The sequence below is a fragment of the Prunus mume genome, linkage group LG2, assembly GCF_029339155.1.
Source record: "Prunus mume cultivar Tortuosa linkage group LG2, ASM2933915v1, whole genome shotgun sequence".
NCBI classification, from domain to species: Eukaryota; Viridiplantae; Streptophyta; class Magnoliopsida; order Rosales; family Rosaceae; genus Prunus; species Prunus mume.
This window is the reverse complement of record NC_142699.1, coordinates 4991275-5050755: the sequence shown is the minus strand read 5'-3', so window position 1 is coordinate 5050755 and position 59481 is coordinate 4991275. Positions and strand designations below refer to the sequence as shown.

General features: G+C 36.1%; 6 protein-coding genes and 1 long non-coding RNA gene across 10 annotated transcripts in view; 1 reads left to right on the top strand and 6 right to left on the bottom strand.

Annotated features, from left to right (window-relative positions):
* LOC103319603 (zinc-finger homeodomain protein 2) overlaps nucleotides 1-1023 on the bottom strand; it is a 1507-nt gene extending 484 nt beyond the window's left edge. The window contains exon 1 of the mRNA XM_008221160.3: nucleotides 1-1023. This exon is cut by the window's left edge and continues 484 nt beyond it. Within this exon, the coding sequence (XP_008219382.2) occupies nucleotides 1-646 (646 nt within the window). The 5' untranslated portion in view covers nucleotides 647-1023.
* A 9351-nt stretch (nucleotides 1024-10374) lies between these two features.
* On the bottom strand, nucleotides 10375-12521 carry LOC103319604 (Protein kinase superfamily protein). Its single transcript, XM_008221161.3, has one exon. It carries the CDS (start codon nucleotides 12099-12101, stop codon nucleotides 10578-10580), a length of 1524 nt encoding a protein of 507 aa, XP_008219383.2. The 5' UTR covers nucleotides 12102-12521; the 3' UTR covers nucleotides 10375-10577.
* A 6215-nt stretch (nucleotides 12522-18736) lies between these two features.
* LOC103319606 (uncharacterized) lies at nucleotides 18737-19867 on the bottom strand. Of its 2 annotated transcripts, none has more exons than XM_008221162.3 (2): nucleotides 19596-19867; nucleotides 18737-19475 (listed from the first exon to the last, which is right to left on the bottom strand). In XM_008221162.3, exons 1-2 carry the CDS (start codon nucleotides 19724-19726, stop codon nucleotides 18950-18952), a joined length of 657 nt encoding a protein of 218 aa, XP_008219384.1. In that variant the 5' UTR covers nucleotides 19727-19867; the 3' UTR covers nucleotides 18737-18949. The 2 variants fall into 2 exon arrangements, with proteins under 2 accessions (XP_008219384.1, XP_008219385.1); XM_008221163.3 differs by having other exon boundaries at nucleotides 19622-19823.
* Nucleotides 19868-23735: 3868 nt separating this feature from the next.
* ASG2 (transducin family protein / WD-40 repeat family protein) lies at nucleotides 23736-34729 on the bottom strand. 2 transcript variants are annotated; one of them, XM_089045362.1, is made up of 20 exons: nucleotides 34477-34729; nucleotides 34296-34364; nucleotides 33029-33106; nucleotides 32432-32566; nucleotides 32231-32338; nucleotides 31949-32077; nucleotides 30772-30887; nucleotides 30570-30687; nucleotides 29967-30072; nucleotides 29572-29717; nucleotides 29272-29442; nucleotides 29063-29173; nucleotides 27934-28045; nucleotides 27214-27566; nucleotides 26517-26607; nucleotides 25608-25703; nucleotides 25447-25517; nucleotides 25219-25346; nucleotides 24433-24537; nucleotides 23736-24109 (listed from the first exon to the last, which is right to left on the bottom strand). In XM_089045362.1, the coding sequence occupies exons 1-19, from the start codon at nucleotides 34546-34548 to the stop codon at nucleotides 24456-24458; spliced, it is 2292 nt and encodes a 763-aa protein (XP_088901488.1). In that variant the 5' UTR covers nucleotides 34549-34729; the 3' UTR covers nucleotides 23736-24109; nucleotides 24433-24455. The 2 variants fall into 2 exon arrangements, with proteins under 2 accessions (XP_088901488.1, XP_016647902.2); XM_016792416.2 differs by having other exon boundaries at nucleotides 24433-24543; nucleotides 34477-34721.
* Nucleotides 34730-36393: 1664 nt separating this feature from the next.
* Nucleotides 36394-39867, bottom strand: LOC103319607 (transcription factor bHLH145). The gene is made up of 4 exons (XM_016792257.2): nucleotides 39710-39867; nucleotides 38797-39471; nucleotides 38477-38626; nucleotides 36394-38383 (listed from the first exon to the last, which is right to left on the bottom strand). Exon 4 carries the CDS (start codon nucleotides 38364-38366, stop codon nucleotides 37272-37274), a length of 1095 nt encoding a protein of 364 aa, XP_016647743.2. The 5' UTR covers nucleotides 38367-38383; nucleotides 38477-38626; nucleotides 38797-39471; nucleotides 39710-39867; the 3' UTR covers nucleotides 36394-37271.
* Nucleotides 39868-50396: 10529 nt separating this feature from the next.
* LOC148919471 (uncharacterized) lies at nucleotides 50397-52574 on the top strand. Of its 2 annotated transcripts, XR_016124466.1 has the most exons (4): nucleotides 50397-50574; nucleotides 50991-51047; nucleotides 51662-51737; nucleotides 52034-52574. It is a non-coding gene; the product is annotated as an uncharacterized LOC148919471 (long non-coding RNA). The 2 variants fall into 2 exon arrangements; XR_016124465.1 differs by having other exon boundaries at nucleotides 50398-50574; nucleotides 51662-52574.
* Nucleotides 52575-53486: 912 nt separating this feature from the next.
* On the bottom strand, nucleotides 53487-56470 carry LOC103319608 (cyclin-D4-2-like). The gene is made up of 6 exons (XM_008221165.3): nucleotides 55675-56470; nucleotides 55112-55198; nucleotides 54888-54986; nucleotides 54566-54767; nucleotides 54336-54466; nucleotides 53487-54157 (listed from the first exon to the last, which is right to left on the bottom strand). Exons 1-6 carry the CDS (start codon nucleotides 55987-55989, stop codon nucleotides 53921-53923), a joined length of 1071 nt encoding a protein of 356 aa, XP_008219387.2. The 5' UTR covers nucleotides 55990-56470; the 3' UTR covers nucleotides 53487-53920.
* Between the last annotated feature and the right edge of the window lie 3011 nt (nucleotides 56471-59481).

The following is a 59481-nucleotide window of genomic DNA, read 5'->3' as shown; positions in this document are numbered from 1 at the left end:
TTATCCCAAATCCTCCTCCTCCTCCACCGCCACCGCCGCTTGAGCTGGGGTTTGAGACATCCTCACCATCCTCCCTACTATGAGACCCACCGCCACCGCCTGATGCCGCAGGCAAGGTCATAGTGGGCCTTGCGTGCGGAGAGGTGATCAGGTAGCCAGATGGAGGTGGCGGTGGGCGATAGAAGCCCGAAGAAAATTGGTGCTGAAGGAGGTGGTGGTGGGACCCACCGCTCTGGTGGTAGGGCCCCGTAGTAACACCCTGGTGGTGATGAATCAGCTCGCCCTCGGGCTCCTTGCGGTGGAAGTTGCGATGGCAGTTGCAGGCGGCGCATATGAGCGCGTCCATTGTTCCCTCTTCCCCGGCAGCCAGGAACTCACAGCAGCCGTCGACGGCGTGACCACCGATGCTGACGGCGTGATTCTTGAGGCATTCTCTGTACCTGACCATGGTGGTGAGGGTGGTGGTGGTGTTGGTGATTGCCGCGGTGGCGGTGGGCCCCCTCTTTCTTGCGGTGGAGACGGTGCCCTCACGGGCGGGCCCCATTTTGGCCCTAGAACTCGCCGCAGCCGAGTCGTAACCTGGGGGCGCCGCCTGCATCTCCATCTCCATCTCCTCCTCGTGCTCTTCGTGCTCCTCAAATTCCATTCTGTCTGTCTCTCTCTCTCTCTCTCTCTCTCTCTCTCTCTCTCTCTCTCTCTCGATTTCTTTGATTGTTTGGTGAGGAAATGAAGAGGTGAAGATCTACATGGTTGCTGAAGAGCCCAAGAAACGGATTATGAAGACGATCAACAGCAAAAAGCTTCTTCCACTGGAGATGGACATTTGTAAATGACTAAGTGCTAAATGTTTGTTCGTATTACATCCAAGTGTTGGTTTGTGTTGTGTAATAGTAATATTTAAATCTTAAACTGTTAATTTTTATTTTTATTTTTGGGTTTTTTTTGTTTGTTTTGTAATGGGTAATACTTTTTTAATTTTTAAAGTTTCTCAGGGAGGAGAAGATAAGAGAGGGGTGGAGAATTGTGGCCATCAATTCCCCTCTATGCATATCTTACTCTAAACCTCTCTCTTTCATTTACTTCAATATTTTTTTCATTTTTTTTTTATCCCTAATACTTAACTAGGGTTAATTTTTGAAATCTCTACTTGTTTTGGTGCTTTGCTTCTAACTTTCTTCTTGGCATTTCTTGCTAATTGCATAATGGCATGCACTTTGGTTCTTGTTTCTTGTTTTCCTTTTATGTGGAAACACTACTTTGTTGTGTTTTGTTTCCTTTTTTCTTTGTGGTAAAAGTGAGATTGGGAATCATTTTCTCAGTAATAGCATGAAAGTAGAAAAGGGAAATGGCAGAGAAAGAGGAAAACCACTTGCCCCAAAAAAATGACATAGTACTAGAAGGGATGATGTTTAGTAAATGGTAGACCTGCTACCCTGTATCTAAAGCTACTCAAATCGCACCACAGTACAATTTCAAAAGATTTCCTAAAACGACTATTTTCGGGTAACGACATTTAATCTTCATTTTGTTACTAGGGATTCAGAATTTAAATCACATGAATAAGAGTTTATTGTATTGTTGAATAGTTAAAAGAAAATAGAAAATTCATAATTAGGTAGCTTTGAAGAAGCACGGCTTAACTTTGATTCACCAAATTTGAACTTAACCAAATTTCTGCATATAATTCGAATTCGAGTTCAGTTTATTTGAAGCCGGTCAAATTCGAATTGAGTATATCGAGTTACCCTCTCGATCTTACCCTACAGACCACTCGCTAGTAAGGTAAACGAAAAATATGCATATCAAACAAGGGAGATTGTTTGGGGACAAATTGATGAGTAGGAGTGATGAGGGCAAATCAAACAAGCGATCCAGGCTGGATGGGGATCAAGAGGTGGGGTTGATATATGCTTCAAGAACTGGCAACACAGGTGAGGTAGCTCATGAGGACACTGATTTTAAGCTGTCGGCATTTTTGGGAGCTGCCTACGTGCCCTCCATTTTCAGACATCATGTGTGTGTGTGTGTCCATGTGACGTCTTCTACCCTCAACAACTTTCAAATCAATGGGTTTCAGGACATTCTATCTCAACTTCTCATGGACTTGTTTTCACAGTACCATATACCATATACTCGACCTGGACGCCATCTCATCTTCATCCAAGTTTCGTTTAAGTGCCATTACTTTTTTGCCATTTAATTGGGAATTTTAAGAGATTTAGTTTTCTTTGATGACCTTTTCTATTGAGAGAGAACGATAATATACCAAACTCACACATACTAGCTACACATATTCTAGGACTCGAACTCAGAACTTTGCTTGTTCATCAATCATATATATGTGGCCATTGATGATTAGCTAGTATAAACCTTGTCATCTCGAATATCAAATATCGTATGTATGTGGCCATTTATCTTTCTAAGACATTGTTTATGTTTTAGTTCTCCGGTCATACATCTATGAAAAAGTCAATAAAATCGGAAATTATTTATCAATTTGAGTAACAATATAATCATTTCAATATTTATGGTAAACACTATATCCGTATACATGCTTGATCAAAATTACATAATGTCATGGCTTTCAAATTAACTAATTTTCCGAAAGGGGTGATCTTCAAATTGAGACGATTTAAGGATTCGGGTCATTGGACCACATGTTAAAAATGAAAAAAATTATCATATAAATTTGAAATGATTTTGATGGTAATTACCTGGCTAAACTATTTCTGATTTGACTGATTTTTTGGATAAATAATCATTCAAGCGAACCTAAGAAATAGGCGCTTTCGATTATTGAACCGCAGATCATGTGCAATAACTTCCAATAATCCTTCATACTCATAAGATTTCCCTTGGAGAACACAAATTAATTCATCGTATTGTATATTGGTTTTCTCGTCTCTGTCTTCAACTTACTTAATAATTGTGTATGTTTGAGTCTAAGCAGTGTCAAAATCATGTTATATATGAAGTGATTTCTCACAATATGTAGTAGTAGTGGATGGATTAAATTAAACCATGCCATGATGATGCCATTACAAGGATAAGGAAGAAGCAACTAACTTTAGAGTGTGGATGGATTGGATTGGATTGGGTTCTGCAGGATTGGACTCGTCAACTGGCCGTTACACACTCACCCTCAGCATGGAGCATTGGAGTATGGAGGACTGATATGTTGGGTTGATGTGGACTTGTCTGCTAGAGTGGGCTCCTTCTACTCTCTACTGGTAGTTTCACACGTGACAGAGATCTTCAGGTCCACACACACACATGAGAGAGTCTAAAGAAAAAGGGAAAAATAGCAACAGATTTGTACAACAAGCACTGTAAATTTGGCCTAAGGTAGATGAGTTTTTAGTGAATTGTTAAATCATGTAATTAACGGTCCAGTGAATGTTGTCGGATATGGAATATAGAAGAAATTACCGTTGGATTAGCAAGTGTACATGTATCGGATATTTATGTCTTAAGACATGTATGAGCAAAAGAGTGGTGCATTTTCAAATTTTTTTTTTGAAATACAAGTGATTATCTAAACTAAAAAGGGGAAGAGGTTTCAAACACACACGCACACAATTAAGGTGACATGAATGTTCGAACTTGAGACTACTAGTCTGCAAATCTAGATCTTTTTTCACTTGCTAGATCATGTTATTAGCTCCTAACTTTTTTTTTAATGTGCATATAAAAGTGAAAATGGATTCTAAAATTCAGTACTAAAATTGGCCTACAAAATAATAGCGAACATTAAATAAACTAAGGTGTCCAAATTTCGCTAAAGATTTGTGTACGGAGGAAATGATGCTGAGAATAATATAAGTAGAGCTCAATTTTGTGTGATGCCCTATGTTTTTGTGTTAATTAATGACGCAATGAAACTGATTTAAATTTTAAGTTTTCCTTTTTTGTTTTATTTTGAAAGTTGATGTCATCCAAACGTCATGTGATTCCCTACCCTACCCTCGAACGCCAAAACCAAAGCCAGCTTGCTTGCTACATGCTAGGCTACTTGCAAATTGCTAATTTGGTTGTGCTTATCTGACGCAAAGCCTGTCAGCCACCAGGAAACACCCTCCCACTTCTTTGAACCACTTTTCAACTTTAAGACACTCAACATAAAGAGAGCTTTTGTGTGTGTGTGTGTGTGTTTGGGGTTTATTGGTTACAGTAGTGTTGATAGGAAGGGCCAGAGTCACATAATTAGTACTCAAAAACATTGGTGGAATATGTGTGCCATGGAGAATGGTAGGGTTATCCGTGGTGCTTGTGCTCGTGACTGGTTTTTAGTCGTTGATGTGTGTGAATTTTATTTTGTAGAATGTATGTTACTTACAAAGAAAGATATACTTTACAACATTCATTATGCGATGAATGTTAGATATATCCTGATCACACAACAAGATCACTTAATGAATGCTATAGACAGAATGAGATACACCTCGATGACGCATCAAATTCTCTCATTTATGCTTTGTTGTTTTTTGTTTTTTGGGTCTGAATTGCGCCAAAGCCGCCAGCAAAAACAAGACAGAACTACAAGCAAGATGCAGGCAAACTAGAATCAAGCCCACAACCAAAAAGAACTAAACTAATGACTGATGGGTGAGCTCCGCCGGAGGACAAGGAAGGCCATCAGAAACCAATGGAGCAATGGTCCGTTAACTTGATTTTCCGTTGCGTTTCAGAAATATAATTGGGTCGGGGATTTCGGGTAGATGTAGATTCTTTTTGATGTTTGTGTAAATTATATTCGTGAGTGAGTGAGTGAGATTTGATATGAGGGATGAAAGCGGGGAGAAATAGAGCAGCAGCAGGGAAATGAAAGGGACCACAAGGACAGTGACAATGACAAGATAGAGAAAAAGTTGTGGACGGGTTTGGGGCTTTCTGACCCCCGACCCTTCATTTCCTACATTTCCATCCTTTCTTCTGGCAGCCTTTTCCATGTTTTGCTTCTCATAATCCAAACATTGCTATCTTTACCATTCCTATTTCATTATTAAACCTCTCTCTCTCTACTGTCCACTGACCCCTCTCTCTCTGTGGTGGCCCTCCCTCCAGCAACCATTTTAATTCTAAGAGAGTAGCTTCTCCTAACCAAACCAGTCCTTTCATTACAAATTCACTCCAAGTCTTCTATGCAAATGATCCCAACTAACACAACAACTAACAGAGCATGTGCTACCAGAAGAAAAAAAAACCACTGACATTACATGTGTCTCCAAATGATGCATTTTGTGTTCCATGTACGTGCAGAGAGGGAGTGAAGGAAGAAGAATTATGGGCATAGATTAGCTTCATGCATAGGTGGCGAGCCCACTGTCTTTCCAATCCCTACCTTATTGGGCTTTTCTATTGTGTTCTTCCCTTATAAATTGTTTCATATATTTATGAAAGCAAACATTTGTGCCCTTTAAGGATTTGGGTTTAGCCCAAGAAGCCTTTGGATGAGTTAAGCCGAGTCAAGAGTTCAAGTTGGGCCTTCATTGATTGAAGTGTTTACAATACTGTTTGGATTACGCATTCCACTGGAGATCATTTCATCTTATTTTGCCATGTTCAATAAACGCTTCATACTTATATTTCTGTGCATACATTCAACGTAAGCATCAAACTCACGGGAAACAAACACCAAGCCATGTGTGATGATGGGATGCATCCCTACCACAGATAAAGAAATTAATGCCGTGGGACAGTACTCAAGATGGTGACAGGGCTTCAGATGTACCCTTATAGTAAAAAAACCCGAACTCATCCGACGCTTGTATAATCTCAATTAACTCTTTGTTTAATGGTATTTTTTTTTTCCTACTTAATATTGAAAAAAGTCTTAAGTTCGAATCCCTTATACTCATTATGAGAAAAATAATTGATGAGCTTATCACTCATATATAGGTCGTGGGAGAAATATAGTGGCTGACGGATAACGTCTGAATGTGAGGCTTTCATTAGCTGTGTGATAAAACATATGTCAAATGAGTACTACCTTTAGCTAATTATCTTTAGAACCTACATGTTCTATTATCCAGAAACCACATTTTTTCTTTTTTCCATGAACCTTCTAGCTGACATTGACCTACAGGCAATGCAATGATGCAAGCTTGAGCAGGAACCACATTTCACATTTGGTTAGATAACCATACGAAAACGAAAACAGAAAAAAGCCAAAGAGCAATTGCCAATTTGCATTAATAAGTATCCAACACGGTAGAAGAAGCATTGATTGCAATCAAACCCAACTGACAGACAGAATCTTAAAGATGGTCACTGCATTAAAATGTTTTTGGAATTCAGCCCGACCGCAGTAAACAGTGGACCATCAACCATCCACCATTTGTTAAGTAGAAGACTGAGCATATAAATGGATGGCAGCAGCCACAAATCGGGAAGCTTTCAAGTGTTTGCACCCTATTATATTATTTTCCTGGTTTTCCGTTTCTAGGAACTGACCTAACTTTCCTACTAATCAGTCTTTTTGGTTTTTAAGAAATGTCGACTCATTGATATATACCATGGGATATCTGTCGGGTTTGTACGTTTGTATGTAAAATTTATAAAACGTATTTTTGAAAGGGAAAATTAAATTACTCGGTTGGACTATTAAGGATTGTTGGTATGAAATTTATCTTTGTATTTTCTAAACTCAGAATAGGTTTGGAAGTGTCATTTAGATGTAGGGTTGAAGCAAATATGCTGTCTTTGATTTCAAAAAATAGCTCAGCAAGTTCCCGAATTCCAGAACTGTGACTTATTACGTGTGAGGCATTTGATCCAATGATAAGACATTTCATTTTTCATGCACTCATGCTAGGAACATAATTTTCAAGTCTGATATGATTTTATTCCATTAATCTTCTATGATTTAGGTCAATTAGAATCCCTTTAGAAGTGCAATCTTAGTGAGCCATATTTTTCAATATCTTTTATTTCTTTCATTAATAAATCATGACTTATCTTTTAAGTAATCCTTACTTGTTCGTTCTTTTTATTTTCTAGTACATTATTAATCATGTTAAGGTGATTTATTTGTGTTTGTTCTTTATAATTTTTTATCAGCCTATTCACCCTCCTCTAGGCATTTCTTAGCTATCCTACAAGTATTTTTAGGGATTCATGAAATTGTTGATGAAAAGATAAATCAGAAATGCATGAATTTCAAGTGAGTCACTATATTTAGTCATCTTAAATTCAAAATGTTATATTGTATATAGTTATTCTAAGTTTATATGATTTCACCGATATTTCAGTTACGATATTTTCGTTCAATTCGCAACTTTAAATGGTGATAATATCGCGATATAAACTTTCAAAAATTAAACAATTTAAACTCACTCACGCTTTCTCACACAGTGAGGTTCAAACCCCTCTCCACTTCGAAATTTTGCAGCCACTTAACCACCACGCTGCTCATACCTCTGTGATTATAAATTATGGAATTTAGTATATATATTACTTGCGAGACTTTCAAAAATTAAACAATTTAAACTCATTCACTCGCACACAGTGGGGTTCGAACTCCTCTCCACTCCGAAATTTGCAGGCACTTAACCACCACGCTGCTCATAGCTTTGTGAATATAAACTATGGAATCTAGTATATATAATACTTGCGAGCTGCTTTTCAAGTTTCAACTTTTCAACCATTCACCACGTTTCAACTTACTCATTTACCCCACCATTCAACCACTCACCTAACTAATTAGTTGTAGTCATATTTCTATACATATAGTTAGGTAATCCTATTTCTATATATACAAATGAAATCAAATAGTCTCATGCCGTCCCTTATTTCTCAACATCTCTCCAAAACAAAACATAATGCTCATATTTTTCTCAACATCTATCAACCTCAATTTCCCCACAAGTTTATAGTAAGTTATTCTCATTCATTATTGTTATCTATTCCAAATTTTTGGTAGTATTATATTTTAAATTGTGTCATTAATTAAGAGATTTTCTATTAAACCCCGCACTTATCTATTCCAAATTTTTGGTAGTATTATATTTTAAATTGTGTCATTTGTTTGTGTTTTTTTCATTAATTAATTACTTAATCAATGGCATGTGGTTTTTAATTTTTCTATTCTTTATTTGGTCACTTACATGTGTATTTATTGTCTCTAAATTCATTATTAAAGACTTTATATGCTTCCATCACATTTTGTTACACGTGTTTCATTATTGTTTTCTTGTCGGTCCATGCAGATTCTATTTGGCCTTTACACAAAGGGTTCCATATTTAAGGTAAGTTTACAAACTTATATATATGTTATTGTAATTTATACATCAACAAAAAATTTGTGTGAACTGGTGCATGTGAGAAGATGATTCATTATCTATAAGATGATTATACTCGTAGAGAAAGACTATACTCGTAGAGAAAGAGGCAAGGCGATTTTGTTAAGTCAAGAAGATGATTCGTTATCTATAACTTCAGACTCTGTTGGAGTGGGAAGTAATAACTATGATTATACTCATAACCAACCATTTCCCTACCCTTCATATCTCATTCCTTCTGGGAAGGAATCGAGCAGCTCATGGAAAGAATCTGAAACTCAATCTTCAAATGATTTTGCTCATGGACAACGTCAACCAATCTCAGATCCATATGGGTGACATGTTAAAAATTACATGCAAAACTATTTTAGAGATTTATCATTTGATGACAACTCTTCACAATACACTTACTCTACACATAGAGATGATGAAGATAGTGAACAATTTGAACCTCATAGGAACTCTATGTGGTACTAAGTCACTTATGTATCTTACCATGCAATGTATAAAATGTAAAATATTGTAGTAAATCGTTACATATAAATGATTGTGGTGTGTTTAATTTGCTTTCATTAATTACTACATATTTTCTACACTCACAGTGTTTGTCAGCTCGCTATATAATCAACTTAAATTAGTTAAATCCATCATTCAATGCATTTCCTTCCAATTTTTTGTGATAAACTAATATATAATTGACTAAATAAGCATCCTCCAAATTTTCAATAAAAATTCCCAAGTCTTTCTTACAATTTCCGTAGTTTTTATTCAATTTTTATCGATATCGATAATATCTCGATATTTCCATTGAAATTTTCGTGTTTTTGGACTACCTATATTTCCGATATCACAGATATTTTAAACCTTGCAACCAACACATATAAGTTAACCTAATACCTCTATTCTTCATATAGATAGTTTTGCAACTAGTAATCAATATCAATTGTGCTTTGACTTGTGAAAGTTGCTATATATGCATGGAAAATGTTAATTTGGATAGTATTGCAAATTTAGTGTACTAGCCATCAGGGGCGGAGCCATATTGGGACCAATGTGATCTCGGGCCCCCACTCAAGTTTTTATATATTTTAAAAGTAATATACTGTTATGCATTTCTATATGTATATTATTTCAAATACTTTACGTTTTGATATGTATCCACATGTACTGTGGCGGATCTATTAAGGCATAATGAGGTGCTTCAAATTGCCCATTTGCTCAGTTGGTGGTGGTGCACTTCAGGTGTACTGATTACCTTATTTTCATTTTCAGCATTTAAGTAAATGTCTTTGTCCTTTTACTTTCATTTATTTTTATATTACTCCATTTACTTAAGTTTACAATGTAAATAAGGAAGTACCCCCTATTTGGATTCAAATAAAAATACTAGAAAATCAAATTCACACCAAATCAAAATATGAAAAATCGGTAGCAAAATATGATTTAGGCTAAAAATGATGGCTCATTAAGTCAATATATACTTTATACTAAAATCCCATAAAATCAAGTTTTCTTATTTGATGTGTAAGGAATAAAAGCAGCCAAAAATTATATTGAGAAAATGATTATTTCAAAAACCATTTTTCATACTTAGTCAATATTTTTACATAAAACATTTTTTCATGTATGATATGAATGCATGAAGGGACCTAAGGTTTTTTTAGTTTGTGAAATTTTGATTTGTTCTTTCTATTGGATTTAATGGGGGAAATAACTTTAAAAATATTTTCTAAATTACTACTCTTTGTCTATCTCTTACAATTTTTTTTGCTTAAAATATATTTGTCTATCCCTTTGTCGAGGACAATTATGATTGCAACCAATAAACAATATAATTCTTGACACATGTGATATATATACTATTTTTCGTATGTATTGTGAGTACGAACTTTTGATTCTTTATAATTTGTAAGAAGCCCCTACACACATGAAATTGACTTCGCCACTGCTAGCCATAGCTTCAATCCTGATCAATTTGAGCTTTTTACATCTATTTATAGGGATTTGAAGTTTCTGAAGTGGTGAATTGGATAAAGAAAAATGCATTCAGATAACCATCTCCAAAATGGTTATTAAAAAAAACAAAGAGAATCACTTCGATCAAATTCAATCTACAATGCCATACAAAACATATAACAATTTTCTTTGTGGGTCAGAATCAAAATAGAAACATTGTTTATGGGGGTGACCAATATGAACTTGCCCCAAAAAAACTTACAAATATTTAATTCTACAACATTCCAATCCCCAACAAAATAATCCAAATCCCACTTCTTAATCATCTAATTAACCACTTTGTTACATAGAAACCAGAGGTTTCTGAAGCATCTTCCTCTCAGATTTCTCATCACCCTCCAAACTAATCACCCACTTGGACATATCCAACTCCACCGAATCAACTTCCCTCCCTCCAAACTCAAACACAAATCCTCTTTTTTGATACCGCACGATCCTTGGACTATTCAACACCCCCGTTGACCTCGACTTGTTCAGCCTCACCACCGAAGGCACCTTCACCACTACCCCTGCACCCTTCCGCACCTGATTATTCCCGCTCCACGCCTTGATCTCATTCACCGACCCAATTGACTTTGACTTCGCCACACGTCGATCAATCATCGCCTCCCCCTCACCCTCGTACTCTGCGCCCAACACACTCGATACCTTCCCGTTCAGCTTCCTCCTGCTCCCTCCTCTCACAAACTTCGCATTTCCAACCTCTTCGTATTCGCGACTTTCACCACGACGATGCTGCTGATGCTTCCCGTTCTCCACGCGCTTCATGTTCACGCGCCGTTTCAGGCTACTCCAGATGGGCGGCGCGTGGATTCTCTTGATCACCACCTTCAGACACTCGACGACCTCGGTCATCGTCGGCCGCTTCTCCGCTTTGGATCTCACGCACTTCGCGGCCAATACTGCCACGTGGCTGATCACAGCGGGGTCAGCCGGAGGTCCGATTCTCTGGTCGCAGATTCCGGCGAAGTCCCCGCTCTTTATGATCGGCACGGCCCAGTCCACCACCGACGGCGGGCTGTAGTTCACGTCAATGGCGTTTCTCCCGCTCAAAATCTCCAGCAAGAGAATTCCGAAGCTGAAGACGTCGCTCTTGGCGCTCAGATCCCCCGGCGCAAGATAGCCCGGGTCGAGGTACCCTAACGTCCCCGCCGGTGGCGTGCACTTTATGCGAACGTCCTCCACGTGTCCCCTCAGCGCCAGCCCTAGGTCGCCGAGCCTCGCGTTCCAGTCCTTGTCGATCAAAACGTTGGACGATTTGATGTCGCGGTGGATGACGGGCGGGCTGGACGAGTGGAGCGCCTGAACCGCTTTTGCCACGTGTAACCCGAACCGGATCCTCCGGGTCCAACCGGGCGGTCTGGAGTTCAAGTGGAGGAGGTCGTAGAGAGAGCCGTTGGGCATGTACTCGACGACGATCAATTTAGTGTCGTTTGCCGAATCGGAGCAGAACCCGATGAGATTTACGAGCCTGGGGTGGTGAACTCTGGAGAGAATCTCGATCTCGTTCTCCGCGTTGTGAAGGCTCGCCGACGACGACGTTGTTTGGGAGGATTTGGTTTTTTTAACGGCGGCGACTAGACTGCCGCCGTCGAGAACGGCCTTGTAGACGCTGCCGTGGCTTCCTTTGCCCAGAAAACTGTCGGCGGCGAAGCCATTTGTTGCGGCGACGAGGTCGTCGTAGTGAAAGTGCCTGATCTTGATCGGCTTGTTATTGGGTTTGGTTTTGGGTTTTCTTCTGCGGTCCCAGTTGTACGGATCGCAGGTTGCGATCGCCGACTCTGCATTGCAAGAGAGGTAGCCCATTGAGCTTAGTTTCTCAGTGTCAATTAATCGAACACCGAAGAGGCAAGGAGAGCTGGGCTTGGGTGGTCGATTCTGTGGTGGGTTCTTCGAGATGGTGAGAGTGAAGAGAGAGAGGTTGAGATTGAAAGGAAAAAGGAGGAGTTAAAGGAAAAGGTGGTAGGGGGAGGTGGTGGTGGAGAGCCGCAAAAGCCATTAGTGCAAAAGAGAGAATGGGGGTTGGTTTTTTTTTGGGTGCTTAAAGTCTTCTTCGGTGGTGAGGTAATGTGTTTTACAGCTTTTGTTTCTGTGGTAAAGAAAGGGAAGATGTGAAAACAATCAAAGGTGTTTGCAAAATTTTGAACTTTGGCAAAAGTGGGTTTTGAACAAAATCATTTTAAAATTATTATTTTATTGTTTTTTACATGCAGAAGAGAAGAGTGTAACTTTTGATAGGCATTTCTTGGGGTTGTTGGTCTTTAAAGAAATTGGGCCTTGTGGTGGACCCATAAATTTTTTGCTTCATCATCATTCAGAAGTTATATAACACTACGATAGTACAGTTATGTAATATATTTTATACGCGTGTTATAATATAAATATACGATGGTAGTGTTTATTTTCTCCCTTTTTAAGAAATAATATCTATAAACATCCATAGCAATCTATAATCTCTCATCATCATGGCTGTCCCACTTTGAAAATCATCAACTTTTATTCAGAGAACCCTCATCATGAATTGGAATTGGTTTTGTAATTAAGTAATTAACAGATACAATAAAGGAATATATCATTGACTGATAACCCATGAAAGTTGAAAGTTCAAACAAATGCAGCCAAATGCCATCATTTCATTTGAGCATCTTTGTAATTAATGAATTTTGTTGGTGGCATTCTTTGGTTTTGTTTGATAGCATATATTATTATAGGCAGGCAGTGACGGATTACTGGGACATAAAAAAAATAAACTTCCAAATGTATGTGTTCCAATGGATGGCATTTGCATCCAAAGAGCATGGATGACAAGTGGACCCAGATTTTTTGTTGGGCAGGATCGGTGAGACAAAGCTCACATTGTAATAAATTTTTCTCTACATTTGCATCGTCATGTATACGAGTGAGTGAGCGTGTAGTAGGTAAAGGGCTGGCGGTGACAAAACGATAGTACAAAGTAGGTTTCTAGGGTTGGGACATGTGCTTTACGTGCACAATTTATGTAAGAGTAGGTAATCAATAACGTAATTCATGGGACAAAGGAGAAAAAAAAGTGAAGCAACTTCTATTATCAGCCACCTATTGGGGACGTCGGTGCCCCGTCACCAAGGCGTGCAATTGAAGAAAACTTACTTATGACATGTATCTCCGTTCTCTAGTCGATGAGAGATATAGAAAGAAAGATTTTTTTAGGAGTTATGGTTGCTGAATTTCGTACCCAATTGAGCTTTAGTCTCTCAACTTTCAAAATGGCTTTCACCATCCCTCAACTCGACTTTCGTTTGTAACAAAAGTCCTGGAATAACATGTCACTTTTCGTTGACCAAATCAAAAATATATATATATGTTACTTTTTTTCGTCAAAATGAGGGATAAATTGGTCATTTTAAGTGTTTAGGTAAAAAAAACAGCAGCCCAGCCTCCTCCCCCAAGCGACCTCCTCCACCGACGACGACCCCCCAGCCACCTCCAGCCATAAACCCACCCCAAATTGCGCGACCCTCCTCTCCCTCCCCTCTCTGTCTCCATGTTTCTGTCTCTTTCTCTTTGATAGGATTGTTACCTATGATACCTCACCCAAATCGCCATTGAAGTTGAGATAGGGAAAGCAAAAATTGAACGAAAAAAGATAGAGAAACTCCTAATCCTATGAGAGAAGAAGACGAAGAGCAGAGAGGGTTGGGGAGTTGAGTTTACCTTTTTTTTATTGTTTAATTTTTAAATTTAAATTAACTTAGAAAACAAAAAAATGACTAAACACTTAAAAAGGACCAACCCCTCATTTTGACTTTAAAAAGTAACAGAAGTTACTCCATGACTTTTGTTACAAATGAAGGTGGAAGCCATTTTGAAAGTTAGAAGGACTAAAGCTTAAGTGGGTACAAAATTCAGGGATCATAGCTCCTAAAAATCTTAGAAAGAAATAGTGTATACATTTGTTTTATGTAAGTTTTCTCGGCATTGGTCAAGTGAAAGATGTTTTATGTGACTTCGGATGATAGTAAGTCAAATGCCCAAATGGTGAAGTTGAGTTCTACTAGTTTTGCAATTTCGTTAATGATCAGATTAAATTACTTGTAATTTCCTTGTTTTTTTATAGAAAGAATCTCGAAAGTAATAGTAACCACTTGAGTTACAAATTATTATCAAAATATTTATCACTAAGTAAAAACTCCCCAACAATGAATTGCTCTTTCATGGTGGATCAATGTTTATAGATTCCTTCATTGATAGTAATGATATAATTTCACCACAAAATAAAACAGAAAAATCACTGAAATGAACTTATGACTCAAGTAATTAAAAGTATTTACCCTTACACTTGTGCTCTTAAGTTCGACTCTCACTTTTTATTATTGCTTGTATAGAAAAAACAAACGACCTCACTTTTGATCAGGAACTTGGGCGCACTAATTAGAAATTGATTGGATCTTTTATATAAAGCGTAGATAAGAACAAAAGAGAAACAGAGAAACATAAACGTGATTGAGAGGCATGATGTGGTTGGCTTTAACGGCACTCCAAAACGTGGAGTCAAATACTCTGAGTTTGGGACTTGGGCTTCGTTTTGACCCCGAAAGCCATTTGAATTTCACAACCTGAGAGCAACAGTAAGTTGGACTTCAACTTCAAGACAACCAAACATGGGGAGCATTTGATTTGGTTTGATTTTTATTTTTCTATTCTGGAAGATTTGATGGTGGGGGCCATGACATGCATGGTGGGCCAAATGGAAAATGCCATGCCATTATTTTCTTTAACTTCATCTTATCCCACTTCAACTTAGTCACACTTATAAATCATGATTTTATCTTGTCTAAAGATTTGCCTCCCAATAATGTTCAAATGATTTGTGAGTTTTTTTTATCTTATCTTATCAAAACTTAGCAGGTGCAACTTGTAAATCTACCTAAGAAAGCAAACAAATGAATAGCCAAAAATAAAGTAGAACAAATTGAAATTCAAAAGCAAAAATAGGATCATTCCTGAAATTCAAAAGTAAAGGACTAGCTATATTCCCATTTATCCCTTCTCCTTCTACTTTCTTTCATTTTGCGCAACGTGGTTTGATAATCAAAATTGTCTATCTCTGTCGAAAATCAACCAAATAAAAAATAATTGAGTATTAACTTTAACAAATATTACCTCGAAAATGAGCGCTTAGTTAAATGATTTTCAATTTCTTTCATTTTTTTACATGAAAAGAATAACTCGAAAATGAGCAGTTTTGATTATCATACAACATTGCATAATAAGAAGAGAATGGAGAAGGTGTGACAGAAATGTAGCAACCATTCACTTGAATGAAACTCTTGTCCATGAGCCAAGAAGAATAATAGGTTTGGTCGTCCTTTAGAGCAAGACAGCACAAGATGGTGTTCACATTAAGGCTGAAATTTTAATTCAACGTATCGGTTGGACGAATTTAATTAGACCATAAAGCAGTTAAAGAATTCAATTGTATGATGGCCCATTGCTTATTACAAAACTCAGCGTGGCTGCACTGAAGACCATCGGATGCTCGAGCTGCTATTCATCATTTGAAAAGAAGAAGAGGACCTTGCCTCTGATGACAACTTCATTCGAATGTCAAGATACTGTTATTTGGGATGAAGACGTTCCTCTCTGGCTAGAATTCTTTGTAGAAAACGATGTGATTAATTTGTAGCCCTTGATTTCAATCAATGATGTTCTTATTTCTGCTTTGATTAAAATAAAATAAAATAAAAAGATCATCAGATTCCATCCGTTGGTTTGGGTAAATAGTGGAAAGAATTTTTCCCAACCTGAGTGGTTGTCGTAGGAAGAAGATATGTTTATCAGACATAAATTAAGTTGGTCAACTGTCACACTGACAATGCTATGAGGAATATATCAAACACCTTTAAAAAAGAAAAAACAAAAATGTGGAGCCCTTAGAAGTCTAATACAAAATGGCTGATGGCTAGTTATGTGGCCCATTTTGCAATCATGGACCAATGGTTTCAGGGCCTCATGTGTCGCAAAAGATGGAGACTGGAATCGATGAACGAAATTAGACTCTCAATCAATACCCATTCCCCAATTTCCATTGTCCAGTTAGTACATGTAATGTGTATGTGGAATTTAGGACGATAGATCATGTCACATGATAATACTACACACACCAAAAATTCTCCCAACACTCTTAAAGTCGACCCTACATGAACCTTACACGATCTTATAGTATTACGGGACTTATATCACGTGAGAGATTTGAGATAAAAGCCGATGAACTTTTCTTGAGTGTCTAGTACTTTTGATGCACATTATTAAGTGGCATCTTCAAAGAAGAGTTTTGCAGATTGAATATTGTGGGCCTTTATTGACCAAGAGGAAGGGTGCCTAGCTATAGTACATTTAGGCCCCGTTTGGTTCATAGGAAAAGAGGGTTGGGAGTGAGAATTCAATTGTTTTCCCATGTTTGGTAAAGTGAGGAAAGTGAAGCCTCCTTCAACTTGGGTTTCGTTTTCCCTCCTCATGGGAAAGTTTGGGAAAATGAGCCAACATTCAATGTACAATTTTCATGACTATTTTGTCCCAATGAACAATTTAGAATTACAATGTATTATTAAATGCGTTCTTTTTTTATTTGATTTAATATAATATAATTAGAAAATTATACAAACTTTATTTTCCATTTCTACTCAAAACAAACATGAGAAAGGAAATCAAGTGAAATCTCCCGATTACTTTCCCAACATTACCAAACGTGGGAAAAAAATCTTTCATTCTTATTCCTTAGGAAATGACATGGGAGGTGATTTCCCCTCAAAAACATTCCATGAACCAAACGGAACCTTAAGGAGTAGTATGCAACTCAAAAGTCTGTAACACAAATTATCCATGTGACAGGAGTTGCCATGTCAAGAAATAGCCAATTCTAATCCGACGTAGTTGATAAACTGCGTCGAAGAGCTCAATCTTAACCCAATATGCTTCCAAGCTACAAGCAACTGTAAGATTGCAAAAATAAAATAAAAATTTTAATAAGTCATTTACAAAAGGGTATAACGTGAACATAAAATCTGGATCTCCTCTTTTATATATGTGACTACTATCATTACTAAACCTAGCAGTGCCCATGCACTAAAAATGGCTGGAAATTTTCGCAATTTTTTTCTTTTTTTTAGGTTGGGTTGCGTGATTGGATCGTCATTTTTTTTTATAAGTCTCAGAATTGTGATCATGAAAACACGTGTGAATTAGCTATTAGCTGTTGACTATTAGTTTCATCATATTGACGATATAGTGGTATGGAAATTTGCACATGATCATGATGATGAAAATTGTTTCAAGGTGCCATGCCAAGGGGATACATAACACATTATCAATAGGACCACATGATGGAAAGTGGTCAATATAGTTGGGGTAACATTCCACTAACGTCCATATAATTGTATCACAGTAGTTGCAATTACATTTTGTTAATTTGGTTGATGAAAAAAACACGGTGCGTTTGAGTGAAGGTTTTAGATGTTCTCATTCTTTTTAGCTTGTAACTCACCGTTTATTTTTAGATTAAAAACACTTTGTTTCTTCGGGTAAGAGTTATAATTCAGATATGGAGTTTGTGTTTCTCTGAGTATTGACTTCATCCACCAGATAATTATAAACCATGCCTTTTTCCAAGTCAACTTATTCCAATATTTTTAACCTATCTCTTTGAGGATTATATACACACACAAAAAACTAATTACATATTCTTTTACAACGTGCTAGCATTCTGATCTTTCTCCATGGAATCTGTCAAGCTTTCCGATTAAATCCAGAGAATTCGATATGTTACTTGTACCTTAGCAACTTGGAATCTTTAGATATCCCACTTTGAGTGGAAAAATGTAGGTTCCTTTTGTTTGTTTGTTCTTTTTACTTTTTTCAAAGAGAGAGAGAGAGAGAGAGAGAGAGAGAGAGAGAGAGAGAGCTAGGTTCTTTTTTTTTTTTTATAGAATAACGAGCGAGCTAGCTACATTTGATTGTACCTATTAATTTGTTTATGGGTTGTGGCATACTACACACACTACCGTTGGGAGTCTAAATTTTACCTCATTTCACCTAATAATTTGTTTATTAATTGTACCTATTATTTTTATATCAAACAAAACCTAACCTAAGTTTTCTTATATTTCTTTTCAAAATACGATAGAAAAATTATAGGGGGTTTTGTTCTATGGTGGTATGGTAGCGAGCTTTTTCCCCGACCCGCAAAGCCATAATTCTGACTTCCCATCTCTCTTTCCCTCAAGTACTTCTTAAGTATAACCGGCCCTCCTATCGGTGAGGTATAATAAACATGTACACAACTGGTTTTTTTATTTATTATTTATGCGAACACGTATACAACTGGTTATAAATAACCAAAAGTTTTTCTACTAAAATTAATACATTTGTCGATGAAGTTTAGCCGAGTTAAAAATGACATTAACTTACATATAAGTGGTCTCATTTCCATAGTTATTGCAAATTCCCATACAGTAAATTAGAGTTGCCACTAGCCTTATACACAACACATATAGGCTCTGTACACTGAACCAAATTCTATCGGTAATTATATTTGTATGTTAAAAGAAAGAGGAAAAAAGAGTGAGAGAGAGAGAGAAGAAAAAAGAAAAAAAGAAGAGCTAGTGGCAGTCAACCAGTTATTGACTTGAAACCTCATCCAAAAGCTTGTACCTTCTCACCTTGTTCCTAAAGACCTGCCTTGTAATGATCCCATTGTTTAAGTTTGATATCTCCTCTGACCTTGTCCTCCTAATCTTCTCGGCCTCCTTCTGCCCATTTGTGAGGATCCTCTTTCTGGTGGATGGAGATTTTGGAGATGGAGATGGAGACGGAGATGGAGATGGTGATCCAAAACCCTGATGGTTATGATGAAGATCAAGTGATCTCTGTTTCTTTATAGGGCCACTTGGCTGCAGCTGCATGGTGCCCCTTAGACCCCCATATGAATTACCTCCATGCCCCTGCTTGTTCTGATGATCACTGGTTTTTGATGAGTTGGTTTTCTTGTTGATCTTGGCTGGGTCATGATCTTGGCCCTCTTTTCTGCATGAAGATGAAGAGTTTGAGGAATTTTGGGACTTTTCTTTTGTGTCCTCCTTCTGGGTAAGGCACCAATTGCAAATTCTGTAAGACTCTGCATTTGGGTAAAGATTGCTACAGTACCTGTACATGAAATTGGATCATAAAACTGTCAAAATTGAATTATAAATGAATTTTGATCATAACCCAAAATTTAAAAGAAATTAAAAACATATAAAAAGAGTAGTTTGTGTAATTTAGGACCTGTGCTGAGATCTGAATTGGCAAACCTTGCATTGGAAGAGCTCATAGGAGAAGCCAAAATCCCCACACATGCAGCACTCATGGGTTGGTTGGGCTGCTGCTGCTGCTGTGGTTCCTTTGCTGCTTGTCATCTTCTTGTTTTTGTTGTTCTGTTAATTTCTATTTTCATGCACAGAGAGAGAGAGAGAGAGAGAGAGAGAGAGAGAGAGAGAGGGGGAAGGTGTGATGAAATAATAGAGATTTTGGTAGGCCGACGACCACACAACAAAAAAGCCACAAAACATGTAAAGGGGTGTTTTATTGGGTTAAATAAATAATTATACATTATATAATAAGAAGAAAAAAAAATATGCACATCATTTTTATTTTTGGTATGGCCTGTGTCAAACGTATTATTATAATAATTTCGTAAGAATAAAAGGAAATGAGGTTTTCCTTTTTACTTTGATTTGTTTGGGTCTGCGTGTTCTCGAGGTCTTGCTTGTAATTTTTCTTTTTAGCATGAATAAATAAAAATTATAAAATTGCTTTTGTTTTCTTTTTTTATTCTTTAGAAATGAATGTCATTTTCCAGAATTAACAATAAACGTTGAAAAGAAAAAAAAAGCAAAAAAAGTCATAGAGAGGTAGAATATGATTTTTCTTAACAAGGCTCCTCCGTCCTGTCACGCAACCAATAATTGCCTGACACTTGTTTCTGAAAATTATAATTTCGGCTTGTTTTTATTCTAGATTCGCGGTTAAAAGCCTCTGCATCGAATCCATGCGGGGGATAATTGTTTTTGGATTACGTTTGGGATGAGATCACAATCAACCTCACTTTCTCGGCTAACGGTAAACAAGTCTCATATACAAGTCGGACTGGTTAGTACTGGAGGATAAGTTGGTACTTTCACATGTATAATATCATGAATATTTATAATACGTATTTTACTGCATTAACTTTTCTACACTTCAATTATAATGTGTGGACAAATTATACTTCATGACAAGATTTACGTTAGAAATTTTGTCCCAATACACATGACTAAATTATATTCATACCAAAATCAAATTTGGCATGGCATCTTTCATTTTAAGAATTGTTGTCATTAATTTCTTGCTATATAAGAATCAAATACATTGTTGATACTATGTCAGTTTTAAATCCAAAACACGTAAGAAGTGATGTTAATAATATTTCTCTTTTTAACTTTAAATGAGATTCTGAGTTCAAATTTTATCGTATTAAAAAGATGAAGATGGTGGTGGTGATAGAAAGGGTGTAGATTGATTAGCTTATTGGAGGAAATGGGGTTGAAAATGAAAAGGGCAGTTGAATGATATATAAAGTTAACAGATTCTTGGGTGGCATATGAAGAAAGCTCAATACAATATATAATGAATTCGATCTGGAAGACTGCTGCAAACACTCAACGTTGTCCAGCTGTTACGAAGCATTTAACAATATATATATATATATATATATATATATATATATATATGGAGCGCCCCTTAGGGGAGGATGACACACGCTCAAAGTTAAATAGATGGTCAAACTAAAACTACTTTTTAAAATTGTTCGAACCAAATGCATGGTCGGCTCAAATACTACCTGAAAAAGGAAGAAGCAATTAATTATATCTAAATTATATTCTATCATGAACATTGAACTCCATTATTGAATTCTTCTTCATTCTTCTGCTGAAATAAAATTCTGGTAGCTACAGATAGTAATCTAGGGTCAAGGTGGGCAAAGAATTTGAGGTCGTTGAGGTTTTAACCCTAAAATTAATTGGCAATATAAGTCTCAACTTTTTATAATTGATTATAAGCTCTTGTAAAGTTTCTTAATATTTTGAAGTGAGATAATTCTTCACATTCTCATAGCATCTCAAAGGGAGATGTCAAATACCAAACATCAAATTTAAATTTGACGACTAATGTAGCAATTTGACATTTACACAGTTTTATACTCCACCCGATATGTCAAATAAATAATTATTGTAATATTCAAATCATTTAAGATAAAGAATAAGAAAAATTAAAAAAAGGAAAATAATAAATGAAAATAACAGCCAACTATCTTTTAAAAATAATAAAATATTCATTTGACATATTGCTTTTAGGATATCAAAAATAACATCTCAACCTCCAGCATTCATTCCACATCATATTTGACACATCGGTTGGAGTGATGTGAGATGTTATTTTTAGCCGTTAAATGTCTATGTGATACTTTTGACACATCGGTTGGAGATGCTCTCACACACTCCTAATATATGATGAAATTTTAAACCTAATACATGAATAATTTAACTGAGTGACGTTAAACAAATGTGGTTATTGTGATTAACACATATGCAATCCAAACTTTGATATCATCATACCATAAATATAAAAAAGTTAAAATTCCAACCCCAAAATTAATTGACAATTTGAGTTTATACAAGATAGATCATATAAACCACAATCTCCCTATAGCCCCTAAAAAATTCGAAAGTAAATTTTGGACGGAAAAAAACTAGAAGTAGGTGTATAGATGAATTTTATGAGCACATGGTTTGGCATTGCTAGAACACAACCTTTAGTGGACCGCGCATTGCATTGAGGGGAATGATACTTGAGCTTCATGGAATCTAAATACACATCAAATTGTCACTCTCCTGGTCCCCCTTGTCATAAATACATAATTATTTAGCTGTGCATTATTCAATTCAATAATATATATATACACACACATATGCATACATAACACACCGACTTTTGCAAGCGAACAGTCATTCTGGCTCTGTCATGTTATGCACGTGTTCGTTTTTACAAAAAGAAAAGAAATAGGTTGAACAACTCGAATAATACGCCTACAAAACCAAAGTGCCAACTATGCCCTGGCAAATCATATCTGATGATTGTCATGAATCAGTCTTCATATAAAAATACAGTACCCGAAAATATAGTACATTTAGGTTTTAGTCACAAAAAAAATTTTTTCACTTTTGGAAAAAACTAAAACTTTTCTTAAAAAGACAGAAAAACTTCTTAACTTTCAAATCAAAGACACGCAAATGTAAAAGATTCCTTAAGAAATCAAAAAATAAATAAAGGCATTTTTGTCCGTTTTGGCTTCTTTTAAAAATATTTCTCTCCTTCGGCTTCGAACTCATCTTTGAAAGGTGATTCATGTAAAAGCTCAACCAAAATGAAAATGTTTAATCATTTTATTAATATTGCAATAATTCAATGTTTACTAAACGAATGAATGAGTTTTTGATTTGACTGATTTGTTGCACAGATGAGTTTTAAATGCTGGTCGAAAATATAAACGTTATGATAAAAATGATGAGAACAGAATGAGAGAGTGTTGAAGGGGAAGATAAAAAGATAAATGTAACTAGCATTCGTCACATGGTTAATTTGGAAGTGAAGTGACCTCATGGCCAAGTAAGACGTCAAGAGTGAGTGAAGACATGTAATAATAAGGGAGATTCACAATCCAATATAGGGACTCAAATTATAAACTAATCCTATTTGGTGGCTGGTGATGGAAGAAGTATCGTGCTACTACCAGCACAATACTCTGTCCTTGGTTTGTTCACAGTCGTTGTAATTAAAACATGTTTGGCCGACAATATTACTCGGGAGTATCTAAAACATGATTTTAGGGTTTTGCAGTCAAAACCATAGGCATTACAATAATGAAATGCATTTACATTACACAAACCACCATTATTCAATTCAAAGTGACAACGTAGGAACACTAGACAGCTGTAGGTGCATAAACTACAACCACCAAATCCAGCAAAAGGTATCCAACATCGATGTTAAATTGCCATTCGTTCTTCTGCTTCATATTTTTCTTTTACTTTTTCATTTTATACCAGCGATATTGAGGGAGGAAGTACCTCAAATGTAAGCGCAAATACTCTTAACCACTTGGGCTGCAAGTACCTTTACTATTTTAACTCTTTTTTCTCTAAAGTTTGGAACAACGGGGCAATGAATCAGAACTAGGGTTGAAATTTCCGATCTCTCATAAGTTGTCTGGTACTGTGGTGATTGGTTTTGATATTTGCTCTATAAAGAAGAGATAAATGATTAATAGCTCTATTATTCACATAAAATGTTTTTGGAAAAGAAAAAAAAAGCAACATTACTCGTGACTTTCCCTCATAAGCATCAAATATATATTAGCTCATAAGACATGAGGAGTTTTCCCTTTCTTACTTTGTACACGAAAAAACAAAAAACGATAAACAAAATGAAGAGCATTCTCAACTATACACAGTGATGTTCTGAACAATATATCAGCAAGGCAAATTGGACGGGATAACAACAAATTATATTGGATAAAACTTTACGGTTGAAAACTGGATAATAACACCTCTCTTTTCGACATATTTACGGAAGCCCATAAGACTTTATATGTCCTGCAAGATTTCTGCCACCAGCAATAACAGTTGACCCAGATCGATCAACTTCTGGCACCACAGAGAACATAAACCTGATTGCCCTGTTTACAATTGATCGTAATTTATCTGCAATAACAGAGAACCAAAAAAATCAGAGCCAGAATCACATGCTTCTTGTTAAAAAATCCATAACCTCATCCTCCAACGTGCAAACTAGTTTTGTTATTGGCAAAAAACCTAAGCAATGAGATTTCCCAGTAGAGATTTCCCAGTAGACCACTTTAATCTCAATCACATATAACCAAAATCCTCAAACACAATTGGTAAAGTTGAGGCAAGTTATGAAAGCTTGTCCTATATTTTACACACAAAATGGCTATAAGTAATTTTCATAATTTAACAAATGGAGCCTAAAGGAATTTGAGGAAGGATTCAGACATGATCATTACCTCCATGCTTCGGTTAGATCATGTCAGCTTTGAGCGCACTCAAATGGGTGCAAGCTTCCTTCAGCAAACTCATGTATACGAAAATGCTCCAGAATTTCAGAACGGCTGTACCTAACATAAATGGCATTAGTCATTGGATGAAAGAGAGGATTTCAACACCATGGGCAACAACACATATAATCTGAAATGAAACTTTGGATTAGACTAGTTAAAAGATCTAAAATTCCATGTGCACAATTGTGGATTCATTTTTCTCCCAGGACATGTTTGTATTAATCTCACAGTTTGAAGCACGTCTTATACATGTTGAGATTAAGTTTGGGAATTTCAGGTTTGAATGGGAAACCAGAGCACTCAGCAAGAACATGGGCTTGAATTCAGAGCAAAGAGAGTGAAAGGTCTGGCTGGCAACAATTTCCTGTGAAACATTCTATTAGTGGCAGAGGAGGAGACGACTGAGGTCGTGGGATGGCAGAAAATACAGTTCGGGAATGTACACGGTTAGAAACGTTGTATAACTCCAATAAAGCAATTTGGAAGCTATCACTAGATACCACTGACCTAGTTAGTTGGGATGTGGTTGAGCATGGCTGATCAAATGTATGTGTGTGTGTGTGTGTGTGTGTTAATTCATCAATGCTCCAAACAAAATTAAAGAAATCACACAAAAGCACGAAAATGTTTAGTTTTGTTCAAAAATATTTTATGCAACATACTTATAAAAAGCACTTTTTCTTTGTAACAAATGGGATAATCACATAGACTTGGGAATTTTATAAGCCTTACAGGATAGTTTCACGATTATGAGTTAATCTGCGCTGATTGGCTTCCATCGCTACCAAAATGTCAGCAGTTTCTGGCCCTGCGGATCCACCAGCAACAATAGATGGGACTGAGGCACTTGGTGTCCATATCTAGAATAATGAACCACAGAAAATTCAGATATGATTTCATAATTGCCAGCTGCAGACCACCCCAAAAGAAAAAGAAAAGGGCTGATTTAATAATACCCACTTTTATTGTGTTGTCAATTCCACTAGTTGCCACAACACAATCAAATGGATGGCACTGTACACAGTTCACAACTGCAGAGAGGCATGAAAAAGTGTTACTCAATGAAACTACTATAGGAAGTCAGTAGTCCCATTATTTTCCGTCACAGGGGAAAACATTACCAGCTTCATCTCCTTGAAGCATTTTTATCAGTCTACCAGTTCGCTTCTCCCAGATAAACCATCTGCCATCATCACTTCCACTAGTGATATATTCGCCTGCAAATCAATACAGATAAGAAAATGACCACAAAATATTTATAGTTACTACCGGTTTCCTGCAAACTCAAACTCGTTCTTATACATGAGATAAATGATATAACTCATTAGTACAAAGGTAAATCCACAATGGATGTTTCACTAAAATAATAAACATAAGCACCATTACATTGATTCAATTTTATTTATTTATTTAATTATTTTGATTGGAAACAGAAACTTTTATTCAATAATGAAAGATAAATTACACGAAAAAGCCATCTATGCTCAACAGACAAACCAGAAAGATTTCTAACATCAGCTCATGGCTAACTACCAATCTTTCTACATTAAACTGAAGGTAATATCCCTGACATGCATGAGGAGACCAATCAAGCGAAGACTAAGAGATCCACAACATATCATGCAGGGACTACAAGATCCACTTTTGAAAAACAGATGTTAAGGGTTGGGCTCTACATTAACACCTTAATACTTGAGACCTACAAACCACCCTGTCAAGCAACAACAATGACACTGACAAAATCATCAATGTCATGTCTCCACCTAGTGATCAGATCCAAGACACCAAAAATATATTTTAGGATGTCATGTAGCACTTTTATGACGAGGCATTGAGGTATCTCTGCTATGTAGATTCATCTAAAGGAAGTAACCACACACTACGACAGAGGTTAACATTTCACAAAAAAATGTAAATTGCGCACATTTAATAGTAACATTCAATACCAAGAATGACTCAGAACTAATATGATCAAGACTCAACTTGCATTGTATCCTTATGCAATGAAGAGCAACACCAAAAACAAGTACCTCTCTGGCCAAGAAAGCTGGCCTGTTTTATGTCAGTTCCAACATTACAATGGCCAACATATCTCTGTTTCATATCAATAACTGCCTCAGGCTGCAATATAAATTTAAAAAGAAAATAAACATGTATTAAATTGAAGAAATCATTTTAATGATGTTACAGAAGAAAACAAGAGGATTTAACTTTGAGGCAATCCTGCAAAAGTAAAGGCAATTTACAAAAGAACTTGGCATGCGAAAAATGGACTGTTCTAAGCAAAGGGTGATGCAGAACAGAAAAAGAACAGAAGAAAATGAAATAGAAGTAAAAGTAAACTAATGACAAGTTCAACTACAATCTTTATATAGGCAACCTCATAATATTAAAATATCCAACGTATCCTGAAATAGACTGTAAGTTATATAAATAAAGTTAAATATATAATTAAACTCCTCTAAACTGATTTCTATCCTTGTGCCTAAGCCTAAAAATACCAATTTTCTTCTTGCATCCTTCAATTAAGGGCATATGAAGACTTCTCATGAAAAAAAGGGCAGAAAAGAATCTGTGACTACAAAATCAATACCTAAAATGAGGCTTAAAGAAAAAATTAGCACAATTGCATATATGTTCAGGCATGTCCAAAGGTGACTAAAAGGCAGCACTACATGTTATCACTTTGAAAGCACCAGAACTTTACATCATAAGAATGAAAGCAACCTGATATAGCAGCCTTTCATTTTGAGATGACGAAGAAGGGGATCCACATGAGCCGTTTGAACCACCTACTTCTCTAGCAGAATCACTTCTTCGATGAATTCTCAGGTTTAAACTTCCTTGTAGTATATTGGGCTCGACGTCATGCTCTTCATCACCTGATATCGACGTTTCAAAGTCAACCTCCACTTCCTCATCATAATCAGAATCTTCTCTCTCAGATCTTGGACCATCTTGTGAAGCATCACTATTACCCTCCGATCGATAAAGTATGTCACTCAGTGACAGTACTCTTCCACCTCGAGGTTCAGACCTGGGTGCTCCATCATTTGGCTTACCATTTCTTTCAGATTCAGCTGGCCATGAAACTACAGAGTTAGAATCTTGTGACAAAGAATTAATATAAAGATATCATAAATATAATGACTTATTAAGAAATACAATTGACACTCCAGTATGCTACCCTAGTTATTTAAAAAGACAGCAACAATAGAAAGAATGTACTACTGTAGTGGATAAAAAGGCAAAACATAATCAACTTATAAAGGCAAAATGTTTTAGCTCTAGCCTGCTTATAAAGGTCAAACCAGTACTACGGTAATGGATAAAAGGCGAAACATAAGGCAAAACATAATCAACTTTCGGGACAGCTATTAGAGGCTGATCAATTGACAATCTATCTGGGAAATGAAGGAATGTACCAAGACACTGAAAGTCACAAACCTGCAGCAAGATCCCTTTTTACATGCTCCAATCGGTCTGCTACTTCAGAATTTGATGGAGCCAAAGATTGGGCTGCGATAGCAAAGTCTAGAGCTTCTTTATGTTTAGCCAACTGCAAGGAAATATCAATTACCAACCAAAAATTGCTTAACAAACACAAATACAGGTTCAACCTCATCACAGTTTCCTTTTTCAGCCATAAACTAACAAATAGTTCCTAAACATTATAGGCTAAAAATCTAGGCCCTCAAGACAACAACAGAAATGGATGGTCTAAGCTAAATCCATAAGTAATTTATAAATCCAAGCCAAAAAAGCACCAAATATCGTGTGTGTCATTCTATGGTGACTGAGCCATGACAGGACCTATGAGGCATTGGTGTGAAAACTTTATAACAGCTTTACATCTCTACACATTACTTTCTGGAACCCATAACACAGAGAATGTGCTACTGTCTTTATAGCATCAAAGCTGTGAATACTCCTAATTTTCAAATTAAGTTCTTCAACCCTTTTTTTTTTTTTTCTGGACGAAAATTATAATAAATTGTTTAGTCTGAGAATGTAGGTTTGTCAAGTAAACCCTTGCTTTTGCGGAAGGTCTGTGAACAAGAGGAGTTTGAGAAAATAATTAGGAAATTGCAATTGGGTCAAAGCATATTTGGGGCACATAATTTATTACGTGACACATAATCTAACAAGAACAATTGAGTGCAAGTCCAAATTTTTTGAAACTATCAGATCTATGATCTCAGCTCAGGGATGACAAGGAAATCATGACCAGATGGGAGAAGGAATAGATTCTCAAAGCAAAATGTTCTATTGCATCTTAGGTAACACCTATTCACTTAGAAAAATATTGGTTCTCTTGAGCTCAAACCATGCTGGCCTACAGAAGACTTAATTTAGATGTAGCTACATGAAATAATTTGTAAAATGTCATAATGACTTTAGACCTACAAAAAGAAAACAAATAAAACATTCCAGTAAATTGGCCAATTGGGAAAACCAGGATGACTGCAAAGGCAATGTTAACTTAAGTGGCTGGATTGGTCACAACATTTGGCGACTGCAACACGATGGCTAACCAAATTCATACACTCAACTGCAGTAAGCACCACAAATTTACCTGTGATAAAGCTTCAGACATATAGTAATGAGCTCTGAAAGAGGAGCTATCGATTCTCCGAGCATTATAACAATCTCTTATGGCCATATGAACATCATTTTTCCACTTGCGCTGGGAAAAGAAAAAGGAAAAAATAATTAAATAAAGGAAAATATCAAACTAATGAATAATGTTCCCAACCAAGTAATTTCGCAAATTATCAAGAGAACCTTGAGCAACAATGCGGCACGAATACATAAACAATCATGCTTCAGTTTAAGCCCAATATCACAACCACATCCATCCAACACCTCATTGCACGCCTCAATACCATAAAAATACTCTGCCCCCTCCTCCAAGGATTTATCCGCAATTTCAATTAGTTTCCTGCACTTTGCAAGCTGAAACAACTATATTAGATAGCCAAAAAGGGTTAACAAAGAAACACCAGCTATAACCAATTCTTTTTGGCAAAGCCTATATAAAAATGACAAGGATACAAGTATAACTAAACAAGAAAAGATCCACACCCTAGCAGTGACATTGCCCCTTTTAGGAACACCATTTGTGAAGATCTTGGATGCTGGTTGATGCAGTTCTACCCCACTGAGTATAGGAGTGAGGCTCATTAACTTCGAAACATCTCCAGAAGTATACTGCACAGCACTCCCACTAGCTGGAAATTGCAAAACCAATCAAAATTGTTAGCTGGACATTATTAATATGATACAACCAGATGGAAAGAAAATTGACAAAGCAGAAAGTGATATCTAAAAAGCGCTTGTTGTCACAAATAGTCCAAGCATAAATTGAATCTGCATCTGAATCAATGATAAATTAAGCAATTTTGATCCTATAAACTACATCCGTAAATCACACCATTCAACTGCATTAGCAGAATAAGAATCAAGGCTAATTAACATACCATGATTTACATTCATCAAATATACATGCTCCCCACTATAACTAAGTAGAACCTCTTCTCCATCTGGACTAAATGCAACATGAGTCAAATGCATGCTTGCACGTCCCTGAAAAAAGAAGACACCTTTCTTCAAAATATATTTGATAAACTAATTGTTAAATTACTTCAGCTCAAACATACTAATAAACATCCAAAACTTCCGTTGACCATTTCTTGTTCCCCTTCCTAAAACAGGTTGGATATGAGGGGAAGAAGATTAGGATAACATGAAGAAAAAAAAATTTCCTTTAAAAAGATAAAAATAAGTCATAACCATAATAACTGAAAGAGTCCCCATGTTTTTGGGGTTGAGAGAAAGATGTGGCAATCACCCTCCAACGAAGCCTAAGCAAGACTTCAAGATTAAATTTTCTGCTAAACACTGCAACACCGTTGACTTAAACTACTATAATATATTGAAAAAGTACTAAACATCCAAAAGTTTAATCAAATAGCAGGACATAAGCACAACCCTCATATATTTTACCCCCCCAAAAAAAAAACAACATTGGAGGTTTTTATAATGACAGAAAGCAGTTTGCTAATTAAGAACTTTGAACTAACACGATCAGAGAGGTGCATTGGACAGAAATAGTTAACACAAGGTGGCGGCGTTGTCCTTTTCCGACAGGATGTCAGTGGCGGTAGCATCCTTCTATCATATAAGCGCGCAAACGCATCACTGCAAATATTCACAACGAGAAATCAGCTGAAATTGAAGAGCAGCAAGAAAGTACATAACGTCATTGACACAGCAAGTAAATACCTTCCACCAACTAGGAGCAAATGAGGCCTAGTGGAACTGATATCACAAGATTTCAAAGCAAAAGTTTGTTTCGGAGGATCTGCCAGTGACTTCTTTGCTCCACACCGCAAGTCAAGCTGCCATTAAGAACTATATGTGAAACCAATGATTTCCCAGTAATTATGGCAGAGAGGCAAATGCAAAGCACCTAAAGTTTCTGGCTCCAAAACAAACCTACGCAAGTAACTTTGCTGAATTTTTTTAAAGCAACAGACAAAGCTCCCTAGTTACAAAGTGCTGAACTACAATTAATATTTTAGGCAGAGCTCACAAAAATCAAAACTACAGAAACTAACTGGAGAATCAGACAGTGAATAAAGCAATGAACCCACAAGAGAGCCTACTGTGTAAAGGATCAAGCTGTTGCCTACTAATTGGGCTCTTTGACTCACACTTGCCCCAAATAAGATTCCTCGATATAGGCTTTGCATGTAAATTCACAATTGTATTATTGATACATTTTGAGAGTATAGAAAGAAGAAAGCAAATATTCACTGAGATAAAAGATTTAATTGGTAGTTCCTTAATCAACCTAAGCATATTATCAGTCAATCGTGGACATGCCACACTTGAGAAATCGCATCATGATTAAAAGAAAGATTTCACATCTAAGAACCCATTCCGGTGCCTGGTGAAGACTAAAGATAGCTACTTCCGTGTATCGAAAATATGAAATTAGGTTTTAGTTTTCTCTCGTTTCCTTCATCTTTCGTTCCCACTTTATATACTAACTTGCTATTAGATTATCTTTTCCACACAAAAATGGCACTACATTTAATTATAAAAAATTAAAAATTAAAATAAAACCACTATTTTAATTTAACATCCCTAACCCACTCTAGAATTCCATCTAATTTTATAACTAGATAGAAGGGAGCATCTCCAACATGCTTCTCATGTGTGAAAAGGTAAAATATGCATGTGTGTGTATTCAATAGAAAATTTGGCAAATATGCATGCCAAATTATGAGATATTGCAGAAATACAAAGAGATCAACAAGTCTACAAAAATGCCTAGCTAAACCAGTTGCTAAAGCCTTTATTTAGCAGGACAGCTAAAATCCTCTACCAAGGAAATTTGATGTTTTCATATAAACAAAGATGAACATAAAAAAGTCTAATTAACATAAGTGCTTACTAAAACATTTCGACATTCTTGATGGGTGGATCCAGCAGGAGGGCATGAAGTTCCCTCTCGAAAGTCATGCTGTCTCAAAGTTCCATCTTCACTTGCACTCCATACTACATTGGGATTTCCAACTTCAACCTGCAATGAAACTGTGAGACCCTAGCAAGTATAAGCAAGGTAAATATTCATAAAACAATGAACAACCCAACAATGCATTAACTTTCTTTCCATGCCAATATAACTACCATAAACAAATTTAACATCAAGTTTTTCTATATGCTGGAATCTTACAGCTAACTTTTTAACTCTTCTAGTATGGCATTGATACAGAGCTGATGGAGCGATAGCATTATCATCAGTTCCTCTCCCACTCAAATGAGACAAATTAAATAATCGAACCTGCAGAAAGATAAGCAAGTTAACTTATAATCAGTATTTAACTGTCAGCAAAAAGCATTCAACATTTGCAATTTATAAATATCCAAACATTACTTCTGCATCTCCAGCTCCGGAGACCACAAGCTCATCAGAAGTTTCAGGGACAAATTTTGTACAAAATATGTTCGCACAGTGCCCAGTCTCTATAGAATGCAAAAGCTTCCGACTAGCATAGCTCCAGATATTTATCTGCAGAGTATTGTGGAGGCATTAATAACATTTTCATGTTGCAAAACATGTACAAAAACATGTCCCAAGGTTCCATCTTCACTAGCCCTTTAAGAAGCATTACCGAGTTTTTGACCTCAACAACAAAAGATCATTCCAATGTAAAAGAAGACTTAACTTCTGCTAAGCACCATATATCTCATCCATATTTCCTTATCCATGAAGAGATAGCCACATAAAGAGCAATCTAATGCAATGAGAAAATAGTTTTCGATGAAGAAATATACGACCCGTCAGATTTTAGTTCCGAAGCATATTAACACATATATCCAAGCCAATAGGATGAAACTAGGAAGTATTCTGCATCCTTAACTATGTACAATAATACTTCACACACCATACCAGTATCCTCTATTTTGTGCTACCAATATGTCACTTAGGAAATGTTATGAGTAACAATATGAAATCAAGTAATTAACATACCCGTGTGTCATCTGATCCAGATATCAATAGTGAACCTCTAGAATTCCAAGCGATAGAATTGACACAACCCTGATGCCCCTGTAGAGAGAGAGAGAGAGAGAGAGAGAGAGAGAGAGAGAGAGAGAGAGAGAGTCATTAAATGACAATTATAGATAAGCAACCGCTTTTGTTTTCCGACTCAATGGAATTTTTTCCATGGCACATGTCCAAAGAAAAATTCAGAAATATACTCAAAAGGTGAATTAAGAAATACTCACTAAAATTAGTATACACAGCCAAAATTTCATATATCCTAACCACAACTGCCCACCGGAAGCTTAAGATTAGAAATCATACTAGTTTGATGTACCAAAGAACTTAAGCACCAAATAAGATTTGCACCATTGTAGTTGTACGTATATGTCAAGAATGAAGTTTCACCAATAAGACACTCTACAATCTATACACTACTTTTATCTGTTTAGGACATTTACAGCACAGATATCTTTCTCCTCAGGTTGAAAAAGTGCCTCTCTGAACAACGTGATATGATGAACCCCAGTAAGACATCTAGGTTCCCCAAATTGTAGGAACTCATAAATAATGACCACGGCAAGCCCCAAATGCAGAAGTTTAATTGGCAGTTGTCCCCCAAACACCACAAGAAGTTCACCCAGATGCCTTGGAAGTGTCATTACAGTCTCCAACTCATCCTGAGAGTGAATCTCTTAAGTTGAGTACAATTGAGGCGGTGTTTGCCCAACTAGCTACTTAATTCAGTCTTGTCTCTAAAAAATTCCTAAGAAACAATTTGATAATATTTGAAATTGAGTGGATTTACAATAGTTTAACTCACCAATGAACACTAGCATTCATTGAGAACTAGTTTTCAGTGGAACCATGTTTTCTCTAACTGTAAATCCACAAATAACAGCTGAAGAACCAGTATGTTACTTCGCTTTTTTTTTTCTTTCCTTTTTTAAAAGCAAAAGTGCAAAACTAAGAACACACGACTGACCGATCTCTCAACTCTGCCTATAGGCAATAAAATTACATCATTCGTGTATTTGGTGGTAACAATGAGAATTACCAGTAAAATATTACAACATTCTGTGAATACTTACCATTAACACATTTCAATTGCCTTAGATTACCACACTCTCTACTTCACACAAAAATTCACATGTACTGAAATTTTTTGAGTCTTTGGCAGAATAATATTAGCTGGAAGCGAATTGAAATGGTGCATAGCTATAACATGGCATAAATAAACAAAATTGAAGCCAACCTCCAATTCTCTTTCCTGAGAAAGCCTTCGAACCAACGACGAGTGCATCTGCAAGCTGTGATTGCCATTCTACACACACCAAAAATTATTCATCGCATCACAAACAAAAAACACAAGCGAATTGCGAAAGCTTAAGCAACCACAATTCCAAACGCGAACGCGAGAGAGAGAGGAAATATACGTTGCGAACGTCGACGTATCGGCTCTCAATCAAGTCGTGGATGTTACCGTCGTGAAAAGGCACACCCTCCATTGATGAGAGAAAAAAGCCGAAACCGAAACGCGATCGTGTAGGGTCCGATAATCTCAGTCAGCTACTTGCAGAAGAAGCGCTTCTCGATTCTTCTTCCACAGCTTTTTATTCAATTTGTCCAATCTTTTAAGGAACACGAACACTCGGCTTTTTCCTGAAAATTGTTTGATTTAATTTTATTCATTTTACAGTTTCTAATATATATTTTTCACAAGGACGCAATCACGATTTATTTTATTTTTATTATTTGTGTAAAAAACTTATAGTGTGATCGTGTCGTCTGGGAGCGCGCATTTTCCACCTTCTAGGAAGCTCGACGGCTGTGATACGTTTGCGTTGTGTTCAAGCGCCGTTGATCTTCTTTTTTGGGCGGTGATTGATATGGCTGAAACTTGGCGCTTGACTTAGGTTCTGCATTCGGGACCTACTATATCGTCATGTATTGTTTGTTACCTCTAAGTGGGCCAGCGGTATGTCGTTTTCTAAAAGTGCTGTTTTATGGACCAAACGACGAGGCTTGGGCCAGCACTGTATAGCCAGAATTTTACCATGTTTGGGCTTAAACATTTGATACTTTTGGAGCTTTCTTTCGCGCTGCACAATTAGAAGCCCAGATGTTCGGCGAGGGCTCAAAAAAGCACACGAAAAACTCATGACGGATATTTGAATTATCTGGGTCTTTTCAAAGCCCGAATCATCATCAGCAAATATTAGTGATATATCATGCAACTTATATTTTCTTTTGTAATCACATTTGCATGATAATAAACATCATATAATTGCAGGATACTACATTGATATAGGCATATGAGTCAATCAAAAATGACGAATAAGCTTTATTAAGTTTGAGATATTGGAGAAAACTAGAGTTCAAATACTTTATTTGTCAAATTTACATAAAATTACACATTTAGTAGTCATCGTGGCCAACATATTGAGAGTATATATCAAATTTTGCTTACATTTATACGTTGGGCTTTTGTGGCTTTAAGATAAAATATCTTCACGGATCAGACAAGTCGGATGATGCCATACAGGTTGGCATGTGGTTTGAGGGAAATGATTTCTTATTGACCCATCTTATGTACACACTTTCTCCGTACTGTTGCAACACACTACCCAAACATTGGAGTTTTGTACTTCTTTGGGGTTTTTCTGCTCTATTTGTTCCTTATACCGAGATATGCTCACATTCCCAATCTCATCACTTATTTTATCTACGCTAATTTCTTGCCACTCAAGTATTTTCAAAACCAAGAACAGATTAACCATCGTCTTTCACTGAAAGCATTTAATTTACCGGAAAAAAAAAGAGAGAGCAGCTTCTTGTTAGCACGTCACTCTTTTAGTGGACGTTTCAATGGACGTTGTAAACACTTCGCTAGTCTACCAGTGAAGTAAATGAGTCCAAGTGTGATTATCTATTCATGTAACCTTCACCACTTAATTTTTTTTATTTAACATCAAATAAGAAATTTCACTTGTGATTTATCAGCCAGTTAATTTTGTGCAGATGATTATTGATATTAAACACAACATCTTTGCATTTCAAGAAACAAATGCCCATCTTTGTAACAGCTTTACATAATTATTTGATGCTGCTTGTTAGCCATTTTGATTTGAAGTAAGAGTTAAGATTATACATGTGTTACATCATAGGGTTATTTTACATTATTCCTCCCACCCGCACCCGTGCCCTTCATGCACATATATTTTCCTCTCACTAATAATGCAAAACTCAGTGGTCCCTTCACCATCAAAACAGCATCACATCACATCCATCATCTACAATTTTAAAGGAGTTCTGCAACAACATAATTTGAACAAAACAAAACCCTAAAGGAATCCACACAAACACATCGCTATCTCAATATCATAAATGCGTGCATGCGACGTAAGTACATATACATCAGGACAACAAATAACACCAACCAACATAAATTTACATCAACCAAAACCCTTAGGATAATCACAGTAAAATCTTCAAATAATAGTGCCAATACAGTGAAATTTCCATATTTGTTTTTTGGCTGCCTCTGTTCACATAGCTGTCTTGAATTGAATTTGCATAAAATGGTTGGTTTTGGAGATGGAATTGGGGCCCCTTTTGGCAAGTTGCATGATGGAGTGGAGAAGGCCTTCTCTTGCTCGTGCAAACTTGTAAATCAGATAAAGTAAAAAAGAAGAGAGAAACCCTACACAAGATGAACATGACAAGTAAACAAAAAAAGTGTGAAGAAAGTGAAGTTTGGGACCCAAAAACAACCCAAGGGGCGTGCACTCTTCTCTTTCTTGGGGCCCCTCTTCAGAATAAACAAAGTCTTTCAATCCACCCCATGCCCAGGTGCGGATGTCACTTTCTCTTAAACCTAAAAGAAATCATTCACCTCCCTTTATTGGGGCATAATGTAAAGCACTCTCTTTTCTTCTTCCCTTGGTTTTGAGAGAAAATATCACAAAACCAAAACTCTCTGCTGATTTCCCACTCCAATCATTGAGGAAATACTCTTCGGAGGGATTCAAGCTCTTCTTCCTCTCCACTTGCTGCTACAAATTTAACCACACCTTAGCTGGAACCTCTTATGTCAGACCATATCCACAAGCAACTCATGTACACCGGACTTATTTTCAATAATCACGTTAACAATTACTAATCAACAATACTTGAGAATGACAGAGTAAAGTGCCCACTAGAAACAACGCTGGAACGGACATATCCGAACTCAGAGAGAATCAAGTCCGAAGGCCTTGGCTTTGAGCTTCAATGACTTTAAATAGTGGATGGCTTCGTCAAGCACCACCATTGCATCCTTCCCCTTGCCGCCAGGAATTATGTTCTGCAGAATGTTCACAGTTTCACGTATTTTTTCCTTTCTCATCTTCTTGTTGCTGGATAAGGAATCCACTTCTCTGAACCCAGAACTTCGGTTGCAGGCACAACTGGATTCTGCATCATCCTCTAACTCCAACGATCGGTTGGGTTTCATGGAACTCGCAGTGTCCATTATGGATGGTACCTCACCATAACCTCCATCAAATAGCTTCCGCTTTTTAGTCATTCCAGCAGAACTAGCAACTTCTTCGGTCCTTTCTTCAAACCAATTTTTCTTATCATGAACTGTCATTGTACTGGGGGAATGACCTGTGCTAGTAACTTCATCGTCCTCTTCGGTATAATCACTATCACCATCTGAGTAGAGCAAGGCATTCAGTTCTTCTGTGTCTTCATGCATCTCACTTTGAGCACCACTTTCATCGTTTCCTTTCAGCTCATCAGTCAAATTTGCTCCTGATAGATTTTTCAAATCTCTTCCAGTTTGAGGATCATCCCCGTTCAAATAATAAGCCCCTTGTTGGTTTGGATTCCAAGAAGTACGGCACAGCAAAGGATTCACAATCCCAGAACCAAAGACAAAAGTTGTTTGATCCCCTGACGAATTGTTAACAAGAAGTCTCTTTTGTTCACAGACAGAGTCTGCATTGGGTACCAATGTGTCCCCCGGACTTTCATAACGGCAAGCAGAAAGTTTCTCTCTGAGAACAGAGTGTGCAGCAGGCACAAAGGCCTGTCTGATACGGGGTAAGCAATAGAACCAACCGTGAGGTTCATTTGGTCTGCCAATTTGTGGATGGGGCAACTCAGGAGATGCATATGCTGGCGAAGTACCATTTGGCACAGGCATATTAGGGCCAGGGTTACCATATGCAGAAATGAAGTTTTGTTGCCCCAAGCCATGTGGAGCACCGAAGGAATTTGGATCGGGAGGTTGCCAGCGAAGATGCAGCTGAGGAATCCACGTTCCAAAATCTTCACCCATCCAACTAAAACAAATACCTAAAAATTAAATAAATTTTTTTAGAAACTTAAAGATTAAAAAAACCAAGAACAATAAATAATGATGTATCAAATGGACAATATAAAACATACCAGAAGGACGTATGTACAACTAGAAACAGCTGATTTATGTCTCTCTTTCAGCAACAATGAAATAAACTAAAAACGCCAGCTTAAACTTGAACACAAAAGCGCAGAATCTTCCTACGTTACAGGTTTGAGCAAATGACGAAAATATTCAGCCTGGAAAATACCCAAGAATCATATTAGGCATCATCAACCACTGCCAAGCATGAAAAAATAAAAAGGAATCTACAGAAAATGAACGGATAAATTCGAAACACGAAACAGGTGAATCTGATTCTTCTCTCTTAAACGTACTGGCAACAAGTATTAAATTATCCTTGACTAACCTGGCAATCCTGGAGAGGTTGAAAGCATGCTATAACTCTAACAATTATGGTGGCGCTCCCATCAATCCCATTTTCATGTTTCAAAGCCCGAAATCTTGTTTGGCTCGCTGCTTGGCACACCATAACTAAACAACTTCCCGGCACTTGAATATTTTGGGAATGAGAACAGTCTTCCAAACAACAACAATTCCACCACACGGCAAAACCCAAAACTAGATTGAGCAGACTGATAGACAAGAAAGAGAGACTGAACCAGCAAAACAAGCAGGGTTGGTTGATGAATGAGACCGAAAGAGAGATAATATGAAAAGGGTTGATGATGTAAAGCAAAAGTTAACCAACTACAAGAAAATGAATATGGACTGAAACAGAACTTCAGCAAAAGGTTTCGGATTTTTCTGATTCAACTAATCTGACGAACATAACAAGGAACGACGATGAAGAAAGTGGATCCCATGGAAACTATCAGGTAAGAAAGACTAAGAAAATTGAAGGATTGTTATTAAACGCTCACAGCTCGGTAAAAAAGAACAATTACAGAATAACTCTACAGTAAAGGTTCAAAGAGATGACTTTGCGAAAAACATCAACAGAGAGACTCAGACACCACCGCATGCTGTTCTGGTCTTACCCAAAAGCTAATTTATCGATCTCGACCACTTCTTCCTCTATCCCCTGCAATGGAAAATCAGTCTATCAGGCACAGTTCTCTAGCTATTTCACTTGGTTTTGTGCTGAGGCAAGCTTTGCCTGCTCAAAACTCAATTTTTATCAAAATGTTTGTGTTTTCTTAACACGAAAAAAATTCCCTTTTCATTTTCCGGCGAACCAAACTGGGAGTCGAGATCCAAAAAAACATGAACAAATCCACCATTCCGCCATTAAAAATTACGAGATTGAAGAGACAACTTACAGTGTACGAAAACCCAATTCGAGAACAAGATTGGTTAAGCCGTGCGTGAGAGAGCAAGATCGAATTACAGAACTCAGGAAGCTTTCAGAAGAAGCAGAGGAAAGTGGGTCTGAGAGAGGAGAGAGTAGGGAATGCAAATACAGTCAAAAACTAACCGTGGGGAGAGCACGGAGGCTGAGATTATATAGAAATGAATTTTACCGAAATGTCCCTGGTTGGGGGGTGTCAATTTCCTTTTTGTTTTTTTAAATTTTTTTTTTTTTGGCGACAAAAGATAGATAAAGGGTGTTGGGGTGGCCCCGTGACCGTGGGTGGTTTTATCATCACCCTCACCTGGAGTTAGCATTTGAGTCAGGTCAAATAGTCAACGGCCGTATTGACCACGTTGTTGGGTTCGAACCAAACACGGCCTTAACTCTGGTTGGCTTCTTCCGTCTCAGTGTTGGGACGCTTCTGCTGTACTGCACACGTGTCTTGTTTCTCTTCTTCGTGCATCTCATCATTTTCTATCTTTAAATTTCCTAAAATACCCTTATGGTATCATTTAGAATGATCGCGTATTTGCCCTTCTCATTATCATTTTGGTAAGCATTAGTTAGGTTTTATCATACTTGCTATTTTTGGTATAACTTTGCCCTTTTTTCTTATTCTGGAAATGGAGGTCTTGAATTGAATTATACTTATAGTCCTACCACCGAAAGCAGAAAATTAGAACTCGCTTGGTATGATTTTACTTATTTCTTTCCAAAATTTGCATTCGAAACCTATTTCAAATGACAAATGAATGGTTTATGTTTTTTTTAATTTTTTATAATGCAATATTCAAACTATTTTAATGTATAAAGAGGGAGATCGAATTGAAATGTAATACTGCCTTTGTCAACTTACCTTATTTATGATAATTTATCAATAATAAACTTTAACAAGCCTCGTCAAATTTGTCATATTTGTCACTTTGTTTTCTAACTTTTTTTGGTTACATTGGAAGAAATAAATCCTACTAGAGTTCGATCCTGAGTGCGATGGGGAAGGGGGAATCCACCACTACTGTGGTGGGAACACATTGACTTAGTTCTCTAACTTTCAATTCAACTCAAACTATTTTCTTAACTTTATTCCGCGTATTGACAATTTTTATAGAAGAAAACAAAACACATTAAGAAGTTGTTATTTACAACCACAGTTTTTCATTGTGCAACCAAAAACTTATATTTCATTGTTTTCATTATTTTTGCCTTAAAAAACAAAGTATTCTTTAGCACTTACCACTTTATTGTTAGGTCCCTTATTTTAAAATTAACAAAAGAGTACTTACTTTAAGATTTCATACATTAGCGACTATCAACAGTTCATGCATAACTTGTATACATAAAAGTTATTACATTTTTGCCCTTATAAGTGATAAACTCGAGTTGAATATCATCCTTTTATCTTGATATCATGAGAACCACTTAAGGTGGTAACATGAATGGAAACATATTAGGTGCTCTCACTTTTCAGTATGCCACAAACGGTGAAATGATGCAAGGCAGGGCAAAAGGGATGGTGGAAGAAGAAGGAAAGGCAAATTAGGGCAAATGTATATACAGGTTATAAAGATTAAAAAAAATTAATAATAATAATAAAAGGATGGCATCCAATGTTTTACATGAACACCAATAATTTGGAGCTTGACCATTCAAACACACGAATTATAGATGCATTTATGGGGGTCCCACTGATCTGGATTGGGTAATGTGATATCCAAGACTCACACTCCGCCTGACATATTGCATCTCTTCTCTTTGCTACTATTTATCCATCAATGTCCTCTTTCAGTGTTAGGGTTAGGGTTAGGGTTAGGGGGTGGTTAAAAGGCCAATAGGCCTAGACCCCGCCACATATAGAGTACAATAATACTTTTCATTGATGTGCCTCAACCATCAAAGTAGCCATCAATTGGTTGGCCCAAACCAAGAGTGAAGAGTCGGGAGCATTTGATTAAGCTTAATCACCCTATGATTTACCACATGGTTCACATTTATTTAATCAAAGCATGTATTTCTTTCGGAAAATCAAAATTAGGATCATTTTATGTTTTTGCTTCAAAAGATGTATAGTTTTGTTGTTATCCTACCAAAGACGACATTCAATTGCACGTCCAGAGTAATTTTTCACACTTTTTTTTTTATATGTAATTGTGTCAAGCGCATCTCCAAGAGTACTACGAAACTTTTTTCATCAAAAAATGATACTAAAACTTGACTCTTTATAAATGAGGAGTTCTTTCTCACAACAATTGAGATTTTAACACTTCTCAAATTCAACAATTGCTATTTTCATGGGACACAATTTTTATTATTATTTTGGTCGGATGCTCTTCCTTAATTATTGATTAAAAACACAAAAATAAAAAACCAAAAGCGACTAGTATAGTAATAATTTTAAATATAACTTACATTAATAATAAGATAAATGGTTCGACATAGGCAGACAAGTGAAGAATAATTATTATTTTTTTTAAAAAATTCCCTTATTTAATTAAACTGCAAAATTTATCATAGGATTCTAATTTGATATGTGACAGACTTTAAACAACGAGACCACACAGACAGGGGCCTGCATTAAAAAAAAGTATGAAGAAAAAGAAGTGGAGCAAGAAGAAGCTAAACCCTAGTGGCTAGTGCCCACTGTGGTTAAACCAAAAAATATATAATAATAAAAAGGTAGACCCATGATTTGATCAGCTGAAAGAGATCTTAAGGCACAGATAAGAAGATCTAAAGGACCTAATTATAAATGTATTTAGGGTTTATTTAATTGGCAATAATATACATACTTTCATGCCCTCTTGTTTGGAGTGGAGGGAACAATGGCCACGCCCAATCAAGTCTCTTCCTCCCCTCCCAATCTCATTGGGTCGACCCTTTTGGTGGCACTGAAACACTCTCCCTTGTACAAACTACAAAATGAGATGTAAAGCAAGGATTCTTTGTTCAATGTTCATCTCAAAAACAAGTGTTTTTATTTTTTTTTATTTTTAAAAGAAAAAGAAATATTGCTTTCCTCCGCACGTCTTATGTGTTATTTAATCATCATAGCCACTTTGAATATCAGAGAATTTTATACTTTATGATCTTTCAAGAATAAATTTGTTGAATGGTGGTTGTGGATTGACCACTTGACTAAAGTCCTTTTGTAGCACGAATTTTTATTATTATTTATTTTGTTTTGTTTCTAAAGTTCAAGCTTAGCAGCTTACCCACCAAGAAGAAAGGAATGGATGATTCTGTGTAATGCATTTGGGCTGAGTACAAATCACAGCTAGTGGACCCTCCATTTTCTGTGGAGTCCGGCGGTTTTATGTTTTCTTTCTAAAAACAATACATTATTGGTATGTGGTTAATGTGCTTTGCTTCAAATTTATGGAGGGGGAATCGAATTTGTGTGAAAGCGTTCGGCACACTGATATGATCAACTCGTTAAATTCGTATATACTTTATTGAGCTAATTTTGTCATAATCTTTTTAAATCGTTGGGACTTTTGGTCCTTTTTGTCTAATTGGATGTTAATATTCTCAAATGAGGGAGCCGATGCGCATGGGACATTGTTAACAGATTAAGATACAATAAACAAATTAATTAAAACGAACAAATCCAAGCTTATAAGGACCAACAATTTGTTTAAATCTAGTCTTGATTTAACAGTCTAATAAAGTATATATGTTCTTAAGCTAAGAATGTAAAGATGTATGTTGGTGTACATGGTTTTATGATTGACATAAATGATTTGTTTCAACAAATAATCAAATGCATATGCTTTTAGGGTTTAACTTGCCTTCAAATCACATATAGCACAAGCTCCTTCACAATCATGGTGAAAGCAATGGACAACTTCTATCAAGCATGATAGATGCACATTCTTAAATTAAATAAACTGTAAGCACTTGATTGGGACATTTTATTTGATCTTGAAATGTTTTATGTTCATGTTTCAATTTTTTTATATTAAATTATTATCTTTTTCAAGATGCATTAAACGAGAGCAGTTCTCAACAAAATTTATTTGAAGACATTAGAGTTGTTATTGACACTTTGAAAAAATTATCATGCACTTCATAGAAATTGTTATTCTTTTATAAGGGGAGAGACATGTAATTTATCGCTTTCGTTGTTATAAAAGATGAGTACATAATGATTTTTTTTGAAGTGCCTAACAGCTTCCAAATATATGATATTAACTTATACAACATTTTGGATTGTTTGATATGATAGACAGTACTGCATATTACAACCTTCTATTGAAAAAAAAAACAAAAACAAAGGAAGAGTTGATAGAGCCAGACATCTGAAGATTAGAGACGTGAAACGTATCACGTTGTGATTGACATGAATTTTATATAATTTTATTTATAGAAAAGAGAGGGAGAGAGAATTTCTTTAGGAGAGACCATTGTGATTAAAGTTAATTAACATGTATTTGAGTTTGGTGGGGGAGCGTGGGACATGAGACCATGGAGCCATTTGGTTGTGGAATCTCCAACAAAAACATCCACGCTTAGAAAGCTAAAACAATACTCTCTCCACCAGCCCGCACTAAAAGCTCATATGCCGTGCTTTTCATAAAAATAAAAACACAAAACCACAAAATAAAAGGAAAGAGAGCAAAAAAGTGCAGGAATCCATGCCCTCTCTCTCCCTCCTCCCATATTTTATGGCAACATACATACCACCCACTTTCTTAGACTTTTTTCCACCTTAACTTTATTTATTAATTTACCCAAAGAAAATGTCCCATTACGTAGTGTCAACCCTCTCCATCTCTTTGTTTAATTAGGTGTGTTTGGAAGTTAATATAGTAGTTGTTCGAGATTGCACGATTGATTAAGTTGGTGTGGTTAGGCTTGAAATTTACATCATCAAACACGTGCAACCAAGCACGCCTCCATGAAAAGAAAGAAAAATATGGAATTATGATGGGCAAGTTTCAAGTGTCTTCCTCTAATTATTAAGGTTCTGATGTAAGGTTTGGTGCTTATATAATTGGTTTTGGTTGAGGCCATTTATCAGACCTAATTATTTAGCATTTGTGGGTAGTTATATGTTTTTGTTAGAAGCATATAAAAATATAAGTATTCGGTTTTAGATTTCCACTAAACTACGTACATATTCTTAATTTGGTAATATGATGTAACGAGTTTTATATAAAGTTAAAGGATCATATCTGTGCTCCCAAGTGGTCTTGGATTCAAGGCTCTACGATATCCGTGTGTGTCGGTTTCCCCACCTTTCCTTTTCTAACTTAGTGAAAAATAGATTTTGGTCAATTTGAACATAAAAATGGTTTGAAATATCTTGTTGCACGCCAATGTCCCTTGGATGGCAAGAAAATAGAAACTTTGGCATCACAATCTATAGATGTGATGTTGAAGAGGTAAACTTCTCATCTACCCACTAGTTAAGATAGAGTTGAAATTAAGCGAAAGAGTTGGGACCTTTTGAGGTAGCACCAATTATATGGTGTTTGAAAAAAAAAATCGAACAAGAGGAAATATTGATGGTTATAAACTTCTAATCATGCCAGCCCTATATCATTGGACCCGAACACACTACGCACATCCATTGAACATTAGGCATCGCAAGTCAACAAAAGAAATAGTAACACTATGGCATTGGCGCTCCAATCAATACAATTCACAAAACCGATGTCGAGAATGATATTGATGTGCGGCATAAGAGGATGTGGATGACGTTAATCATCTTGGAAAAAATATGAAAGAAAAAAATATGTTTGAAATAACACATTAACTACTTATGATGAAAAACCGATCTTTTCAATCTTAGGCGTGCGACCCGATTACTTCTTGAAGTGCGGATGTATTGTGGCTTCATGTTAATGTAATAAGAGCAATGTAAGTGGAAAACACTTTTTTGTTGGGACAAAGGGGAAGACATTATAGTAGTGGACTAATTGCCGCTAATTAAGTTCTAATGAATTGAACCGTGCGTACATTTCTAGGTAATAATAAGGGCAATACCAATGTCACATATATAATGAGCTCATGCTTCCACATTACTTCTATGCTAAGGTTGAAAATAGTGGATGAGAGGCATAATTAGGGTGCTTATGTTTCACATTTTTCACCCACGAATGAGGGTTTCGTTTCAATTTTATATATGGATTACTTTGTGTTAATTAGTTTAGGACCACTAAGTCAAGGTTATCCACCCATAGCAGTGCAGTAATTATGATTTTGACCCTTCAAAGTATCGTCTATTAAGCTAATACCCATTCACACAAAAGAAAAGTGTGCTTTTATCTTAGTGGGTAACTTGGACCTTATGACTTAAATTATACATTTTTTGTAATTGGAAGGAAGATTACACCGCATGTGTAATGTGAAAATGTAAAGAATGTCAATTGGAGTGAGGGAGAATTTTTCTATTTTATTAATTGAAGAGGAGTCATTTGAACTTAAAAACGTTTTTCAATATTGAAACGAGAACTATTACTAGACAAATATCTAGTCGGTTGGAATAAGAGTAAATTTTGATATTCCATCAATTAAAAAAGGATCCTTTGAACTTAAAATAAAAGAGAACTATCAACCAATACATTTACTATTGATAAAAATGGATGGCTAAACTGTACTTTGGTTTGGTACTTAGCCAGGTAATTAAATTAATCACTGACCTTGTAAGCCAAAACACTAAGAAAAATTGAAGGTTTTGAGGAGATTAAAATAAGATTAATAAAAAAAGGGAAGAAAATCTATGAATTCCAGACCACCAAATCTCCGGGTACAGTAAGCAACAGCAGACTTTAGGGAGAAAAAGTTGGTCACGCGACCCGCAAACTTTAATTAACAAGGCCGTCTTATCATCCCCCACCAGAATTGCTCATTGCTGCCACTACTGCCAGTTTCCAGCTCAACTGTCCACGTGGCAGAATCTGAGAGTTCACGCCCTATAAAAGTCATCACAGGCGGGTGACGATAAGGCAAAAGACAGAAAGAGGAAATGATGAGCGTGAAAAGCAGGGCGATCTGCTGTGTGATACGCACCGTATCGGCGTTGGGATCTAGTGGCAGGAGGCGCATGGCCGCATGCTCTGGGCTCGCGGTTCCAGAAGAAGAGGAGTTTTGGTCAAACCGTAGTTAAATGGGCCTTTCAGCCCATGCACTCGAGGCTGCAGCAGGGGCCGTACGGGGGAAGTTGGGCGGATGGGCGACACGTGGACTGGAAGATTGGAACCCTCGGGTGTAGGGCCCACCGCATCAGCGGAATTATTGCGAACGCGTAGCCGCCAGTTAAGCGTGCTTTCTTCTGGCGTGTTTTTACGCTTTTTTTGACAGGAAGTTTTTCTACGCTTTGTCATGTTTTGCGGTGATTTTTTATGCGTTTTGACCCCTTCCTCTAGTTTCGGGGATTTCTTGATTTCGCCCATGTCTACCATGCCTCCTAGATTTTGCCCCTTTTCACTTGAACAATGTCCAACCAAATCCAAATGAATGGTTTTCTACCAAACTAAATGGCTGATTCTATGATATAGATGCAAACAAGATAAATTGTCAATTCATGACATTCAAAATTTGATGTTTAAACCTTTATGAATGCAGTCATTTAAGTTTATTTAATACGTATGGTTTGTAGGTGATTGCACATATACGTAATTTATATTTACATGATAATGAGTTGTGAGAACTTTACTCATAACAAAATATTTCTAACTATATTATTTTATATATTATGTTATTCAATCTTCAATTGAAATAAACCACATGTATTCAAATTAACACCTAGATATTTTTCATTCGTTTATATCAACATCATAACAGTATGAGATTAAAAAACACTTCATATTGACTAAACTCCTATTGCATTTCACCTAAGTGATTTATCTTCATCGAAACCCTAAACTTACCAAAGCACTTTAAGGTCAAAAGTTCCAACCATTAACAATTTGAATGACCCATAGGCTTTAACACTCCCTATGTTCACATTCTTTAGGTCACGTGTAAATATTAGGCACACATGTATCAATAAATGAATCTCATATAACCAAAACCAACTCTATTCACAATCTTTGTTGAATCATCTTCACTTTTTTTTTTATGCTGCCCCCAAACTTGATGATTGTTAGGCACATAATCTAGCCCTAATTATAACATGAAATCAACATTGAAAATGAAATTGCAATTCTATAATATTCATCTGGGGATATGCAAGTGAATAGAGCAGAAATACAAGTAAATAGAGGGGGTTAAAAAGAATAATAGCAATTCATCAACAACCAAAAAAAAAAAAGCAAAGTAAAAGGGTATGAGTAAATAAATAAATAAATAAAGGTAAATCACGCGTGGGGTCAACCCATCCAATTCAGAAGTAGCTCCAAAGTAGGTGACAGCGATGAGGTCCTTTAGCCGTGATGCATTAGATTCCCACTGGATCGTCGTCAACCTGGTATATGAAGGCTAAGTCTAAAAGGCAAATTAGGGTTTACTTTTTTGTAACGACACGTCGCTCTACTGCATAATGGAATATTTGGATTTTGAGAAAGAGGCTGAGGCGGCCAATGGACTGAAAATTATGGTTTTGTGGTCCAGTCCATTGGTGTTGTATGATTGTGGCGTTATCTTGTTCGATTGGCCATTGTGAAATTATGGTGGGTCGGTCCAAGGCTGATCTTGCAACTATTCTCTAAGTGATTAACGAGTCAAATAAAGTTTGCCCTATGAGGTAAGTATATGACTCATGATCCTACCTAATAGCTTAACCAATTGTTACTTTTTAGGGTCGATTCCAGCTAGGCTCCAAAGTTTGGCTTAATTGCAATGACAATCTCTTAATGCATGACACAACACACGACCTCTGTCATCAGTGAAATTTGACAGAACATGACATTTGAATTGGATCATTCTTAACTGGCTGATAAAATATAAGCAATATTAAAGGAGGTGAAAATTAAAGGGATATGTACTATTATACATAATATAGAAGCTCAAATTATAAAAAAATCATATATTAAATGAATTTTAGAAACACATCCAAAGCTCATTTACAATATAACAAATATGCTTTTAACTTCTTATAAATGACAAAACTGTCATCGATTTCTTAAAACAAGCCAAACCCTAAGACCTCATAAAAAGCCTCAAAACACTGAATGAGTTTGTTTATAGAAATTAAATGGTGCATGGTTTATCTATCATTAGTGCTAAAAATGGGTATATTACTCAATATATCTCAAAATCAAATATAAGAGCAAGTCCAATTGCTAGGCTCCATAAAGGGCAATTAAATCTAAAATCGTACTCCCAACGGTTTGAGCTCTAAATACAAAATGAATGTATGGAGCCCATTTATACGATGTTCACTAATCTGTAATTGGATTAGAAATAATTAAATTGAGGATGAGTTGGATTGAGAAGAATTAAATTCCGGATTCATATTGAAATTGTTTACTAAATCATATGGGTTGAAGGGAGTTAAATTATGAATTCCTATTTAAGTTGTTTACTAAATCATATGAAATTTGGGTAGGAGTGGTACTAATTACTAAAATGTCCTCATTGTTAAGTTAAAGTAGATGATAAATTTGAAAATTTTAAAATTGTGTGAGGATATAATGGGTAAAAAGGATGAATTTATAATTGGTTAGTTATCCCATAATTAGAATACCACATTTCACCCAAGAATTGAATTCCTCTAAAATCAGGATTTAATTTCTAAGTTTGTGTGGGCCCCACCTACTTTTCAATTCATTGATGTGAAGTAAATGCAGGAATCCTCTGTACGTAGAATTCAATTCTTGATTAATAAACATATCATTATTGTAAAGAGTAATGCTACACTTACCATTTATATCTCACATTTATACATATTTATGTAGATGAAGTGACAATCACATCAATTAAAAAGTGTCAATAAATCATAAAAGTTAAGAAAACTTTAGATTAATTTTAATTGATGTGTTGTCCACCTTTCATCCGCCATATAAATGATATACAAATGTGTAAGAGAAAGATTATTCTGGACTTAGTTGCAATGCTCCGGTTGGGCTTGATCTTTTAGAGCCAATCATGTTTCATTAGGAATGGGTTTTTGAGGTGGGTTGCTATACTTTGCAGCCCTAAGGTGGTTCAGCCCCAATTAGAGGTCTCATTGGGCTTACTCTAAGACCTTAGGTGTAGTGATAAATACTCTTAGTCATATGGGCTACAATCCATTTGTTTCCTTGAGCTCATTGAAAACAAACTCTACTTTAAAAAAGAACAAAATTTCAAAATCGCATGCTCGGAGGCACCACGGTCGATGAGATGGAGAGGCGAGAAAACGCTTGGAGCTGACGATAATAAGGGAATCATCAGCCAAAGCAAATGGATCTGGTAGGTAACACAAAACAAAATTGTGGCTTCATCTTCGACAACAAAAACTAATCGTTGGAAAAAATAAACAATGTGTTAAATTACCACAAAAGTTATCAAATCAAAATTTAACATCTTTCATTCTCCCCTAAAATGAGAGGGTGTGGTTCATGCACAGTCGTGGTCCTCAACAGCGCAGGAGGGCTGCTGGAACTTCTAATCCATGATTTGTATAGTTTGGGTCTGTTTGGGGCCTATTCAACCAAAGCTAGGCCTTATATGGTGGTACACCCAATACGAGATTAAAAGCCTTTCTTAAAGGGCCCAACAAGAGGGATATAATAGTAATTGAAGCTTCACCGCCATTCACTTGAAATCAAACTAAACCAGTCCCGCCTTTTCTTTCGCTATTTATGGTCCTCCGCCATTTCCAGCTCACATCCAGCTCTGCGCCCCGGAGAGAGAGGGAGGGAAGAGAGATTGTGGCCTGGATCCTGGAGAGCTTCTTCTTCGACGAAGGTCAGTTTGCATATTCAACTTCATTTGATATTCTAGGTGAATCAGACTGCTTAGAATTATATCGTCGATCAATTTTCAATTGAAAAAAAAATAAAATTAGGAAAAGAATTTGATGAAAGGTTCATATGCATATTCAGATTCATACGATTTTACACCTGATTAAAACTGCTTCCGTCGTGTGCAGGTTTTGTTTTTTTGGTGATTCATGGAAAATCAATGTTCAATATAAGATCTAACAAATAATCATTATTATTATTTGTTTCGGTTACCTTATCATGAATTCGTTCTTTGTGCCATTCCTTTTTTTTTTAAATTTTTTTATCGATGATATTTCATGACCTATTCGACGCTTGAATCTTATGCTCACATTGTGTATGATCAATGTTCTTAGACGGTTGAGTTTTTGTTATTTTCAGGCCCAATTCAAGCAACTTGAAAGTGTTCAATGAGCATTGTCCACATGCTGCTCTGTGGTATGTTTTCTCTCTCGGGCTGATTGGTAAATGTTTTTAGAGATATAAGGAAAATACAACTTTTTTTTAATTTTCAATCATTATGATTTGTACTGTCTTAGTTATACCTGTTCTTTGATGAGAATTACCTTATGACCCACAACTACCAACCTCATCAGTCATCACCCTTCTCAGCCTGCTCCTCTCTAATTTAATCAACATATGTATACACAATAGTAGGTAACTTCGATTGAGGGATCTTAAAATAAGTTCATTTTAGGGACATTATTGTATGGTTTACTTGGTATTGTATTTCAATAATCCGTCAAAGTTTAAATAAGTTTATTTTAGGAATATTATTGTATGGCTTACTTGGCATTGTATTTCAATGTTCCGACTGTCAAAGTTTTTCCCTACAAAAACCGCCTGAATCAGAAGCCACTAACCACTCAATCATCGTCATATTATTTCTTGCAACGATTATCTTTGAATAAAAATGAGCAATTTTGAATTGTTGAAGTACAAATGCAAAGTGGACTCCAGAAGGTAAATAACTTTAGGGATGCTTCAATAAAAAGGCTGCTCTGCATGTTCATTTTCTTGACAAATGATTGATTCTCACCTGCCTGTTGCAGCTTGATGATACTGGGAAAATGACAATTCACTCTCACTTGGACTGGACCTTGAATAAACTTTCTCATTTGCCACCAGGTTGGTGGTAGGATAAGCAATAATGTGAATAGTTATCTATATATATATATATATATTTTATAGCTAATGCTTTAGGATAGTTTTCTTTAACATCCTTAGGATAAGCATCACCCATACACTAAGCCATTCCTCATCTACATCCTTTAAATTGTCACAAGCTGGCCTCAGATTTTTGTTGTCCTCTATCATATTGAACTGTCATTTCATCTTAAATGGTTGTCTGAGACGTTTAGATTTCCAAAGATTGCTTAAATAATTGTTCGGACTTTTTTGTTTGTTTTCTTGACATTTCATAGATCAGGAAAATGATTTGGCATTGGTGCTTGTCAGTCTCATAGGAAGGTAGCTTTTAGAGTTTGGACTTTGTCTAATAGGTTCAGCTTTGCAGCACATCCTCAACCACGTCGGCTGATTCTGCTCGATTTGCTTTGGTTTCACCTTATTCTTTTACACTGAGGTTCTGAAATTTTGTTTTTGAAGGACGGTGGCTTTACAGTATCAAGACTTCTGTCCTTCCTTCAGATATTTATCTATTTCCCTCAACGTATTTTCAGGATTCTCTGCTATTTGTGATAATTCTTAAAATAATGAAAAAACGACATTACTTAGTGGAAAACAAACGTCTGCTGTTGGCACATTATTGATCAGAGCCCTTGTACTGTTTCTCTTGATTTTCTTAGCCTCATTTTGATGGATTTATAATTTTGTTTTTTCCCAAATGGCAATTTCCTTAGGCTAGTAGTATTTGGTGTGATTCTCACGATTGTCAGTAAAAATTAACTCTGTACAATCGATGTGCACATGACATTATTCTTACAGTGACTTGTTGTTCGATTAGTCTATTGTTGTTGTTGTGATCAACTATTCCTTTGAGAGGTTGATGGTTTTTTTCTTTCATACATTACATAAAATGCTTGTGGTCAGTGTTCTAGGTGTTCTTTTGATTCTTTTTTTCGAACCATACTTTGCTTTTCAGTTATAGAATTATTCATAAAAGTTGCCAGGCTTATCCTGCATTTTCATATGGAAGAATCATTTGCATATTTAAATTAGGGAAATGCTTAAGAATAATCAGCACACACCCGCAGACAACCATCAACCACCAATTACTGGTCCGCATTATGTATGTGCGTAGATTGTCACTGACTTTAACCTAAACTACAAAATATGAGAAAAAACCTAAACCCAAATATCTTTCCTTGAGTGATTTGCACACAAATCGGGAAATAGGAAGGGAGGATTCTGAAGATGGGATAAGTTATCTTCCCTCACACTATGTGGTTATATGTTAGTCACTTGAAAGAATAATGTTTAGTCATATGTCACATGTTTCTTTAAAGAGAACCATAATTCTTTCCGCTAGCATTGGGACAAGCTTGAAAGACACTTTACTTTAACCTAGAGCTTAAGAGAGGCCAAATATTTGACCTAAAAAACCAAGAGAGCCCAATTACGAATTATTAGGCCTAGAAATAAATTCCAAGGATGGGTTGAAAGGTCATAAACGTTAAGTGTTGCTTTTGGACCTTGGCGACAGCAACTAGATGGACAAAACAAAATGCTGTAGGTGGATAACATAGGTGCCCTGTTCTCTGACAAAGATATCACCTTAATTTTACATTAGGATATTCATTATTGCATTCCCAAAGTCCCAATGTTCATCAAAGCTGCAGACCCCATCACCCCCACGGTCCAAAAAGGACAATCGGTCAAACAGAAACAGAGCACTAGATAAAGTAAGACTGACAATAAAAATATAAAATTCCTGCAATCATATATTACTTTTTATCTGTTCCAATTTTTTCTTTTTTCTTTTTTCTTTTTGTAACCAATTAAAAAAAATACAAACTCCAAAAACTAAACCAAACTGTATCTCACAAACAGAACTAGCTTTTCCATTTCCATTTTCCATTTTGTTCCCCTCACTTTTCTCTGCTCTCAGTCTCTGGCTGCTAAGAAGTCTAATATTTAACAGCTGGAGAGGTTTTCTTCTTCATGCCAAAAGCATGGCACATATTGTTTCCCTTCTCCATCCTCCATCCATGATCTAACTTATTCCATTCCTCTCCCATCATTGTACTTTTCCAACCTTTTTTTTTTTCAATTTTTTTTTTTTCCTTTGATCAACTTCATCAAACACACCAATCTACTTATGTAACAAAAATCAAAATAATTTATAGCTTCTATAACTCCACCTCACAGGCTCTGTTTAGCTTCCTTCTTTTAGAATCAGAGCTATTGTGGAAGGAATTTGCACATGACACAACTGTGCTCTCTTCACTTTTATAGCTGAAGCATGCAGCATCCAAGACCCCAATTGGACTCTGGGGCACAGACTGGGCAGAGCCACTAGCATCCTTAAAGGCCCCACTCATTAAAGACATATCATGAATCAAATTTACACACTTTACCACTCTCTCCTGCAAAAACCAAAATAAAAACAAAAAAAATTCAGTATGGCTTGTCTTTTAGGGCAATCATATTTGTATATTTGTATTTGTTTGTAATTGTAATCAACTCAAAATGATATGAGCAAAAGCTTTGAAAAAAACCATCATTTATGTCTCCCTTTTGGGACTTGGACCACCAACCATATACCTTTACTAAGTCTACATGTTGAACGAGCATAGAGATTGCTTTCTCAGTGTCTAATGTTTTGGCTTCTCCTGCAACAGAAATTGCTACTGCTGCTGCAACCTCTGATGGCCTGAATTCCAAGAAGTCAATTCCTGCATTCAATTCCCACCCACCACAAACATCAGCCCCTCTCTCATAATACTGGTGCAATTGCAGAAAGAAATTATAACATATAGCAGAAAATACAGTACCTTTAGCAGTGGTCAAAATGAGTTGGAATGATCTCAAGATTGAAGCTCTGAGAGGGATTTGATCCTCATTGATCTGGAGAAGGAAAGAATCTATGAAGGAGAAAGGGGTAACTGCTTGCATTCTCCATCTTAATGTGCTCAAAACCAGAAGCTCCATCCTTTGAATTGTTCTTGCCTCAAATACAAATTTTGACTCTGCCACCTGTTTGATTGAATGAAAACCCAAATATTTAGGACAATTAAGATCATCTAAAACAGAAAAATCAAGAAAGATCAAACAAAGAAAACTTGACAACAGAGGATGCAAATGAGTTTCTCTGACCTGTAAATCTAGAGAGAGAGGAACATCAATCTCCTCCATTTTGGCTGCAAGAGACAAGCAAGCCACAGCCAACAATTGCATAGTCCAAGCTTTGCCATTCTTCACATAGAATGCAGAAAGAATAGATGCAATCAGCAATGGACTTGGATGCAATAAAAGAGACAATGTGTAAGAAGCACAGGTAGGTACTATAAGTCCTGCTTTATTTTTTCCTTCAGACTTACAGGTAATTCATAGGCAGAAAGGAAGCGATCCAAGTAGTTTATGGATAGACATTGGCAGAGAGGTCCAAAACTGAAATGGGCATTTGCCTGTTGAAACCAAAAACAATGTTAGCAATAATCATTAACTTAATCAACCCAACAAAAATATAATCAAACTTTTCCCCTCTTTTTCTGGCTTGGTCCTTGGCATGTACATCTAAGAACAGGGTAAAGGGTAAAATTCCAATTTCTGTTTTGGATTTGGCCCAAAAGCAAAACAGAAAAAGATTCCCCACCAAGCCAAACTAAGAATTATTGGGGTACAATGAGATGTCCAAATGAAAGACAACCAGAATCATGTTCATCCAAAACCCAAACATAAAAATTTACCCCAAAAAAACATGAAACTTAAGGTTCACTTGCAAAAATTCAGCACCCTTATTTCTTTGAACCAAAAAACAACTGAAAAGAAAAGCTCTTTCTGATTGGAGAATAATACCCATCTCATAAAACTTACCATCAAATGAAAAGAACCCAAAAAAAAAAAAACAAAAAGAAGAACACACTGAGACCAAAGAACCTACCTTTCCAATCCAATCAACAGCCTGTTTTCTAGCACCCAGGTCCAAGTCTCCACTTTGCAACTTCATCAAGTAATCAGAACCAGGCAAGTGGTGGCATTCCTTTTCTACCATTGAAGCCAAATACTCATCACTCTGCAATGGCAGTCCACCCTCATCATCAAAGCCACGATTTTGATCATAGTTTCGATGATTTCTAAGAGGCCACATAGCCTCCTCAAACTCCTCCAATCTCACAGACCCAAAATCGTTATCATCGAAAATGTTGTCTTCTGCGCAAAGCAGGCTTGAAACCATACAGTCAAAACTGGGTGCCATTGCAACAACAACAACAATAATCTCTCCAAAACGGACACAAACTCTCTCTCTCTCTCTCTCTCTGGATACCAAAATTTCATCAACTATGAAACAAAAGTTATTAAAGACAGACACTTTGGTTTTTGTTTATATATGCAGTGTTTTTGTTGAATGTTTTCAGATAATGGGGATGAAGAAGATGATAGTTTCAATCAAAGAATAGAAGAACAATAAATATGATGGAAGGAAATAAAACCCAATAAAATGAATAGCGTATTGAAGTGAAGCTGAGACCCTCTCACTCCCTCTCTGTCTCTCTCTCAAGGTTTGCTGAAAAGACTGCCGCTTGAGAGGGGCTTATGAAGGAAATGAATGGCTCTTTTTAGGGTAAAGTGAGAGAGAGAGAGAGAGAGAGAGCACCAATAGGGAGATTGAGAAAATATACACAGCTGGAGACCAGAAGGGTAATTGCCAGATTTTGTGTGTGAGAGAGAGAGAGAGAGAGATGTGACTGTCTAGGAGTGAAATGTCATAAGGGTGTGCATGGCAAGAAGATTTACTAGAATTTTAATTTTGGATATTTTCTATGACAATAATAAATCGATTAATAAATTCGCTTAACTACCATATGCTAATGCTACCCACCTTGTTATTTTCCGTGTAAACAATAAATCAGATTATTCAAATTTTATTCTCTTTAAATGTGAATCAGTTGGTTCATGTAAATGAAATCAATCAATCATATCCATTCCAAGACCAAGAAAAAGTAGTGACAAAGGACTCAAAACCATGTGATAGAAGAATCAAATTGCATAATCAAAAGTTTGACCATTTACATCAAAATATTGTTTTTGTTATTTAGATTTGTGATATTGAGCATATCTAAACCACATATAGCTTTTCTAAATTTCCTTTATATATTTTTTTATTTATAAAATTATTTTGATTGTGTTAGTTTTGTAATACTTGTTTGGTACGTAACGTTCTTTTATTGGACAGAGTGGCATAATAAGATATTCGTATTACTAGATTGTGAATTTAGACTAAATATGATATAAGAGAATCCTAATTAACAGTCAAAATTCAACACATTCATTTTATGCTATATGACAAGAGAATAATTATGTCTGTTTAGTTATTCATATATGTTTGGTTCTCTCTTTTCTTTAATTATAAAATTTCCTATCCCAAAAAAGAAATGCTGAATTCCCCAAAAAGACACAAATAAAAAAGGACATTTTCGGGCTAGTAATATGGTTCGAACTAGGAGGGTAAAAATGTAAATGTGAATAATGAAGAGGGAGCGTTGGAGTAGGAGGCTGTCTTTTCGCTCCCATGCTGACGCGTGTACAAGCAGCCGATGACCGTAAGCATCCGCTTCTGAAATTGGATCGTCTTTGGCCTTTCTCATGTCATGCGTGCTCTTATGAAAAGAAAGTATTTCCTTTACATACGTTTTCTGAAATTGAACTGTTTATTTTTACCTTTCATCTTTTTTTCTTTTTTTTTTACTTGTAAATTTTTGCCACATCTTAGACCTCTTTGCTATGACGATATTGAATTCTAAAACTTGTGTAATTAAAGGGGGAAGAAACCACATCCGCCAACACCGTTTTGAATCAAGTTACTTTTGCATATTTTAAAGCATTTGTAGATGTTTACTTGTAAAACGTTATAAGTCGTTAGGGATTGTTAGTTACGGTAATGAGAGGCATCATACATGATACACGTTTAAATTTACTTAAATCAGACTTTCTATTTATTCTACAACAACTCATTTTTTATATAAGTTATACTCTAGATGCAAAGAATAAGGTTGTAAGTTGTAGCTTAACGAGACAATATAATACCATTCAAAGGATAATCATGATTTCGCGTAAATTTATAAGTGATGATAAGCTTGATAATGCGTGGTGCTTTAGTGTGTTTGTGTCATGTTATATTCGTGTAATGTGAATTTATTCTATCATGAAATGTAACATCTTATCTTTTCATGTCTAAATATACAAACATAAAAATGTGTTCTCTATAAAGAATAAATAGAGATGCACACATCTTCATGTCAATAGTGTTTAATGAATGAACATTGACTCGATTTATCAAGAAATGTTCATTATTGTGTCAAACTGTTAGGGATTCGACCCCAACACTTAATTCTTCATACGTGTTCATGTCGTGTTATAGTTCATACATGATTTTTAGCAGTGCTACCCAACTTACTCTTACCTATTTGGTGGCTCGCATTCTAGCACCAGAAAGGCAACAAGCTAAGCCAAATTTGCAATGAGAATAGTAGCTAATGACTGATACGTAGTTTAGTGAGAGGTAATAAATTGTCGTAAGTATTTGATACATGAAAGGGAGATTGAAATTAAATGAATAATTTTTAGCATTTGAGAAGTAACTAGATATTGCAAGTTGAATTTAACATATTTCTATGTAGGCTTGAAAGTTAATGAGAATAAGAACATTTTGGAATAATATTTCAGCTTAGTTACTCTAGTGTCCTTTTAAAGATGTCATGAATTTCATTTTGCTTCCTGAAAGTTATTTTTACTCAACTTGCCCTATAAATTTACTTTTTGTGTTCCACTTTAATTCAACCGCCATACATGTTAAATTTTTCATCCAAGATAAGTGTATGGTTCTTTTTTAATGTGGTTAACTATTGAGAATATATCATCAATCAACTACATCGAAAATTATAAAATCGAAATATCAATAATATCAATAACATATTGACAATATATCGATGACGTAAATCCATTACATGAAATATATATTGTACATATGCATAGTAGTACGAGCACGGTTACAAATCGAACCCGAGACTTTCTTAAATTTCCTCTGTATTTTATCTTTAAAAAATAGTTAGACGCTCTCGAAGTTGCTTAATATTTTATGTAATTATCATTTATTATGAAGTACGAAGTTTAACATAAACATTGGCGCTAGCACTAGAATAAGATAGAATGTCACGTCACAAAATATAATATGTAGTGTCAAACCCTGTTTTTTTTTTGTTTTTTTCAAATTTTGGGTCGAAACGCAATTCTGCAAAACAAACTTAACTAATTAATTAAGGGAGTTTCACTAAAACACCAAAAATGGAGGTTGAAATTATAAAAAAACCAAACACCCAAAACACTTTATAAACACACTCAAAACTCATCATTACACACACTCAAAACCCATTTATAAACACACCCAAAAAGTTGACTTTGGAGTTGATTTTGGGTGTGTTTCTATGTTTAAATAGTGCTTGGGTTTTTTTATAAATACATGTCTAGGATTGAGTTTATTTATAAATTTGTAATTAATTATTCAATTCTTTTTTCTAAAAATGCCAAAGAAGCATTGTATATATCATATTAATTAAGCCTAGAAAGAATTAGAGATGCTTAACTCTTAATTAAGGAAGAAAATCACATATATATTCACACTTACAAATTAGCGTAAAATGTGCAAATAGTAACATCCATGTATTTCCTACTACCTTTTTAACCGCGTGCA

What these genes read in the sequence shown, in the direction of transcription:
- LOC103319607 (XM_016792257.2), bottom strand. Translation starts at nt 38,366, where the DNA reads ATGGGTGAAGATTTTGGAACGTGGATTCCTCAGCTGCATCTTCGCTGG.
- LOC103319604 (XM_008221161.3), bottom strand. Translation starts at nt 12,101, where the DNA reads ATGGGCTACCTCTCTTGCAATGCAGAGTCGGCGATCGCAACCTGCGAT.
- ASG2 (XM_016792416.2), bottom strand. Translation starts at nt 34,548, where the DNA reads ATGGAGGGTGTGCCTTTTCACGACGGTAACATCCACGACTTGATTGAG. An exon ending in CCGGAGCTGGAGATGCAGAA is followed by an intron (nt 32,339 to 32,431) that starts GTAATGTTTGGA and finishes ATCTTTCTGCAG; the next exon opens with GTTCGATTATTTAATTTGTC. An exon ending in GTGCCGCATTGTTGCTCAAG is followed by an intron (nt 29,174 to 29,271) that starts GTTCTCTTGATA and finishes TTCTTTTCCCAG; the next exon opens with CGCAAGTGGAAAAATGATGT.
- LOC103319608 (XM_008221165.3), bottom strand. Translation starts at nt 55,989, where the DNA reads ATGGCACCCAGTTTTGACTGTATGGTTTCAAGCCTGCTTTGCGCAGAA. An exon ending in CTGTTGATTGGATTGGAAAG is followed by an intron (nt 55,199 to 55,674) that starts GTAGGTTCTTTG and finishes TGGTTTCAACAG; the next exon opens with GCAAATGCCCATTTCAGTTT. An exon ending in CTCTCTCTCTAGATTTACAG is followed by an intron (nt 54,768 to 54,887) that starts GTCAGAGAAACT and finishes TCAATCAAACAG; the next exon opens with GTGGCAGAGTCAAAATTTGT.
- LOC103319606 (XM_008221162.3), bottom strand. Translation starts at nt 19,726, where the DNA reads ATGACAAGCAGCAAAGGAACCACAGCAGCAGCAGCAGCCCAACCAACC. An exon ending in CAATTCAGATCTCAGCACAG is followed by an intron (nt 19,476 to 19,595) that starts GTCCTAAATTAC and finishes TTTCATGTACAG; the next exon opens with GTACTGTAGCAATCTTTACC.